We start from the raw sequence: 72,089 nt of genomic DNA, 5'->3' as shown, positions 1-72,089 counted from the left end.
ATACTGTTTTGTGAGAAACAAGGATTGAATGGAAATTTTGAGTTATGACATATGTAACCACTAATAATTGTTTGTCAATGGATTGTTTTTAAAAATTAAAGTTTAAAGAGGAGTGTGTGCGTATCTGTATTCTAAAGCAAAAGTTAAGAAAGGCATTCAATTATGGGTGGGTGAGTACTTGTCTGGTTCTACTAATTCCAGTGGTTTGGTGTGGTGGCTAACCCAATAGGCTGGAATCAATAGAGTTTTAATAATAAAATTGATTAATAGGAATACGCTTAAAACTCAAGTAGTTAAATAAAAGCCTGAAGACTTCTCTAATGAATAGATCAACGGTTGTGCCTAATTCAATTAGGAAAAAAGCGTTGATTCCTTCAAGATAAGTCTGTAATAGTTTTCCTTCTATCTGGTTTAATTAGATGAAGGTTAGTTCAATATCTTGACCTTGTTAGAAAAATTCGTTAAGAAATTCAAAATGGTGGAATCGTCCTCATTTTTCGAGCATGAAAAATTTCCCTGGTTTCGGTTTTTGGAATGACCACCAGCTTAGTCTCGTGCCCAGACATTCGAGGGCGAGGCCCCGAGTGGGAAACCCTGCCCCACACATGAGGGAGCTGCTTCCGTTGTGCCAGCTATCGGGAATCCAGTGTGCCGAGGGGATAGTGGGATCTCACACACGCATCATCAAGGGCTTGGTAACAAGAGTTGGAAAGAGATCGTCGCTCCTGGTGGTAGTCACATAATTGTCGGCGAAGGGACCTCTGACCATGGGATGAGAGTGCCAGGTATATAAATTTACTTTGAGCATTTGAGTCCCTTTACGGAGGTAGACATGATTTTTTTCCTAGCCATGGATCAGTCATGTTTGTCGCATGAAGGGTTTGCCTAGGATGCTATCATAGGTAGTGTTACAAAAGTCCATGACTACAAATGTGAGGTTGAAGGTCATGTCACATACTCTTACCTTGAGGTCATGCACTAGGCCCAAGGGACGTGTAGATTTCCCATCCGCAAGCTTTATTAGTAATGTGGTAGGATGGCCCCAGTTTTCCTATAAGATTCCTCCCCAGCCTCTCAGGATGTCCAGTATCTTCCCTTGTGATCAATCCCCTCTTCAGAAATATAAAAGATCTTGTTTCTGCCTGTTTTGGCCTAGAGAGAGAAAATGTTCTAGAGAGATATTATTCAGATTTTGAATTTTTTTGGATAGAAAAATTTCTCATCTTATTAATATAAGTTTCCCTGAAACACAAGTTCAAAAAAATTTCCAGAAGATGCATTAGAAATCAAGTATAATCTGCTCAAGAGGCCTTATCCTAGGGGTCCAGATTTTTGAAAATTTTTAAATTAAGGTTCTTATAGGCCAATAGGTTCAATCCATGTGTGGGGAGGAGATAAATCCAATTTGTTAAAAAAAATAACCAAAAATGAGTAAATGCCCACATAAGATGAAGAGTTGACTATGTATAAGGTTTATTAGTAAAAAACTATTCACATGCTTGAATGAGTTTTAAACTCAAAAATAATGTGATATTTTTATCTCTCCTATCTCTTGGATCAAACCAAATCAAAAAGGAACCAAACTAGGTCCAAATCTGGTCCAAATTCAACCAAACTGAATCTAGAAAATTCTAGAAATCAATTGGTCTTGGTTAGAGCCTCCCTCTCCTATAAATAGAACCTGAGCCCTTTGTAAAACAATAGGAGAATTATACTATGCCAGAATTATGCTGAAATAATGATAATTTTTACTATTCTCTAAAATTCTCTCCAAATTGAAGAAATTGGAGCTTCCCTCCTTCAATCTCCATTGGTGGCTCCATCAAAACACCAAACCAATTGATTGGTTGGGGGCCTCTACCGTGATCAAAGAATCAAGCAATTTGTAAGGTAAAGTGTGAATTTTGATCTTTTTCCATAATTTCTCAATGTTTCTCTCTTCTCAACCCCTCTCAAGCTTGAGAAGCTTAATTGGAATGGCTTTTTAATGCTATTGAAGTTAATTGATGAATGGTAGTAAGGAAATACATAAATTATATGCTTAATTTTAATGGTTTTTATAATTTTTGTCTTCTCTAAAATGAAAATGATGTCTCATTGAAAAAAGCATTCCCCTCTCTTCTTTAGTAAATCCAACCATTCTTTATCCTAAATGAATGATTAATGGATAAAATCAAGTTTTTCATAATGTTTCTCTTAAATTAGTAGAAATTGTTTACATTAGTATGAATTAAATACTCTTGGTGAAATTCTAATGATTTTAGTAAGTTAAAAATTAAAAAATGGTCAGTCATACAAAGGAGGTCATGGTGAAATTTTCTAAAATTGTGTAAAAATAAGTTTTACTTTTTTATTCTAAAAGTGTAATTCCTACTAAATTGGATTTATGCATGGATAGATGCATAAAGAATTTAAATTAATCCAAAACAAGTTATTTTCATCAATTTTTATTTTATGCATAGAAAGATGCATAAAGAATTTTATTTTTAATTCAAAAGAGTGATTTTCATCATAAATGATTTTGTGCATAAATTAGATGCATAAAAGAAATTCTTTTATATTAAAAGAGTGATTTTCATCATAAATGATTTGTATGCATAAACATATGCATAAAAGATATTTTCTTATATTAAAAGTGTGATTTTCATCATAAATTATTTTATGCATAAATTAGATGCATAAAAGAAATTCTTTTATATTAAAAGAGTGATTTTCATCATAAATGATTTGTATGCATAAACATATGCATAAAAGATATTTTTTTATATTAAAAGTGTGATTTTCATCATAAATGATTTTATGCATAAGTTAGATGCATAAAAGAAATTCTTTTATATTAAAAGAGTGATTTTCATCATAAATGATTTGTATGCATAAAAGATATTTTTTTTATATTAAAAGTGTGATTTTCATCATAAATGATTTTATGCATAAATTAGATGCATAAACTCCTACACGGAAGCTTGTAGTTTTTATTCCATCCAATCAAGGTCAGTCCACAAATGTGGATTTCCTTTAACAAGGTTCCAATGGGCATTTGGATTTGGGAAGAAAGGAAGGCTGAGAGGCCAGCAAGGTCGCATTGATGATGAGCAGCTCCCTCAGGTGCGGGGCCTTGATCATAAGGTGGACCAGCAAATGGTAAATGGAAGTTCAATTTGGTCCTTATTTGATGGTGGTCGAGGTCGAGATTTGGGTGCCATAGGAGGGTAAAATACCTCAACAAATTTTGTGTGGGCACCTCATGAGTCTTTGTCAGACTCTGTGTCACTATTCGCATCTAGTTGTTCTAGTTGAACGTGGGATTTGGGCTTGGCTGCCTGTGGAATAGGCAACGAAGGATTAGGAGGCACATGTGGGGCAAGATCTTCATTTGTCAATGTCATGTTGGTGAATGGATCTTCCTTGGCCTTGAGTATAAGCGAGGACTCCTACCTTACTTGGTGCAGAAGTTTGGGTTCTTATCCTGACATTGAGTAGGCATGGGGCACGACGTGCACTTAGGTATTGGGTCAAAGGTCACAAAAACGGGTGGTGGTTCAAGTTTGGGTTCTTATCTTGACATTGAGTAGGCATGGGCACGACGTGCACTTAGGTATTGGGTCAAAGGTCAAAAAAACGGGCGGTGGTTCAAGTTGAGCATGGTAGTGCTCTACCAGTTCTTGGGCCTCCTGAAGATGTTGCTTTTTGAGGATGGCATTGGGATATGCGGCCAACCATTTTTGTCATTTGGTGAGTTTTTGGGGGGCTGCATGGGGGAGTGGCATTTCAACACGATCATCACTCCTGGAGGAGGATGACATGGTCTTTGTTAAGCCAATGCAGATGCTAATTCGATCGTCACCTTGGTCAATGTGCTTCGAGCGTTGTTTCTTTTTGGATGGGGCACATTTAGTAGCTAAGGTGTTGGACTGCCTGGGTTTACTGGCCTTCTTGAGTTTAGCCTATAACCGTGCAACAACATTTAATGGGACAGTGGATATCCTCCCATGTTGAGAATGCTAATTCGATTCCACAACCATGACATTGTGGTGTCACTAGCAGGCTTTTCTTTTGAGGGCATTCAACCACTCTATGGGCTCCCTGGTAGAGGAAACACTGAAGAGGTGGTTTCCCTGTGCGGGTGCACCTATAGTGTGCTCAGTTAGGGTCTATGGGAGGCATCGGAAAAGGGAGATGATGTGTTATGGGGCCACAGGGATGGCGGAGCGCATGGGATCTAGGTGTTTAGCAATGGACCTGGTTTGAATCTTTCCTTGATCAACGGGATTTGCCTGGAGATGCAACAGTTGGAATGGAAAGATGGGCACTAGGGAGAAGGTCATGGTGGTGCTATGGGTGAGTGGTTAGTTGGGGGTGGTGCATGGTGTGCCCGGGAGGAGGAGAGGAGGGTAATGTTACAAATGAGCTTTAGGTTGGCATTGGTGCGGTGGCCAATTGTGTGGGATAGCTTTCTTGCATGTTGTTGTTGAGAAAGAAGAAAAGAACTAGATCAACCAAAAAATAAAATAAAAAATAAAAGGAAAAGAATTAAAAAATATAAGAAGAGACAAAAAAGAAAAAGAAAAAAGAAAGAAGGAAAAAACAAATAATAGAATGAAGAAAAATCAAGAACACAAATAGAAAAATGAAAGTAGTATAGGGAGAAAATAAAAATACCATAAAGAATTGAAGGAGGAGGAGGAAGGGCATAAGGAAAAAGAAAGAAGAGAAAAGAGGAAAGGGAAAAACAAGAAAAAAGGAGATAGGTAAAAGCAAAATGGAGAATAAGTAAAAATAAGATAAAAGAGAAGTAAAAATAAAAAGAAAACAAAGAAAAAGTAAAATAAAAATAAAGAAGAGGTATAATTAAAAATAATATAGAGAGTAAAAATAAAGTAAAGAAAAGAAAAGTTGATAGACCATGGAGTGGCAGGCTGCGTCATAATACCAGTCCTGCAAATGTGATTAGTACATCACATAAAGGCAAAGAGAAAGTGATTGAGTCCCTTAGTATGCCTGACATTTTTGCAGGGCATTCTCATGTTGATGGAGAGTCTAGTGGCTCAGAGATGAGCCTTGATGAGGATCTTGGGATACCAACTATGAGAACACCTGGTGTAAACAAGGCTATGGAAGCCATGAATGCAAAGCTGCGAAGATCTGGAAGAGTGAAGAATCCTGTGCAAAGGTTTATCTATGATGGTTATGTGGCACATCACTATGCATACATGGCAAAAGTTGTGCAGGTTGTAGAGCCCACCTGCATCGATGAGGCTGTTGGAAATGTGTGCTGGGAGAAAGCTATGGATGAGGAGATGGATGCACTATATGGAAATGAGACTTGGGATTTAGTGTAATTGCCTAAAGGCAAGAAAGCCATTGGATGCAAGTGGGTGTACAAAGTAAAACATAACAATGATGGAAGCATAAGCAGGTACAAGGCTAGATTGGCAGCCAAAGGATATGCGCAGACATACGGCATTGATTATGAGGAAACTTTCAGCCCAGTTGCCAAGATGGTAACAATGAGAGTTGTGATAGCAGTGGCTGCGTGTCAAAGCAATGGTCTTTACATCAAATGGATGTAAAGAATGCATTCTTGTATGGGGATTTGCACGAAGAGGTGTATATGTTGCAACCACCTGGTTATATGAGGATGTGAGTCACCCCGAGCATGTTTGCAGAGGTCGAAGAAAGCCTTGTATGGCTTAAAACAAGCACCAAGAGCATGGTCTGACAAGATTTCTGAATATCTTGTCACTATTGGCTTTCATGTAGCCAATGCAAATTTCTCGCTGTATGTGAGACACAGTGATAGAGGGGTTGTGCTTTGTCACATAGATGACAACAAGCACAACCCCTCTATCACTGTGTCTCACATATAGCGAGAAATCTGTATTGGCTACACGAAAGCCAATAGTGACAAGATATTCAGAAATCTTGTCAAACCATGCTCTTGGTGCTTGTTTTAAGCCATATAAGGCTTTCTTCAACCTGCAAACATGCTCGGGGTGACTCACATCCTCATAACCAGGTGGCTACAACATATACACCTCTTCCTGCAAATCCCCATGCAAGAATGCATTCTTTACATCCATCTAATGTAAAGCCAGTTTCCTCATAATCAATGCCATATGTCTGCGCATATCCTTTGGCTACCAATCTAGCCTTGTACCTGCTTATGCTTCCATCACTGTTATGTTTTACTTTGTACACCCACTTACATCCAATGGCTTTCTTGCCTTCAGGCAATTGCACTAAATCCCATGTCTCATTTCCATATAGTGCATCCATCTCCTCATCCATAGCTTTCTCCCAACACACATTTCCAACAACATCATCAATTCAAGTGGGCTCTACAACCTGTACAACTTTTGCCATGTATGCATAGTGATGTGCCACATAACCATTGTAGGTAAACCTCTGCACAGGATTCTTCACTCTCCTAGATCTTTGCAGCTTTGCATTCATGGCTTCCATAGCCTTCTTTACACCAGGTGTTCTCATAGTTGGTATCCCAAGATCCTCATCAAGGCTCATCTCTGAGCCATTAGACTCTCCATCAACATGAGAATGCCTTGCAGAAATGTCAGGCATACTAAGGGACTCAACCACTTTCTCTTTGCCTTTATGTGATGTACTAATCACATTTGCAGGACTGGTATTATGATGCAACCTGCCACTCCATGGTCTATCAACTGAACCACTAGATGAGGACTCTCCTGGCCCACTCAAAGATTGTGATTGTTGCTCACTTGCATTCTGTGCAACCACATTTCCACTCACATCAGTCCCAACAGCTTATTTTTCAGCAGCATACCAGCTGCTCATCTCATCAAAAACAACATCCCTGCTTACCCTCAACTCACATGTAGCAGGGTTATAACACCTGCATCCCTTTTGCTCAAGGGAATATCCAATAGACACACATTTTTCAGCTTTTGGATCCAGCTTAGTTCTCTGCTCATCTGGCACATGCATATATGCAATGCATCCAAAAACTTTCAGATGAGACAAATCAAGTTTTTTGCCAGCAAACCTCTGCTCTAGAGTTACATCATATATGGCTACAATTGGAGTCCTGTTCATGATGTAAACTGTTGTAGAAACTGCCTCAGCCCAATAGCTATGCGGCATATTCTTCTCTTCTATCAATGCTCGTGCAATCTCAGCAATGTGCCTGTTTTTCTACTCAGCAACTCCATTTTACTGTGGAGTGTATCTACATGTAAACTGTCTCTAAATACCATTCTTCTTCAAAAATTCAGAGAACTCATTGGAGAAGTACTCTCCCCCTCCATCTGACCTTAGGCACTTTACATATTTCCCTATTTGCTTTTCAACCATAACTCTGAAATTCTGAAAGTGAGTGAACACCTCACTCTTCTCCTTCATGAAGTATACCCACACTTTCCTTGTGTGGTCATCAATAAATGTCACATAATACCTGCAGCCTCCCATAGACATGGTCTTCGTAGGACCCCATACATCTAAATGCACAACATCTAGTGCATTTCTGCTCATATATCTATTACGTGGAAATACATGCTTTGTTTGCTTTCCAAATTGGCATGCTTCACATATTCTCTGCATACCTTCAACTTTAAACTTTGGCAGTCCTATCACAATTCCTTTAGTCTGCATAGACTTCATTCTCTACACATTCACATGTCCAATTGTTTTATGCCAAATGTCTGTGTCTGTAACAATTCCTAAACCATTTGCAAACATCGCAGCACTCACTTCAGGCATGTTTACATTCAACGTAAACATTCTACCCACTCTGTTGCCTTTTGCAACCAACCTGTACTTGTCTTTGAAGTCTTCAACATAACAACCATCAGGATTAAACCAAACCTGCAAACCCTGCTCAATCATCTGGCCAACTGAAACCAGATTCTTTGTTATATTCGGAACATGAAGTATATCTGCAAGGTACTTCACTTTGCCATCCTGCATAGACAATGGCACATCTCCAACATGGGCAATTGGATGAGCAGTGTCATCCCCTGTTTCCACAAAACCTGGTCTTTCAAGGTTCTTCATCTCTTTGAACCACTCCCCATGACTTGTCATGTGGTTCGAAGTATTAAAAGACTAAGGTCACGTAAAAGGGTAGGAGAAGGGTGTGTGTGTGAATGGACTTATGGTCCACTAGCTCACCTATTTATAGGTAAAGCTAGGAGGCATTTTGTAATAAACAAGATATTTTCTTGTATTCTTTGTGTGAACCTCCTCCACATATCTCATCCACCACGTTTTTCTCAACATGGTATCAGAGCTAGGTTGTGTGGTGGAAAATCTCCATTTTTTGAACCTTTTCTTCTCAATCTCCATAGCCTCTCTGCACCAGCCATCAGTGGAGGATGTGGGGAGGGCTGTAGAAGACATTTCAGTGTTTGATTTCTTCTAGAGAGATCATCCTCAGCTTAGGGCGCATCAGCTCATCTACTCAAAGGTGTGATATCCGCGCTGCTACCCCGGCATTGCACTATTAGCAAACTAGCGCATTTTTCAACAGTGCTGAATGTCGTACGTAGATTCACCGTCTGTAGGCATCTATAAGCCATAGAAGTTGAGGGCTTTTGAAGCCCATAGTCTCCCCTATTCACAGCTCAAATCTCAGCTGAAATGGAGGCGTAGAACTCTCGTTGGAAGAAGGAAAAAACCAGGCGCCTACTGGTTTTTCCATGGAAGCTTGCTCAAGCTTTTGTTAGTGTTCATAAACATTAATAAAGTGTTGATTAACACTAATCATACTTTTAATCTAGCAAAGGAGAACCTCTTAAGAGTGTTTATAAACACTAAGTGTGTTCGTGAATGCTATTGGTGAATCTAATCACCAACACAAGTATCATTAGATACTAATAATGTGCTTTTAAGCACCAATAGTGTTGCTAAACACTAATGGTGATTTTAATCACCAAAGAAAGTGTTCCTTTACACTAATTAATCTCTCTCAATCATTATTCATGGTTGGGCACAAACCCTAAGTGCTAAACCATAAGCTTAACCATCTTAATCTCCTATTTATGCAACATCCTTGACTTGATTAGGGTTGTTGCACTCTCATAAGCCTCTCTCTTTCTAATTAAGCCTAAATATTATAAATTTTTGGTTTTTTCTTCTTCATAAATCAGTCCATTACTCTCTAATAACCTCCTTCAATACCCAATGTCAAAGGAAAACACCCAAATCAAGAAGTTATCGGGAGAGGGTTTCCACACTTGGCAAGTCCTTGTCAATTACAAGATGATGTCCAAAGGTTTTTGGCCATTCATCTCCGGCACTAAGGTTATTGATCGAACTAAGGCTGAAGATATTGAAGATGATGAGAGGGCACAAGCCATCATCATGCTTCATCTTGATGAGGCTCTCATTCACCATGTGGACGAGCTTCCGACTGCTGCAAAGGAGAAATGGGATGAGCTTGATAAGCTCTATGGAGCTCGTGGTAAGAATTCCAAGATCTCACTTAAAATTGAATTTTTTAGCTTGGAACTCAAAGAGGGAGATGGAATTGGAGCCTTCATCTCTCACTTGAAGGGCCTTATGGCTCAACTTGCATCAGTGAATTCGAGAATGGATGAAGATGATGCAGTGGTTATTTTGCTAAAAGCAGTCAAGAAGGTGTACCCCACCTTAGTCACCACCCTGAAGAACATCCCTAATCCCACCCTCAAAGGAGTCATTCAATCTTGTCTTGATGAAGAAAAGAGGCCAAAGGGAGGAGCTGAATCTTCAAATGCAACCACTTCATCGAATATCGAACAAGCTTTGTCACATCAAGTGGTCAAAGTAAGATGTGCCCATTGCAAAAAGGTCGGTCATTTGGCAAATAATTGTTGGATCAAATATCCCAACAAAATGAAATGTAACAAGTGTAAACAAACGGGACATATCACTACTAAATGTCCTAACAAAGAGTCAGAAGCTAACTTTGTATCAATCTCTGACTCCTCTCAGCACATGTTTTAAATCTCAATGTAACAACACCTATATTTCTAAACCTTGTACGCCTAATGTTATAAAGGCAACCTATGTCCAATACCACCTATTCCAATTCTTTCATAGTTGAGAGTTGGTATTGAGGGAGGGTATTAAAAGACTAAGGTCATGTAAAAGGGTAGGAGAAGGGTGTGTGTGTGATGAACTTATGGTCCACTAGCTCACCTATTTAAAGGTGAAGCTAGGAGGCATTTTGTATTGAGCAAGGCCAAGTTGTACTCATAAACAACTTAATAAACAAGATATTTTCTTGTATTCTTTGTGTGAACCTCCTCCACGTATCTCATCCACCACGTTTTTCTCAACACGAAGCACCTGAATCAACATACCATACATCATCTTTATGTGCTGCTTCAACATTTTCAAACATGGCATTCACGACATGCCGCATAACAAACAACCTTTCATTATCCTCATTGCTTCTGCTCGAGGATGCATAGTTGTTTTGCTACAATTTCCCATTTTGCATGTCACCCCTGCTTCTTATAACAATCTGCTTACACATGTCCAAGCTTACCTCAGTAAAAGCATCCACGTGTATCATTATACTGCCTTTGCCAATTTCCACGACCTCTTTGACTCCCCCTGCCTCTGAATTGGCCTCTTCCACCTGCGTGTTGTTGTGAATTCTGGGACTGTTGTTGTTGCTACTGCTAGCCATAATTCTGATTACCTGTTCGGCCACCTCCTTGACTGTATCCATGGCCTCCTCTACCTCGTCCTCTTTATAAACTTGTGTAGAAGGCATGTTGCTCTGAACTGTTTTTGTTTTGTGAAGACTGTTGGTCTTCACCCAAGCTCTTCTCTTCTATAATCAACATAGACACCAAATCTGTAAAATTGGGAATGTTTTCCCGAGTCTGAATAGACGTCTTGAACGCCTTGTATTGTGGCCCAAGACCACGTAGACAAACTTCCACCTTGTCACTCATCATCATCTACTGGCCTTGGTGGGGGGTTACCGACAGAGAAGAAAGTGTCGCCACACGGTCAATGAGCTGCTCCATTCTCTCAATGGGAATGCCATCATAGTCTGTCTCGTGATCAGTATAGCTAATTATTGTTGTAAGTGAGCAATTTCTTCTTTCTGATCTCTCGGCTTCTCTGAGTAACTGTAGATTCCCTTACAATCCTAGCTGTCTCATAGTCTACCAATTTCTTTTCTGCCTCCATTTTTTGAGCCATGGCTTCATCATTAAGCTTTTGCCGAGCTTCCAATTCTTGCTTTTGACATGAGCAGTTTCAATCTGGGCCACTATTAACTGCGTGTTAATGTGACTTACTTGCACTACATGTTGCGTTGCAATAACCTCTTTCTCTTCAACAACCTCCTTGAGTTTCTCGGTAAACTATTAGATCACCAATGCATGGCTCTTATTTGTTGTTTCTTGCTCTATCTACACAGCTTTAACCCTTGTCTCCAAAGCTTTTGTGCTAGCCATGAGCTGTGCCATTGTTTTCTTGTGCTTTCTTAGCTACACATTGTATGCATTTCTGATAGTAGAGAGGTGTGTTTGAAGTGCGTCATACCTTTCTTATTGTATTTTGACCCTGGCGACCTAAGCATTATGTACCTCCATGGCCTGGAACTTAGTAGCCAACTTATTGAGTTCTTCTCTGGCCCTCTTCAATTCTCTTTCTTGGTTGGCATAATTACTGGTGAGAGCTTGTAGGTCTTCATCTTCTTCTTTGATGGCTACAACATGCTTCTTGGCCATAATGTCCATTTCCTTTTCTCGGGACAAGAGGAGTTGTTCTTGTCTTTCTTTGTGCTCTTCCACCCTCTTGGCCCTTTCTTATAGGAAACTAATGGTCCTATGATGAAGTTCCAGGTTGCGGTCCATGAGCTGAGTAGTCTCATCAGATGGCAATGAGCTAGCCTTGACTCATAGTGGGCATTTTCTTTATCCAGATTAATGATATAATCCTAGATATCATCGTACTTTTCTAAATTGTTATACTACAAACCTTCCATCATATGCAACAATATTTCCTTGGAAGTTTTTATTCAGCTGTTTGCTCATGTTGGCATGTAACGTATGTCAAGGAATTGGAGGCCAGCTATACTATAAGGCGCAGTTGCTTGTCCTTAGGTACATCTTCTTCTTTGTCTTGCTTCCTGGATGAAGTTACATCTATTTGAGAAGATAAATATAAAAAAATTGTTTTGATTTTCTAGATTTTTGGGTTTCGGTTTCGGACTGGTACTTTGGCCATATAGTTACGTAATGAAACGTCACCTTTATGCATGAGTCATGATGTTGGCACTAGCCAGTTGGAACATGTTGAGATGGTAGAGGTCGAGAGATCCAAAAGGATGATCTTGATCTTAGAAAGGATGATCCTAATCTTGGAATGGATGTGAATCGTTTGGAGACTATTAGAAAGGCGGCTGCTGTGCAAGAGGTGGAATTTCTTTATTAAAATGTGCTACCACACTTTGCACAGCACCCCAGTTTGGTGGAATGGGCAAAATCATCGGCATGTAGAGTCTCCATAGTATTCTAAATAAAGTTTGCACACCTCTCAAGCTCTCTTTCCAACACTCAAATAGAACTTTTAAGCTCCTTGGCCTATGTCTCCAAGGCCTTATCTCTGCTTTCCATTAAACTAGCATATTCTTCATGATTTGCCTTTAAAATTTTGTTCTCCTCTACATTTTTTTCCAGCTTATCTACTCTTGCTTTCAATTCTCTGGATCCAATAACTGTGGTCAATCCTCTAAACATCGTGAGCTTGCTGGTCTTCCAGTTATGCGTTTCTTTTCTTCAACTCTTGATTGGCCAGCTCCAAAGCTGTCACTTTATTTTTGACCTGCTTTGCATTGTGATGGTAAGCCTTAGCCTGTTTTTTTTATAAATGATGCATTCTCCAACTAAGCTGTTCATAGTGTTAAAAAAGTAGTTGTTTGCCATTGTCATGCTGATTTCCAGCATAGCATGCCTATTTGGACATGAATGTGCCAAACTTGATTTTAATTAATGAGCCTCTCTCCTTTTTTTAGAGAGAGATTCACACACCAACGTGGACGGTCCATCCCCCACCCTTATGTGATGATGTTCTAGACTTGTAGCAAACCAAGATTGAACTTGGGGCCTCTTCCTTGGGACTTCAATCTCTCAATCAATTCAACTATGTGGCACAAGTCTAGAACTCAATCTTAACATGACCGCATTGAAAAACTCAATCTTAACATGACCGCATTGAAAAACTCATGGAAATGATGCTGAGAGTGTTCCATTAAAGATTAATGATTTCTATTGCATATTCACACAAAATGATTTGTATTGCATATTCACACAAAATGATTTGTATTGCATTAATTAATGCCACTAATGTAAAACTAAGGTTAAAATAAGCACTCGTCCTCCCCCAACGCTTTCCCCAGCTCTCCTGCCATCCCTCCCTGCGCTCTCCCTCTAGCGCTCCTTTGTCTCTCCCTGCATACTCCCCCCTCAGCTCTCTCGCCTTCTCTGTCTCTTCCTCTCCCTCCCCCCACCCTCGTTCTATCTCATAACCTTCACGCTCCATTTGTACATTTCTCTCACGCGTTACCCTACCATGTCTCCACGCCTACCCTTACGAGGAGATTCTAGAGACTCATAGGCTAATAAGATTTTGTGAAACCTTATAAATGCTAAGGAGCTTCTTGTGTTGTTATTGATTAATGTGAAAAGAACGTTTTGGTGCCTTATTAAATGGTTTGAGAAATTTCAAAAAAATAAGCGGGCCAAATGTGTGTATTTATGCGTCCCACTATTTAAACCTAAAAACCCTGATTCATTCAGTACAGATCGCAGTTTTTCTCTCTGGCCCCAGGGAAGAGGACTGAAGCTCGCCATCGCCTTCGCCAGGTAAAGAAGCTCTTTCCACGTCTGTAGACTGTGTTCCGCTCGCTTCATTCGATCATTGAATGGATATCGCGCTCTCTTATCGGTTTTGAACCTGTGTCGTACATCCAGAGTTTTGAATATTTGTTGTACAATCCGGGGTTTCTTGCAGTCTCTGCTGCCAGGGTCTTGAAACTATGCCTCACCTTTTCTACCATCTCTACCCGAGCTAGGGTTTTGAATCTGCCGCTTTCCTGGTCATCATTGCGGTCTATTCCGAGCTAGAGTTTTGAACCCTATGTGTGCCCTACCTTCTTTACCATCTCTTTGCTAAGTTTTGAATGCATCGCTGATCATATCCTACCTCTTTTCTGCTTTGCTGCCTAGAAATATAAGCTAGGGTACATCATCTGTGCACGCTGTTTTGTTCTAAATCGTGCCGTACAGCACTTTCTCGGGATATCTGCTTCCATCCTAATTTTGATTCATCCAATAGCAGATCCTTCCACTACTCCAAGGTTTACCAGGGCTCAGCTAGGGTCCTAATTCAAGTTAAAGTTGCATGCAGAAATTTATGACTGCCAAGGAAAAAAGTAATTCTGTAGGATTGCCCTCAACTTATTTGTTATGCATCTGCAGCGCCTCTTTGATATTTTTGTGCCATTATTTTTTGACTGTAAACCTAAAAAACTGATATTGTGCCTTGCAAACCCCGAGCTTTATGCTCCTCCAAGGAACCTCTCATGCTGGTTGTAACTTGCTTTTGATAGCCTCTGAATTGTTGGGTTTTTTATCTGATCTTCATCATGTGATATGTATTTAGGATCATGCCAACTGGTTTTTGAATCTGCATCATCTTGCTATAGTTTCTGGACCATCCTATGTGGTTTTTGAGTCCTTGCTATAGTTTTAGGACCGTGCCTCCTGGCTTTTGAATTATTAGTTTGTTTGACACGGTGCTGTGCAAATCCCTCGTTCTAGCTAATCTTTTGTACTTTTTCAAGAAACCTCTTATGTCAGTTCCTTCCAAGATTGTTTATGTCAGGGGTTTTGAATCTGCATCACTTGCTATAGTATTCCACTTAGTTTTTGAATCTTACACATGTTTTCTTTATGTTTTTTTTTTTTTGGGGGGGGGCGGGGGGGCAGTGGTTGAGGCACCATCCACCATGCAGCCATCTGATGAGATGCTTCACACCCTCTCCAACTGCTTCTTGCAAACACTTGCTCCCAATCCAGAGCCAAGAAAATTAGCAGAAACTTACCTGAAGCAAGCGGCAGAGCAGGCTGGTTATGGACTGGCTGTTCTCAGGCTTCTCTCAGAACCATCTGTGGATGACCAAGTCCGACATTCAGCTGCTGTAAACTTCAAGAATCATGTGAAGTACCGATGGGAGCCTGTAGATTCTGCTCTTTTAGCCATTGGGGATGCAGAGAAGGAGCAGATCAAGGCACTCGTTGTTAGAATGATGCTCATTACACCTCCAAAGATACAAAGCCAGCTTAGCGAAGCCTTAGCCATAATCAGTAAGCATGACTTTCCTAAAAAATGGGGAAGTCTTTTACCAGAGCTTGTGACAAGTTTGAAAAATGCTGCAGATTACTCTGTCATCAATGGGGTTCTTCAGACAGTGAACTCTATCTTCAAGCAGTTCAGATACCTGTATAAAAGTGCTGGGCTTTATGTAGATCTGAAGTACTGTCTTGATGAGTTTGCTGCTCCGCTGCTGGACATTTTTGTCAGGACAAGTCAGCTTATAAGCACGCATGCTCAGTCTGCCAACATGCTGAAGCCACTCTTTGAGTGCCAGAGGTTGTGCTGTCGAATCTTTTACTCCCTCAACTACCAGGAGTTGCCGGAGTTTTTTGAGGATAACATGAAACAATGGATGAGTCTGTTCCACGACTATTTGGTTTATGATAACCCTTTGCTAAGGGAAAGTAATGAAGATAAAGAGGGTGTATTAGATCAAGTGAAAGCTGCAATTTGTGAGAACATAAACCTCTACATGGAAAAGAACGAAGAGGAGTTCAAGGATTATCTACCAGGATTTGCTTCTGATATTTGGGGGCTACTTATGAAAGTTTCTCTCTCTCCAAGTCATGATAGGTTGGCCACAACAGCAATCAAGTTCTTGACGACTGTTAGCAAGAGTGTTCATCATACTTTGTTCAATCAACCGGGTGCTCTGAAGCAAATTTGTGAAAGTGTTGTTATTCCAAATGTGCAGCTCAGAGAAGATGATGTAGAGCTTTTTGAGATGAACCAACTAGAGTACATCAGGAGAGACATGGAGGGCAGTGATTTTGATACAAGGAGGCGAGTTGCATGTGAGCTCGTCAAAGGTCTTTTTACTCATTACAGTCAAGAGGTTAATACCATGTTTTCCACATATGTGCGAGGGATGATGGAGAGATATGCAGTGAATCCCTTGGAGAACTGGAAGGAAAAAGACTGTGCATTGTATCTGGTAATTGCTTTGGCACCCAAACAACCCCCAGGTGTTGCAACAGGTTCAAGTTTAGTTGATATTGAGCAGTTCTTTGCTTCTGCTATTCTTCCTGAACTTCAGAGTGAGGATGTGAACTCTCAACCTGTCCTAAAAGCTGACGCCATAAAATTTGTGACAACTTTTCGAATTCAGCTCCCGAAGCAGGTGGCTTTGACATTGATACCTCATTTAGTTAGGTTTCTGGTGTCTGAATCCAATGTTGTGCATTCATATGCAGCTCTTTGTCTCGAGAAGATGTTGATCATAAGGGATGCAAAACAGCTAAGGTTTGGTGCTCAAGATTTCAATCCCTTTATCTCAAATCTTCTCAATAACCTTTTTGGCGCACTTAAGCTGCCAGAATCTCAAGAGAACATCTACGTGATGAAATGCATCATGAGGGTCTTGTGTGTTGCAGACATTACCCAGTATGCATCTGGCTGCCTTGACCAGTTGGTGGCCATTCTTTTGGTTCTGTACAGAAATCCCACCAATCCTACCTTTAATCATTATTTATTTGAGGCAATAGCCGCTCTTGTAAGGAGAAGTTGTGAAAAAAGCTCCGAGCTGCTTGGGAACTTTGAAATCAAGCTTTTTCCAGTTTTCCAAGACATCCTAGCATTAGATGTGGCTGAGTTTGCACCATATGTCTTCCAGATTCTGGCTCAGCTCATTGACACCCATAGTCCACCTCTTCCTGCAACGTACATCAGTATTTTTCCTCACTTGCTGACTCCTATCCTCTGGCAGAGGTCAGCTAATGTGCCTGCACTTGTCCGACTCCTGCAGTCATATCTACAAAGAGCTTCGTATGAAATCATTCAGGCAAGGCAGTTAGAACCAGTGTTGGGTGTTTTTGAAAAGCTCATCAGCTCCAAGAACACTGACCACCATGGGTTCTTTATCTTGAATACGGTTGTTGAGTACCTGGATTATCAAATGATCTCTGGCTATATTGATAGCATATGGAAGCTTTTGTTTGTACGTTTGCAGACTCAGCGGACGGTAAAGTTCATAAAGTCATTGATTGTTTTTATGTCCCTTTTCTGCATAAAATATGGGCACCATGCCCTTGTGGATTCAGTTCAAAAGGTTCAGCCGGACTTGTTTATGAATATTCTTGAGACCTTTTGGATTCCTCACCTTCTTTCTATCATGGGAGACCTTGAAGTCAAACTCTGTGCTGTTGCTTCCACAAAGCTTCTTTGTGAGTCTCCTATTTTACAGACTGATGCTGCTGCTTTAACCTGGGGAAGACTCCTGAATAGTGTGATGACATTACTAGTTCGGCCAGAGGAAGAGAGAGTTGAAGAAGAAGCAGATATCCCAGATCTTGATGAGATGGTTGGTTATGCTGCTGTTTATGCTCAGTTGCATAATGCTGGAAAGAAAGAGGATGATCCAGTCAAGGAAATACGGGATGCAAAGGAATTTCTAGTGAGCTCCTTGGCAAGAGCAGCGGCAAATATCCCTGGAAAATTTCCCATTCTTATTCAGCAGAATGTGGAGCCAGCCAATCAAGCAGGATTAGCACAATTTTGCATCACATACAGAATTGCTATAGCTTAGCTGTAAGAGATTCTACTCTTTATCTCTATGTGTTCGTTTCCAATTTTCCGATGTGTTCATGTGCTGTATGTTAGCTGTAAGAAATTCTATCCTTTTTCTATATGTAATGGTTTCTAATTTGCAACACAAAAAGACACGCATGCACGTGTGTGTGTGTGTGAGAGAGAGAGAGAGAGAGAGAGAGAGAGAGAGAGAGAGTTTATTAACATATACAAAAGACCCAATGGGTCTATGAGACCAACATGTTTTACAAAAGTTCCATGAGTAGGTTGTGATCTTGGAAACAAAAAAGTATTGAGAATTAAATGAAATGAAAAGAAGACTGGTGGGAGTGGCAAGGCCTTGAAGTTGTAAAAGCACAAATCAAGAACTTTGACTATTATTATTAATATTTAATAAAAAGACAAAAGCATTACTTTTTGGCAAAAAGCAAGGCTTTTCCAAGTATAAAAGAAGCATGAGCCTCTCTTGAGCATCAAGTTGAAGAAGAACCTCTTTATCGCGTTGCCATCTTCATCCACGCGTGGAGATTATCTTCTTCATCATCATCTATGAACCAAATCATGGAGTTTTTTTATCACTACCCGTTGATTTCAGAGTGTCTCTAGCAACTGCAATACCATGTCACCATCTTTCCATGCGATTGTATGGATTGTACGGACAGAAAATTCCTAAAATCCTAAAACTGTTCAAAAAACCTTAAAAATTGCTTTTTGGAGGTTTTTATCGCTCGAAAACCATTAAAACAGACTTTATATCAGTTTTCTTGCCAGAAAGAGCTTCTCTAGGGTTTTCCTCATCGACAAGGCTATAGGAATTGTGGAGATTATTCATGGGATGAGCGAGTGGATTTAGAGCTTGGACATGGAACTTGGACATGGAAGCTTGAACTTGAGCATAGACATGAAGAAGTTGGATATAGAGCTTGGGCATGAAGCTTCGACATGAACATGGAACACAAAGCTTAGATTTTGGGCTGGGATTTGGACTTGGACTTGGACTTGGATTTGGATTCATTGGACTTGGGATCCATTGGATTTGGATATTGGATCTGGTACTAGCCTCGTGAGAGATACTTGTGGGTCATCCCCATGGTGTGCTCGGCATTAGAGATCTTGTGCGTCGACATCGACATCGACTTGGATATCCTACATCGGCATATTTGTTTGTTTTGTATTCATTGATTATATTGTTCCTGGCTAGCGTGCCCGTGGATTGTTCTTGAATAAATTCTTGAAAGGGGGCGGGACTTGTTTCCCACTCAATGTGGTGTAGTGTGCAAGATCCCCATTCTCTTTTCTCTCTCCTCTCTCTCTTTATATTTTTATCTCTTGGATACGTGGTTGAGTCTATCATGGCACGCCTCGTTGGGCTTACAAAACCCTAATCCTAACCCTAAAATCAAGCAGCCCAAACCCTAAAATTGGGTGTAGCAAGTATTGAATGGAAGAGCAAGAGAGAATGCCTTATCAAATTCAGTCCCAAACTCCCCATTTTTGCTGATTAATGTCGGGCTAGCCATATAGCCATATGTAGAAAACTCTTGAACAAAGGCAAGACAGCATGCAATCCCTCAATACAGAGGCTTACCTCTTCAGTCGGCACCCTTTCATGGATAGGCATCCCTCCAATGAGTAGTCGCATTCCTTTGTGGATTTTTCTCCAGCCGGTTGCCTTTGGAGAAAGCGCATGTTAATTTGCTTTTTAAATTAAAAAAAAAAAAAAGCAAACAACTATATAAGAAACACCTAAAGGGTGTGCCTCTAAGGTTCTACGTGCCATGTATTCAAACAACAACAAAAAAAACATAAACAAAAATCCCCTTTACGGGCTCTCTCACGATTCAACGCCAACTGTCCATATACGTGCAGTTTTTAGCCTTCGCCTACACACGAATTCAGTGTACCAGCTTGCAGCCGCCTCTCTTCTCCACGAATTTAGCACGCCTCAGCTCCCTTCATCGTTTGCTTCCTGCTGTTGTCCACTACCTTTGCTTGGACCAACCGCTTGTTGCAGTTGCAGATTTTTGTTGGATTGCCGGCCACCATCTCCTTGGTGCTTCTTCTACAGCAACAACATTATTTATGCTAATCTTCTTCAGGTGTGATTTTTCCATTTTCTTGGGTATTAAAATCTCACCTAATGTGGCGCATTAGAATATTGGAAACCTGTCACTTCATTCTTTTGTGTGCTCTCCACTCATCAGGGATCAATATCACTTTTGACGGGTTTAAGAGCACCTCCCAAATCACGTGAACACACATTACCCTCTTCTCCGACGGCCCATGGAAAAGGAAACCCATGAATTCAGTTATTTACAAGATACACCCTCACAGTCCATAGTGTCCTCTTCTCCATCGGTCTCTGTCCTTGTTCCAGTGAGTGTGTCCCCCTCTTTACAGCTCACTCATTACCGTGTTCAGATAGCCAGGGTGATCCGTGTTTTTACTTCTGCACAGGATCTGGATCATTACTGTTTTACACTCAAGCGTCATCCTTATATAGGCACTATCCTTTCTGAGTGCAGCATCATTTTTCATGAATATTGCACCTATTCTAAGAACGTTTATCCATCTTCGTTCATGGTGCGCCCTTATACACGAGATTATACACCTTTGATACCAGTAGTTGCCCCTATCCCTGTATCTTCTTCTCCAGTAGAGCAGACTCGTACGAGTCCAGTCCTAGAGGATCGCTCTCATTATACTGGGTGGTCCATAGCTTCTTCACCCGCACGTAGCCTCTCCTCACAGGATTTACAGATGTCGCACCCTCTAGCCAATGGTTCTTACTAGAGCCTGGCGGCGTCATCAGTAGCAAAAACCCCTAGAGTCTCGTCACCCTGCAGTCTCCACATCAGCATCTTCTCTCATGGCTGAACTTGTTGACACATCGGCTCCTCCAAAATGGTAGCAAGCTTTGCAGCAACTTCAACAGCAGTTCCAACAACAACTCCAGGAGTCCATGGCATCCTTGGCTTCACAGATCCAATAGCTCCACACGGATCGCCACTCCCACACGAGTTCAGTACCAACAGCAGATGTTTCAGCAACAGTATCAACAGATGAAGATGTCATTCCTTTCGAGGTAGAAGGTGATGACCTTAAAACTCTGTATCATCTTTTACAAGCGAGTAAAACAAAGAAATTGAAAATTAAATCCCCTGAATCTTATGGTGGTCAACGCAATAAGTGCATCTTAGACTAATGGCTCTACAAACTATGGCTATACTTTGAAACCATGACACTTTCTGATTTCAAAAAGGTGATTTTTGCTGTATCTCTCCTCAAAGACACTGTTTTATTGTGGTGGCAACGACAACAACACGCCGGAAAATCGGTTACAACGTGGAAAAAATTCAAGCGGGTTCTCCGTAAGCAGTTCATACTTGCCAATGCAAATTTTCAAGCCCGTATTCGTTTACGCCATTTGGACCAAAATGGTTCCTTGGCCTCTTAATGTTGGGTGTTGGACTCACACACACTCACACACACAAATCTGCACATTAGGGTTAGGTGCAGGGTAGAGAAGCTCACACACAGAAATGAGAGAGAGAGAGAGAGAGAGCCAAAAGTGTGGTATCCACAAAATGCAAGTCAACCCTTGCATGTGTGCCACATCCATATAATATAGAAGTACAAAATATTATATGTTAGTGTCCTTTCACACTTGATGTCCAAAGGGAAAAACCACATGGGAAAAAAGTGCCCTTGGTTAAGCCCTGTTCACACATAGCACTACCATAAGTGAGCATATGCCTACAAATCTCCCCTGTAGTGGAAGTGTGAACCTATACAAGGTAGCAGATCACTCTCTGTATGAGAGTATGCCCAAAGCTTTGCGGAAAGCTTCAAACTTTTCTCGAGGTAAAGCCTTTGTGAATAGATCTGCAACATTATCCTGTGTAGGGCAATAAGATAAACTGATCTCCCCTGCATGTAGCCTCTCTCTGACATAGTGATAATGAATCTCTATGTATTTGGTACGTGCATGAAATACTGGATTTCGTGCCACGGCCATAGCACTCTGGCTATCAGTGAGAATGGTGGTGGGTGTTTGCTGACACTCACGAAGATCAGCCAATAGTCTCCTCAACCATACACAATCTACTGTAGCTGTAAAGATTGCCCTGTACTCAGCCTCACAAGTAGATGTAGCAACAGTGGGTTGCTTTTTACTCAACCAAGATATGCATGAACTGCCAAGAAAAAAACAATTCCCACTGGTGGATTGTCTGGTATCATAATCACCAGCCCAATCTGAATCATTGTATGCATAAAGCTGCAAGCTGCCCCCCGGGATAGAACAAACCAAGATCCGGGTACCCTTAAGATAACGAAAAATGCGTTTGACTGCTTGCCAATGCTTTGTGCCTGGGCTGTGCATGTCTTTGCTCAACAAAGACACCCCAAAAGATATGTCTGGCCTCGTGTTACACAAGTAAATGAGGCATCCTACTGCCTGGCCGTAAATGCCGGCCTCAAAAGGCTCTCCAATATCATGCATAGTAAGCCATACACCTGGTTCTACTGGAGTAGAAATGGGCTTACATTCATCCATGTGAAACCTTTTTAGCAAACTTTTTATGTACTTAGTTTGCTGCATAACAATGCCATCATTTGTATGCATAAACTGTATGCCGAGATAGTAGTGTAAAGGCCCCAAATCTGACATATCAAATTCAGCTTTCAAATCAGCTTTGAAATCTGAAATTTGTGCTTTGCTTGTATCTGTAATGAGCATCTCATCTACATACAAGATGACTGAGAGAATATCGACATCGGTTTTCTTCACATACAATGTGCTTTCAGCTGGACTATTCTCATAACCTTGGTTGGTTAGATGAGCATGTATCTTATCATACCAAGCTCTTGGAGCTTGCTTTAACCCATACAATGCTTTGTGCAACTTGCATACTTTATGTTCCTCACCAGGAACTACATGTTAGAAGTCATCTCCTGTCTATTTGTATACACCAGGGCCTCTGTTGTGGGTGTGCCCGCCCGTATATCATTTTTCCACACTCCCCGTATTTTTTTCCTATTTTTTTTTCATTTTTCCTAGTGGTGGAAGGACTTCCAGATGATGCCAGGAGCACCCTATTGCTGGCCAATTGGATCTACATCAGTCGTGGGCTTTAGGGCTGCTGGCCGACTTGTTTTGATCAGGCGTGGGCATCAGATTGCTGGCCGACTGCATTTATGCAGTCGTGGGTCTTTTCTCCAGTCGTGGGCACTCTCTGCTGCTGGCCGACTGCCCTCTAGGAGTTGTATATATTGCCCCTCAGCCCCCACCACTTTCTCATTGAGTATTTTCGGGATCTTGTGTATAGAGAAGAGTTTACACACCTATCTCTCTGTGTTTCTTGTGCTGATTATTTTTTGCAGTCTACTTGCTCTTGTCTACCCAAGTTTGGTTATCATTTCCGCTGCATATTCTGACATGGTATCAGAGCCCTAGGCTATAGGAGATCTTGGGCGTTTTTCTGAGCAAGAGGGGGAGCAACAGGTTGCTGATTGGTGGACTGTTTCGGGCTGAACGGGAAGAGAAGGTGCAAGAGGAAGGCGGGCAAAGATGTTGGACAGCCACTTGCAGATTTTCAGATTTTTTTCCCACCGACCCACCCTTTCAGGTTACTCTCCGCGATGGCAGATTTACTAGAGATGGCTGAGAAGCACGTGAAGATTCCGACTCTCCCCACGTTCCCAGTGGATCGTCAGTTGGACGGGTCCAATTACAGCATCTGGAAGGTCATGATGGAGTCAGTTTTGGAGTCATATGACCTTGCTGATTTTATTATCATAGGGGTGCCACGACCGGAGGCTGAGGAAGGGGAGTTATTATCGACGAGGAAGGACCGAGAGGCACAGGCACACATGTGGGATCGTGTCAACGCCAGGGTCCGGTCGTTTATTATCCTCAATTGCACACCACAGGTGGTCAACCATGTGAAGCACATGACGCTAGCGAGGGACATATGGGAGCATTTGGCTTCTTTGTATAACAGGGTGTCACCCATGAAGCGGATATCCTTGGAAGTGCAGATGCGGGTTATGAACCCTGCAAAGATGCGGGAACACATTAACAAGCTGCAGGCCCTTCAGCAGGAAGTCCTTCAAGCTGGGAAAGAGATATCATCCGAAGATATGGCCATCACGTTACTTTCCCACTTGCCTGGTCAGTATTCTGCTTTCTATTCCTCGTTGATCACGAGTGGCAGGCTCAGTACCATTACTTGGGAGGAGCTTGTGCCAATGGTCTTGGACCAGGAGGAACGTTTCACGAACCCTCCTCACGACGGAGGTTCGGAGGCCTTAACTGGCCAACGGTCGAAAGGCCGTAATACCAACAAGGGCAAAGGGAAGGCTTCACCGGAGAAGTCTTCTGAGAAGAAGCCTGATCCAGAACGAGAGAAGCTGAAGGCCGAAAGATCGTGTAATGATTGTGGCGAGAAAGGCCACTACTGGAGGAAGTGCCCTAAGCTGTCATGTGCATCAGCAATGCCATGGACCTTCTCAGGGCTAGATCCAAAAGAGGCAAACAGATAAAGATTATGAACCAGTAGAACCAGAAGGTAGGAGCTTCAGGTGACTCATCTGAGGTGGACATGGAGCAAAGCATGATCAGATGGCTGTCGGCTGCAGTGCAGTGGATGCTGGCTGCCAGAGGAGCTGTCGGCTTATGTCAGCAGAGGGGTGGGCAGCATGCGCATCAAAGACAAGGACCAGCAGCAGTCGGGCAGGGCAAAAAGGGGATTGTTTGGACATGGAACTGGCCGACCAGCAGTCGGCCAGCATAAAGTGTCAAAAGTCCCATATAAATAGGGCTCCTTGCTCCCTTGTTTTATTCATTCAACCCACTAGGGGTTTGAGTCAGTAGGATCCTAGTCTAGGGCAGATTTTAGGTGTGTTATCACCTTTTCAAGAGGGCAGCCAAGGGCTGCAAAGATATGTACCTTTTTGTACCATAGTATATACTGAAATTCCAGCAGTTCTCACTCTCTCTCTCTACTCTCTCTCTACTTGCGTTTTTGCATCAGATGGTGCATTTTTGCATCAGAAGGTTTCCAAAAGTGTTTAGGGCTGAAAGAAGACTCCCTAGAGCTTCCGCGCGTTACATTGGTATCAGAGCATCAGGCTCAGCAAAGCTAAACGCTGATTCAGTCCCAGATGATGGTGTACAGGTCCAAGGTACAGGAAAGTACACGAATTCGAAGCCCAAGGCGAGGAGCACAAAGCGGGAAGAACTCCCAGGAGGTTTGTTGGTGGTGTTCCACAGTGCCAAAGGTTTGCCAGGGATGGATGATGACAGAGGGACTTCGGAACAGGATTGGGATGATGACAGTCATCCAAGAGCAGGTTGGATTCCCGTCATCAAGTTTAGCAGGGGGGGATGTCATGTGCATCAGCAATGCCATGGACCTTCTCAGGGCTAGATCCAGAAGAGGCAAACAGATAAAGATTATGAACCAGTAGAACCAGAAGGTAGGAGCTTCAGGTGACTCATCTGAGGTGGACATGGAGCAAAGCATGATCAGATGGCTGTTGGCTGCAGTGCAGTGGATGCTGGCTGCCAGAGGAGCTGTCGGCTTATGTCAGCAGAGGGGTGGGCAGCATGCGCATCAAAGACAAGGACCAGCTGGCAGCAGCAGTCGGGCAGGGCAAAAAGGGGATTGTTTGGACATGGAACTGGCCGACCAGCAGTCGGCCAGCATAAAGTGTCAAAAGTCCCATATAAATAGGGCTCCTGGCTCCTTGTTTTATTCATTCAACCCACTAGGGGTTTGAGTCAGTAGGATCCTAGTCTAGGGCAGATTTTAGGTGTGTTATCACCTTTTCAAGAGGGCAGCCAAGGGCTGCAAAGATATGTACCTTTTTGTACCATAGTATATACTGAAATTCCAGCACTTCTCACTCTCTCTCTCTACTCTCTCTCCACCTGCGTTTTTGCATTAGATGGTGCGTTTTTGCATCAGAAGGTTTCCAAAAGTATTTAGGGCTGAAAGAAGACTCCCCAGAGCTTCCGCGCGTTACATAAGCGGACAGGGAAGAGTGCTGATTCCCCAGCCTCAGCTGCGAAGACTCCGGCATTTGTGCACTTAGAGATGGTGGACTCCGATGCTTCATCATCTTCTAGCGAGGAGGCAGTTGGCTTCACCGCGAAGGATACTCGGGAATGGATTCTCAACAGTGGTGCTTCCAGGCACATGACTCCATCCTGTGACTTCTTTCTGGATCTGAAACGACAGTCAGGTCGTATCTTTATTGGCGATAACTTCACTATTCCGATACATAGTGAGGGCCGGATGGAGATTATCCCCGACGGCAAGGGGAGCAAGCATGCTTTCCGTGTTCTTTATGTCCTTGCTTTGGGTTTTCATCTTCTGTCAGTGCATGAGGTATGCAAGATTGGCTTTCGGGTGGAATTTGAGGAGCATTCAGTTGCTCTAAGGGACCGTGAGACAGGCAAAGTTGTTTGGAAAGGCGGTGTGGAGAATGGCATCTACAAGCTCTCTGCACTCTCCTCATTGACAGACTCTCAGGTCGGAGATTTGTGGCACTTTCGTTTTGGCCACTTAAATGTGGATGATTTGCGGCGTGCCTTCCGGGACCAGATGGTTGTTGGCTTGCCAGATGTTGGAAATAGGCAAGGACGCTGCAGTTCTTGCATACGTGGTAAGCAGCACAGGGAATCCTTTCCGAAGCAGGCTTCCAGGCGGGCTTCGAAACCATTGGAGTTGATTCACATTGACTTGTGTGGACCACAGCAGATATCATCCTTGGGAGAATCTCTCTACTTCATGCTGCTTGTTGATGATTGTACCAGATTCACGTGGGTCTACTTTCTTTCCTAGAAGGACCAAGCTTTTGCTCGGTTCAAGGATTGGCACGTGATGGTGGAGAAAGAGTCTAGATTTCAGGTCAAGACTCTCAAGGCTGACAAAGGAGGTGAATTCTCCTCGACTGTATTTTTTCGGTTTTGTGCAGATCATGGCATCAAGAGGGAATTGGCCAATACCGGATCGCCTTCGGAGAATGGAGTTGTTGAACGCAAGAACAGGACTGTGGTGGAGATGGCGAGGACCATGCTGGAGCATCGTGATCTTTCTCGTCCACTTTGGGTGAGGCTGTGGCAACAGCTGTCCATACCATTAACCGCTCTCCGACGACTTTGGGGCATATTTTGGCAGGAAACCCGATGTCTCGCACTTCCGTGTCTTTGGGAGTGACGCGTATGTACATATTCCGAAGAAGCAGAGGGGGAAGCTTGACTCCAAGCCCTGCAAGTTGGTATTTGTGGGGTATAACTCTCTTTCCAAGGGATACAGGTTGTATGATCCAGAGAGGAACGAGATTGTTGTCAGTCGGGATGTGGTCTTTGACGAGCATGTTCCAGCATCCACTGTCGAGGAGCCGCCACTTCTTGGAGATCCAAAGGAGTCTGATGATGATTCCCAGTCTACTACTCCAGTTGATCCACCTCAGTCATCACAGGAGGTTGAGCCCGCAGCTGGAGTTGAGCCCCCGCGACCACAGGAGGCTCCACGATCTGTTCGAGTACCTAGGTGGTTGTTAGACACCCTTCGGGAGTCAGGTGTCACGGAGCTACCCTCCGAGTGGACCACAGAGGCCGGCCCTCGAAGATCACATCGAGTCCGAGATAAAAACAACACGGCGGAGCTTCTTCAGGTGAACTATGCTCTGATGTCTCGTATCATGCGGAATAAAGAGCCCACTTCCGTAAAGGAAGCCCTTTCACAGGATACTTGGAGGGAAGCCATGCAGGTGGAACTTGATGCCATCGAGAAGAACAACACTTGGGAGTTGGTACCAAGGCCGTCGAAGCGGTCCGTTATTGGTGTCAAATGGGTCTTTAAGACCAAGTACGCGGCTGATGGGTCGGTGGACAAACACAAAGCCAGGCTCGTGGCTAAAGGTTATGCTCAGCGGCCAGGCATCGACTACGAGGATACCTTTGCACCGACAGTGCGGATGACCACGATTCGGACCGTTCTTGCCCTTGCTTCTTCTCAGAGGTGGCCCGTGTACCAGATGGATGTAAAATCTACGTTCCTCAATGGTGACCTGCAGGAGGAGGTGTACGTTGAGCAGCCTCCAGGCTTTATTGTTCCAGGATCGGAAGGGTTGGTTTACAGGTTACGTAAGGCCTTGTATGGTCTTAAGCAGGCTCCCAGGGCTTGGAATCAGAAGATTGGTTCCTTCTTTATTCGGACTGGATTTCAGAGATCGGTTGCAGATCCGAACCTGTATCTCTTTCGGGAACGCGGCATGGTCACACTTATCATCCTTTATGTGGACGATCTCATTCTCACCAGCGGTCATGTGGAGCACATTGGAGTGACGAAGGCTGCCTTGTCAAAGGAGTTTGAGATGACCGATTTAGGCTTACTCCACTTCTTCTTGGGATTGAAGATCTGGCAGACCTAGAGGGGGTTTTTCGTCTCTCAGTAGCAGTATGTTCATGAGTTGCTTGAGGCCTTTGGGATGGAGAACTGCAAGCCTATTACTTCGCCGATGGACCCGAACACAAATTTAACCCTTACAGATCCTTGTGAGCTAGTTGATGCCTCGCAGTATCGGAAGTTGGTTGGTTCATTGATCTGGTTGCTGAACACCAGATTGGACTTGAGCTTCTCCGTGGGGCTGTTGAGCTCTTTTATGCAGACGCCATTGAAGACTCATTGGGACGCAGGAATGTGGATCTTGCGGTATCTGCAGAGTACGAAGGATTTGGGACTCTTTTACACAGGAGGGAATGGAGTCAAGCTCCAAGGTTGGAGTGACTCAGATTGGGGAGGAGATCCAGACACGAGGAGATCTACTTCAGGATACACTTTTACCCTCGGCTCAGGAGCAGTTTCTTGGAGGAGCAAGGAGCAGCCAACTATTGCCCTTTCTTCGACAGAGGCAGAGTATCGGGCTGCTTGTGGTGCTGCTTGTGAGGTTGTATGGCTGCAGAGGCTGCTAGGCGAGATTGGGTTTCCACAGAGGGAGCCCACAGTCATCCAGTGCGATAACCAGAGTTGTATAGCTATTGCTCGGAACCCGGTTTTCCATGCCCGGACCAAGCATATAGAGATACAATATCACTTTGTACGTGAGAAGATCTTGGCGGGTGACATCTTGCTACTTTATTGTTCGACGGAGGACAATGCGGCGGACCTCTTCACGAAGTCTCTACCTCAGGCTACGCTCAGGCGGCACTCCAGCTCCCTTGGGTTGGTTTCACAGCCAGGAGCTAAGAGGGGGTGTTAGAAGTCATCTCCTGTCTATTTGTATACACCAGGGCCTCTGTTGTGGGTGTGCCCGCCCGTATATCATTTTTCCACACTCCCCGTATTTTTTTCCTATTTTTTTCCATTTTTCCTAGTGGTGGGAGCATAGTTTTTTCCATACGGGACCATACGGCAAACGCATACGTGTACGGAAGTATGATTGGAGTACGGTTCAGCCCCTGGGGCTGAACCATACGTGACCCTAATTTCCATGAAAAAAGACAAGAAAATATACAATTTAATTTGCACACATTTAAACTTCAGAGACACTTTAGTACTTCCAAATTCCAATTTCCAAGTTCAAACTTCCAAGTTCCAACTGGTTACTGATGTTCAAAGTTCAAAGTTCAACTTCAAAGTTCAAACAGTTCAACATGAATTTTGAAATAGTAGCTACAGCCTACTAGCTACAACAAAAAGATGATAGGCCGACGTCGAGTGTCAGACCAACCATCACACACAATGCTGCAACCATATTTTTTCCACTTCTCTTGAAGGTCTAGCAACTCCTGCTCTATGCAAACCACTTCATTATTTAACTCCGTAGTACGCAAAGCTCTGTATGTTGGAGGCTTAAAGGTAGGTCCAACTTTCCCAATCGCCTGAACCATGTCCAAAAAATAAGGACTCCTCACCTTCCAATGAGGAATGTCCTTTGCAAAGAAAAAACGACGGAGAGCAATGTATGCATCTTTTCTTGCCTGTGACTCCCATGCTGCAGCCAAAGCTCCCTTGGACACCTTTTGTTTCTTTTGCAAAGGCTGACCTGATGATGCACTTGCACTTGCAGCCCCCAAATCAACAAATTCTGCCCCCTCTGCATCAATATTTACATAACTAGCAGCCCCCAAATCAGCCACCTTTGCATCAACCATTGCTTTCAAATCAATCACCTCCGCCTTTGCATGCAACCTTCGGCAAGCATCTCTGACATTTTGGGGTGGATTGGTACACTTGTCAACCCCCAAGCTTGACAACCCAAGCATGTGCGCCCTTATACGGACCGTAGGAGGTGGAGGCTGTGGCTGCAGCTTGCAAGGCTGCAACTTCAATTGTCGAGAGCGGCACCTTTGTCGAGAAGCGCACCCACAGATGACAGCGACACGACGTACGACTCCAGCCAGAATTGTTTAACACAACTTTATCGGGCACGCCGTTTTTTTCCCCAAAAAAGGCCACGTCTGAAACTGTTTTCCATACGCGTATGATATCCAACGTATCATACGTCTGGAATCTTCAATCGGACGCGTCCGGTTCCAACTATGGGTGGGAGGGCTGCCAGATGATGCCAGGAGCATCCTATTGCTGGCCGACTGGATCTACATCAGTCGTGGGCTTCAGGGCTGCTGGCCGACTTGTTTTGATCAGGCGTGGGCATCAGATTGCTGGCCGACTGCATTTATGCAGTCGTGGGTCTTTTCTCCAGTCGTGGGCACTCTTTGCTGCTGGCCGACTGCCCTCTAGGAGTTGTATATATTGCCCCTCAGCCCCCACCACTTTCTCATTCAGTATTTCCGGGATCTTGTGTATAGAGAAGAGTTTACACACCTATCTCTCTGTGTTTCTTGTGCTGATTATTTTCTGCAGTCTACTTGCTCTTGTCTACCCAAGTTTGGTTATCTCTTGTCTACCCAAGTTTGGTTATCATTTCCGCTGCATATTCTGACACTACAAAACCAATGGGCTGATTTACATATACTTCCTCCTGTAAATCCCCATTTAAGAATGCAGTTTTGATATCCAATTGATGCACTTTCCATCCTTTATGGGCAGCCAATGCAATCACAGATCTTATTGTGGTCATTCTCGAAGTAGGAGCAAAAGTCTCTTCATAATCTATTCCCTTTTTCTGGGAGTAGCCTTTAGCCACAAGTCTTGCTTTGTACCTGTCAATAGTACCATCAGACTTTCTTTTGACTTTGTACACCCACTTTGTTCCAATTACATGCTTGCCTTTAGGCAATTCCACAAGATCCCATGTATTATTCTTCATGATAGAAGAAATTTCAGCTTGCATAGCTTGCAACCAATGCTCATTCTCATGTGCTTCTTCATAAGAAGAAGGCTCTTCTGAATCAAAGAGACCACCCATTGCGAATGCAGACTCCCCACGATGTACATTCAAAACATGGCTGGAACTAGCCCTTGTTCTACCTGTGAGTGGAGCTGCAAGTTTGCTTTCTTGCAAAGTTTTTAGCAACCATCTTGGCACCGACTTGGCTGTGTCTATGGCTGTTTGCTCTTCCCTGACAAGATCTTCCACTTCCTCCATAGAAGGGGGCTGAATGGCTAGCTGGTCCACATGTTCTACATGTGGATTTTCTTGTGTAGGGGTTGGCTGATCTGAATCCCCCCTAATTGCAATGGGTAAAAGGCCATCAAACATGTCCTGTAAGCCTGTATTATTGCTTTTATACAAGCTGTACATGGGTTGTTCTGAATTTTCAGCAAATACCACATCTCTACTGACAAAAATCCTTCGTGTAGTTGGATTATAAAGACGGTATCCTTTGCTCTCATTGCTGTAGCCCACAAGAATGCATTTAATTGCTTTGTTATCAAGCTTTGTTCGGAGTTGTTCTGGCACATGTGCATATGCCAAACACCCAAATGTACGCATATAATCCACTGTTGGCTTTTGGCTATACCAAGCCTCAAATGGTGTTATGGTTTTCAAAGCTTTTGTTGGACACCTGTTCAACACATGAGTTGCACACATTATAGCTTCCATCCAAAATTTGTGAGGCAACTTTTGTGCTTTCACCATGCATCTTGCCATCTCCATGAGAGATCTATTTTTCCTTTCAGCTACACCATTCTGCTGCGGTGTATAAGGCACAGTACATTGGTGTTTGATGCCCTTCTGAAGCATATAATCCTTGAATGCATTTGACATGTATTCTCCACCTCTATCTGAGCGGAGTGTTTGGACTTTACATGCACACATATTTTCAGCCATTGCTACAAAGTGCCGAAAGCATGTAAACACATCTGCTTTTGCTTTCACCAAGCAAACCTGGAGTAGTCATCAATGAATGTGACAAAGTAAAGATGCCCCCCTATGGATGGTGTCCGCATTGGACCACATACATCACTATGTATGAGTTGTAATTTACTTTCAGCTCTAACAGCTCCATCTCTGGGGAATGGTTTGCTTTGCATCTTTCCCAAAATACACCCCTCACATACATGTCTTGGTGGAGACTCAAGAGGCGGCATATTATCAACCATACGATGCTTCTGCAAAAGCATCAAACTCTGAAAATTCACATGCCCAAAACGAGCATGCCATAGCTCTGTATCATGCATAGCAGGAGTGTGGGTAGCCACTGTATTTGCATCATAAGTGCGCTTGTCATAGTTGTCCAGCTTATACAAGCCTTTGTGTCGTGTTCCAGGAGTGACTATTTTATAACCCTTTGATGGGTCTTTTACTAAACACTTCCCGTCTTCAAATTCAGCCTTTAAACCTTGGTCGTTTATGGCTGAGATGGAGAGCAGATTTTTCTTTATCCCTGGAACATACAATACATTTTTCATACATATATTGGCACCATTGGCTGTAATAGGTATGACATTACCAATTCCTTTTACTGGATATGTGGTATGACTTGCACATGATACAGTGCGGCCTTTTGAAGCATAAACCAAGTGCTGAAATACATCTTTGCATGAAGTGATGTGGCTCGAAGCACCACTATCAAAATACCATGATGCATTCTGTCTATCAGATGCAATGCAAGACATATCAGTGTCTGAAGCACCTGGTGTGTCACTAGTGCATGTGACCAAAAAAGTGTACTCTTCCTGGATTACATTAGCTGATTGTTGTGCTTTGTCGTCAGAAGAGTTTGCTACTGCATTGCCTGCTTCTTTCCTTTTCTCTTTTGCAATCCGCTTCCTACATTCACTGATGTAGTGTCCAGGCTTATGGCAGTAGTGACATTTGTCCTTCTTTTTGGGCTTGTTTGCATCCCCTTTGTCAGACTTTTCACCACTAGAAGAGGGCTGTCCATGACCAGCCTTGCTAGAGTGTTGTCCTCCATGCTTAAAGCTCTTTGCTTTACCCTTATCCTTGGCTGTAAATGCCTTTTCTCCACCACGGTTGCTCGATAAGTTTGCTCTTGTTTGCTCTTCCTGCAAGAGTAAACCCACGAGCTCTTCAAAAGTGACGTGATCACCACCTCCTCTCATTGAGAGGTCGAGAGAGGTGTGAAAGCCCAAGTAGGAAGGCGGTAAAGAATGAAGAGTGTTGGTGACCATCTGTCTGTCTGGGATAACCTCATCAATGTTGAGCAATTGTTCCTGCAAATCTTTCACTTTGGTGAGATGATCTGCCATAGAGTCACCCTCATCCATAGAAAGAAGATCCAATTGCCTCTTCAAGTAGGCAACTCTTGCCTCGTTGCGTACCTGATACATTGCTTCCAATGTGTCCCATGCAAGCTTCGATGTCTTGCATGAACGAATGTGCGGAATAATAGTCCTTTTCATTGAAAGGGCTATCAATGACAGGCCTGTGCATCTCTAGAGTCCCATCTCTTCTGCTCTTGTGTGGGAGCAGGATCTACATCAGGAGCTCTTTGAGCACCTTCCCTTTGAGGCGTGGCTGGTTGTATGGTAAGTGGGCGTGTGTCATCACCACACACGATGTCCCAAAGCCCTTTGGCTACCAGCAAATTACGAATCATAAAACTCCAGAGGGAGTAGTTAGATCCATCCAGCTTGTCCTCTTGGGTGAGCACACCAAATACATCTGTAGCATTCTGTGCCATGTCAACAAAGTATAACTGCAAGCAAACCAAGCACCAATGTGCACTGCTAGGCAACCAAATGTCCTGTGCAAATGTATGCCTGCAAACCAAAGCAAGTGTAAATCTGCACCAAATTGTCCAATTACACACAATGTGTATACATACGCGACAAATCGCAGCTCTAATGCCCAATTACATACTCCAATCAGAAAATCCCTAATTTTTATGCACTCCAATCGCTTCGATGTGCATCTAATTGGCCAATTTTCACAAAAGCTCCAAATTTCTGCAAGTGAGAGGTTCAATTTGCTGATTTTGACCTCAATTTCAAAAACCCCCAAATTGCAGGCAAAGCAAAATGTCCAATTTTTTTCAATGTCCTGAAATTGGTAAATTCCCCAAATTGGACCTGCAATTTTTCTATGAATTTGATTTGCAGAGAAGTGTCTGCTAAATCTGCATATGACCTGCACTGGAATGGTTGCAAAATCTTGTATTTGTATTTGACCCGAAATGTGTATAGAGAAATACCTTCCTGCAAGAGCAGCAGGCTTGGAGCAGTCAGTGGAATTGAGGGAGCCAGCAGGCTGGCCAAGTCGTTGCAGTTGGAGAATGAACGTTGTTGGCCAAGTCGTTGCAGGTGGAGAAGGCGGGTGCGTGTACCGGGCAGCAAGATGGAGGCGTGAGAGTGTCGAGGAGCTGCAGGTGGAACCAGGTGCGTGTAGCTGGCAGCCAAGTGAGCGTAGGCGAGCTGGAGTCGGCTAGGCGAGCAGGCGTGCTGGAGTCGCTAGGCGAGCAGGCGTGCTGGAGTCGCTAGTGATGAGTCAGGCGGAGGCGGCAGCCGTGGGCCAGCACGAAGGGCGCAGGGAGCGTTGGGCGCGAACGGAGGCACGTGGTGCGTGGAGTTGTCGGCGGAGGGTGGATGGATGGCCAGAACGGAACTTCGAAGGTGCGACAGAGCGGAATGACGAGCGAGCGAGTCGCTGATCGGTCGGACCGGCGGGTCGAGACGGCCTGAACGGAGACGCCGGAACGGCAGGAGCGACGGGATGCGTCGGCCGGCGGCTGCTGGGACGGAGCGTAGGCGGGCCTGGGCGGCGGCAGAACCGGGCGCTGGCTGGAGATGGAAGAGTCGCCCGCGAGCTGGGCGGTGGTGGTGGGCTCCCCACTAGTGCCGCCCGTTTCTGGCGGCCGGATGGTGGAGCAGCGATGGAAGCCACGGACGGACGGCGACGGAAAAGCTCAGCGTCGACGGATAAATGCAGGCGACGGACGGAACGTCTGTTTTCGACGAAATTTCGCAGGATTTCTTCCAGCTGCAGATTTCCAGAGCCAGCTCCCAGCTCCTAGCTCTGATACCAAATGTTGGGTGTTGGACTCACACACTCACACACACAAACCTGCACATTAGGGTTAGGTGCAGGGTAGAGAAGCTCACACATAGAAATGAGAGAGAGAGAGAGAGAGAGCCAAAAGTGTGGTATCCACAAAATGCAAGTCAACCCTTGCATGTGTGTCACATCCATATAATATAGAAGTACAAAATATTATATGTTAGAGTGTCCTTTCACACTTGATGTCCAAGGGAAAAAACCACATGGGAAAAAAGTGCCCTTGGTTAAGCCCTGTTCACACATAGCACTACCATAAGTGAGCATATGCCTACACTTAAATCTCCCAGTTTATCAACTTGATACTGGACATTGACTCCTTGTCCCCAACGGATGAACTCCATGTCTTCGTTGAAGGTCTTGATTCCACACTGCGTGCCGATGTTTAGAAATAGTCTTGTTGATTTTGCTGATGCCATACGTTACGTTGAGCGCGTTGCAGACATTAATTCTTGAAATTCGATCTCTTTTGGTCGAGCTAATGGCTTTCAAAAAGCTACTGGGTCTCGTATGAACCGAGATAGTCGAAGAGAATCTTTTGGCACTTCTACCTCTCGGCCTAATCCCCAATGGAATAATTCTCAACACTCGTCGATCAGAAGGATCGTCCTCTTTTGAGTCCCGACGTCCTCAGTCCTTCCAACCACGTAGTGCGGATCGTAGACGGGACCAAGGACATGACTAATCTGGCAATCCTTGTCCTTCCACTGTCCCTTCTAGACAGGATCAACAAAAGACAGGATTGTGCACAATTTGCAATGGACCTCATCGTTGGTTTGAGTGTCCCAAAAGATCAATCCATCGACAGAATTCTAATGTTGAACCCTCCACTTCCGAGGAGAAACCCCCAGTTGTTGACAAAGGAGAGCGTGTGGTTAATCACCATGCTATATTGCACATGCTTCGGTGATCACCGCCATTGCCACAACTCGATCTGCCTCTTCATCTCGTTGCCCCAGCGGTCTACTCAGGTTTTGGTTCTTTAAGGTTCTATTTCCAATCACCCTATTCATGTGCTCATCGACAGTGGGTGTTCTCATAACTTTGTGGGAACCACCTTGATCCAGAGATTGAAGATTCGGACTTCTCAAAGTGCTGTTATTTATGAAGTAGAGCTTGTTGATGGTTCCACATCCTTGTGTAACATCGTTGCCAAACACCTCTCCTTTCGAATTCAGCATTATCGTGACAAATTGGATTTCCAAGTCATGACTTTGGCACATTATGATATGATTCTTGGTCAAGAATGGTTGTATCAATATGATACCCTGATCAGTTTTTGGAACCATTCCATACAATTTGCTCAAAATGATACGCTTGTGGTACTTGAAGGCATCCGAGACCAATCCTTTAAAACTTGCGGCGGTGCCCGAGGGACTAGGGTCTTTGACACACTTGTTGATACCATCAATGCATCTTAAAACATTTAAACATGGCCACAGCCTTAACATATCTATCATCACTTTGCATAAAACATAAAAGCTGGACAAAACATCCACAAATGCTGAAAATGGAGCTTGCACATGTGACACCGCATAGAGGCCGGAATGGGCCGACCCCCTCCCCTCCTTGGAGTATTTTATTATCCAAGGAGTAAAATATCATGTACAAGCTTTGAGGGTCTTGCTCTCCCCACGGGAGATACCGGATTATCCATATACAAATGCCATAACACGGCCCAACACGAGGCAACCAAGCCGGAACAAAGGCTGTAGAAATGCCGAGCCAATAATATAATCCATATACCTCCGTGTGGGTACTGATTCTTCCCCAAAAACCACGGGTCTTCATGCAATAGAGTTGGTACAGAGTACAACGCTCCATTCAGTCGATACAACAGGTACAATGGTTGGTACAGTCGGTATAGTGGTTGGTACAGTAGGTACAACGAGTATAAATGCTGGTATAGTAGGTACAATTGCTGGTATAGCAGGTACAGTGGTTGGTACAACAAGTACAAAAGCTGGTACAACCGGTATAATGGTTGGTACAGTCGGTACAATGGTTGGTACAATAGGTACAACAAGTACAAGGATTGATACAGCCAAGACACAGTGGTTGGTACAGTAGGTACAAGGGCTGATACAACAAGTACAATGGCTAGAAATCATAATAAATGATTAATTACCCTTGCCTTCAGTATTTCTTCGCGATGGAAGCCTCCAAAACAATTCCCAACAACCGGTATACTTCATGGGCAGCCTTCAAGAGAGAGTAGCTATCATTAGGGTAGCCTGTAAGGCTAGTGTGCAGCAAGAGAGTCTCTATTAATAAAGAGAGTACTCCAATTTATAGATTTGGGGCTCCCATGAGTGAAAATGGAAGAGAATGCTATGATGACAAGTGGAGAGCCACACAATAGCTGGAGTGATAAGTGTGAGGCCACTTGTCTCACTTTGATCCACTTTTTGACAACTGTGAGGCCACTTGTCTCACTTTGATTCACTTTCTTGCACATGTCCCAATCTAAGAGATGGGTCCTTATAAACTTTATCTCTAAAAATATCCCAACTGGTAGACATTGTGTCATAGACACTTTGCCAACTCTTGGTATCTGCTCAATTCCAGATGTAATGACGCGAACAAAATTTCCATCGGAGTCGGGCCAAAAATAGCAACGCTTCTAAATTTTAGGGAGTGTGGTCCTTTGTATTCTAGGATAATCTCCTATTTCCAAGGTTGTATTTTCCAAACATTTAGACATCCTGGAGTCCACTAGACCCCTTTCATATTGGGAAATGTGTAAGTTGGTGACACCCTCTATATACCAACCCTTTCAGCTCTTTAAGCAAAACGGTGGGTCCGCAAGAGTGGTTGTTTCTCAGTACTTTTAATGGTTTATTCAGCCAATGATTCTCTCGAGGATATGGATACGAAGATGATGTACCTCAAGCAACCTTTCTCTGCTCCATACTTGGATCTTTTTCCTCGGGAGCTTCTTGCGGTTCTCCCACCTCGGCGACCAGTCGACCATGCTATTGATCTCCTTCTTGGCAGTGCTCCACCTACTCGTGCTCCATATTGAGTTTCTTTTACGGAATCTCAGGAGATACAGTGACAACTAACTGAACTTTTGGAGAAAGGACATATTCGACCAAGCAAAAGCTCTAAGCTCTTTTGGAGCTCCAGTACTTTTGGTGAAAAAGAAGGATAAGTCTATGCATCTTTGCATCGAATATCGTGCTCTTAATAAGTTGACTATCAAGAATAAGTATCCTCTTTCGCACATTGATGCAAAGGTTTTCTCCAAAATTGATCTTAAGTCTGGATATCATCAGATTCGCATTCGCGAAGGTGATGAATATAAGACAGTTTTTCACACAAAATATGGTCATTACGAGTACGTGGTCATGCCATTCGGTTTAATCAATGCCCTTGCAACATTTATGAGCTTTATGGATGATCTTTTTCGTCCTTTTTTGGACAACTTTGTTATTATCTATCTTGACGACATCCTGGTGTTCAGTCGTAATATGGAAGAACACAAGACACATCTTAAGATCGTCTTCCAAGTGCTTCCAAGTGCTTCGTGACAATGCTCTTTACATTAATCCAAGCAAAAGTGAATTCTTCAAAACATCCTTGGAGTACTTCGGACATGTTGTTTCAGTAGACGGTATTTTTGTGGATCCGAAGAAAATACAGGTTATTGTCAATTGGCCAACTCCCACAAACATCCATGATGTTCGTTCTTTCTTGGGACTTGCCAACTTCTATCACACAAAGGTTCATTGATTTTCAGAAATAGCTGCTCCTCTCATAGAACTTTTAAAGTCCGCTCCTGCATTCCAGTGGACTAAAGCAGCAACACAAGCTTTTGAAAGATTAAAGACAGCTTTGACCACAACTCCTGTAATGGCTATTCCTAACCCTACTCTCACTTCTGTTTATACGGATGCTTTCGATATTGCCACTGGTGCTGTCTTGATGCAACAAGGACGTGCTATTGCATTTGACAGTCATAAGCACTCTGCAATTCAAGTAAGATACCTAGTATATGACAAGGAATTTTTGGCTATTGTTCATACCTATCTTGCATGGAAACATTCTTTCCTTGGTGCGGATTCAGTGGTGAAAACAAATCATCATTCTTTGAAATACATCTTCACGTAGCCAGTTATGAATGCGAGGCAAGCGCGTTGGGTCGAATTCTTAGTCAATTTTCATATGACAATTGAGTATGTTCTTGGTCTTACTAATGTGGTTGCGGATGCCCTCAGTCATATGCCGCCAACTTCGGTCTTGGCTATTTCTACAGTTGAAATGGATATACCTCAAAGTTTCTCAAGGATCGTTATTCAAAGAATCGCGATTTTAAAAATGCATTTCGAATTCTCAATTCTCAGAATGCAACTCCTTCCGAATTAAAGATTTATGGAGCATATACATTAGTGGATGGTTTATTATATTATCAGGATTGTATTTGTGTACCTCATGATACTCATGTTCGAAGAGTCTTGGTGGTGAAAGAACTTCACGAGGTTACTTATGTTGCACACCCAGGCATCAACAAGACATATCGTCTTTTGACGGCTACATACTATTGGCCTCAAATGAAGCAAGATGTTATTAACTTTGTCATAGCATGTCTTTCGTGCCAACGTATGAAAGCTAGCAGACAAGTTCCAGTTGGTCTTCTTCAACCACTTTCAGTTCCCAATGAACGTTGGGAAAGTATTAGTCTGGATTTTATCACTTCATTGCTACGTTCTTCTAAAGGCAATACACAGATTCTTGTGGTGGTTGACAAATTTTCTAAGATGGCACATTTTATTCCGTGCAAGAAAGCAGCCCAGGCTTCGGATATTGCAATACTGTTCATACAGTATATCTTTAAACTTCATGGGTTACCAAAATCTATAGTTTCTGATCGAGATCCAAAATTTACAGGACATTTTTGGATTTCGATATTGAAGTCTCTTGGTACAAATTTACTCTTTAGCTCTGCTTATCATCCATAGACATTTTTGGATTTTGATATTGAAGTCTTTTGGTACAAATTCACTCTTTAGCTCTGCTTATCATCCATAGACAGATGGACAAACGGAACGAGTTAATCAGATTCTGGAAGAAATACTGCGTCATTATGTTGAGTCTCGATTAGCTTCATGGGAAGAATATTTACCTTTGGTGGAATTTGCTTATAATAATTCTTATCATTCAGCTATTGGAATGACACCTTTTCAAGTAGCTTATGGCCATACTTCTCTTGTTCTACATAACATTGTCCTTATATTTGATTCGTTGGAGGGGTTGCAGAGGCACCGAGATGCATTACAAGCCTTTTGTGAGGACTGGGACCTCATTATGAACCTTGGTAAGACCAAGGTTATGATCTTTAACACTACCCCATAGTGGATAGGTAAATATGCACAGCAGTTTACTTACAAGTGGGAGCCCGTGGCTATGCAACCTTGGGCTAACTAGAGAGGCAGTGCTCACAGATACAGTTCCAGGAGCTGAGGACGAAACTATGGTTATTTGACACGCTAGTCATACCTACACTATTGTATGGAGCTCCCATCTGGGAGCCTAGCCTATACCACAAGAGGAGATGTAGGGGGAACCAAGATCTTGGAGTTTGTGAAAGATAGGTTGGCTAAAGCGTAGGAGGCCATATGTACCTAACACTAATCCTCGAGATTAGGTCCTTATTTGGTTAGGGTTGGGGAGCCTTGGGATTAGGGGAAGGCCGCATACAAGTTGCAGGTGGCTAGGCCCGCTAGGGTTCATTATTATTCATAATCCATGGTTGCCAGCTATTTATAGTTGGATTGTTATTTATAGCGGCAGTAGTCACTATATAAGTGACTCAACGTTATTGTGATTCATTCTGTCATAGCATGTGGTTGGTCTGTGCTTGGACGAGACTCCCACCATGGACATGGTGGTTCACAAGCGGTCTTGCCAAAGGTCTCTTAGGACAAGCTCTAGTGGTATGTTGACTGGCTTGGCCTATGGGGAGTGGAACCCTAACCCTTGGCTCGGGGGAGATTCTTGATGGAATCTATGGTTGGGAGGTGAGTTTGCTTGCACCTTTCGACATGTGCTAACCTTGTGTGTTTAGCTTGTGTATCATGTGATCCTATGGGGGCTTTACACCTAGGCAGCCACTTTTAGGGCACATGGGCTGGCTTGGACAGCCACCCATAGGGTGCCGCATGGCTGGACATACAGCCACCTCAGGGCTGGCTGGGCTGCCCCCTTTGCCTCATGCACAACCAGGGGCTTTGCACCCACTCTTGATTGCTCAAGTTTTGCTGTGCACACACCAGCCCATTCTCATGCCATGCATACAAGCTTTTTGGCTCCCTTGTCTAGGAACATAAGCACAGATTCAAGGCTTATCAAAAGCTAGCCGAGGCGAGATCGTGGTTACCATGCAATAGAGATACTAAAGCTTGCATACAAGTGCTTTTCCCCTTCTGTCAATTCCTTGCGCATCCATGCCAAGGATTCATGGCTTTTCTTGCCAAAAGCAACTTGGTGAAGGGATTGACTTGTGCACTTCCCGCATTAGTCTTGGCCTCTGGCATGTGCCTGTTAGACTCTCGTCCATGCCAGTGTGTAGGCAATAGCAATGAGCACACAACTTGGGCCATGCTATTGCTGAACTTGGTGTCTAATCATGTTTGTAAGTATATATTGATGCATATTTTGAACATTTCATGATTGTATATATGCTTATTCTACTTTTTTTTTTTGAAGCTTGAACCCTCCTTTTATATGTACGTTTCAAAAAGGTATGAAATGGTTTAGAAACGCGTTTTTTGAAATGCTTGGTTATTATGGCCACATGCATCATGACTCAGAAGCAGATCATTCTCGGTGGTGATCATGTCACATGCATTAGGTCTTCAGGCTTCGACATAGGTGTCTTGAATAATGAGGTGCTATGCAAGGTAGATTAGGTGAGCTACAGGCCTTTGGTATTGGTGCTCCATTGTGATGGGAGATAAGCCAAACATGCAATTCCTTTATTTCAGGTGGGAATTAGTTCAAACGGGCCGGCACAATAGTAAGTCTGATATGGATGCAGTTGGATTATATATCATCTCCAGAGGGTCTACATCACCTTTTCATGCTTGCACTGGTCATTTTATGACACCTTGCATTGGCATATATTTAGTAGATATTATTTAGGCACTTTATAGCATTTTATGCTACTGGACAGTTGTCGGCTTGCTTCAGTTGGCCGACCAGCTCTTTGGAGGGATATATAAGGGTGCTCACCCTTTTCCTCAGTTTTCATCTCATTCTTGCATATCTGAGGAAGGGAGGGTGGGAAAAGAGAAATAGAGAAAGCAAATCTCTCAAGAACCCTGTCCTCGGTACCTAGAAGAGAGCTTTAGCCTCCAACAGCAAAAACACAGCAATTCAGTCTCACCTGTAGTTCCGCATTTGGCTCTGATACCATGAAAGAAAGAGCATCACAGGTTGTAGGCCCAAAGCACAAACTGTAGAAGGCTGGCAACAGTTGATTATTGCTGAAAATGAGCACGAGGGAAGCCTGTAGGTGCTTACAAGCATAAGAGACTGTTGCTACAACCAATGACCTTTCTTCTTCCTCTCTTCTTGTTGTGCACAGCTTGAGAGGAGGCTATTTGTTTTTTTTTACAGTCCTCTTTCCTTAGAGAAGGTTTCTTGTTAGAGGACACGTGCTGCTCCTTCTCCCGTTGATACTCCAGCTCCTTCATTGCTTGGATCCCCTTCTCCCGCTCCCTAGGTGGTTCCTTTTCCCAATCTTTCTTCTTTGAGTTTCTCTCATCCAAGTCTTACTCCCACCCCTATCCATATACCATCCTACAATCCTCCCCAAGTCAGTGACTCCATGAAGCTTACAGCAACCAACTATCATACGTGGTCTTTCTACACTCAGTTATTGCTGGAAGGAGCCGGTGTGTGGATGGCTATTTCCACACGTCACTTGGTGGACCCTGCTTTGAGAAGGATATTGGATGCTCGGGCTCGTCTTATCATCATCCATTGCATGACTCCATCTATACAGGTAGAGTTTGTCTCTACTCGGAGTAATGCTCATCAGATGTGGACAAAGATCTAGAGGAGGTATGGGAGAGTTTCGACAGTGAAGATTGCCAAATTGGAGTCAGATCTGGAGAAGCTTACAATCAATGAGTCAAATAACTTGATTGAGAAGATTGAAGAGTTCATCTTAATCAAGCTGCAGCTTGAGGAGTACAGGAGCACCATCAACAATCCCATCCATAAACTTCTTGGTAAATTGCATGCTTCCTTTGATTCTTTTAAGGATAATATTTATTTTTGTGATCCTCTCCTCCCTTTTGAGGAAGTCGTGAGTTATCTCCACGACAAGTGCTTGCTTCGCGGAAAAGACAAGTTGGAGTTTGCTTTTGTTGCCTCTGACAAGAGCAAAGGCAAAGGCGGAAAAGGGACCTCCAACAACAACAAAAACAAAGGCAAAGGCAAGGGTGAACAGGATTCAAAGGAGTCCAAGGACAAAAGCAATGAATGTGATTACTGTGGTAGAACATGTCATATTGAGGCTCGCTACTTTGCTTGTCGTGATGACTCTTGAGCAACCAAAGCCAAGTATAAAGTCCAGGATACTTTCAAAGCATCTGACAAGGACAACACCAAAGACGAGAGCAAGGACAGCTCCATTCTCAGCAGGTTGTCAGGAGACTACCTCAGCTCAGGTCTCTTTCACACATTTGCTCATCTTGTGTGATGGGCAAGCATCATTGAGATGCGTTTTCAAAAGAGGCCACTCATCGAGCAACTCGAAGATTGGAGCTTATACATGTAGATCTTGCGGACCCACGGAGGTTGAGTCTCTTGGAGGGGCTCGATATTTTCTTCTTCTTGTGGATGATTTCACTCGCAAAGACTGGGTATGTTTTTTTGCTCGCAAGTTAGATGCTTTTGCCAGTTTCAGGACTTGGATCACAATGGTGGAAAATCTGTCTTGGGGTACAATTTCTTTTCTCCGGATTGATAATGGTGGCGAGTTTATACTGTTTGATAACTTCCTTGCATCGAAGGGCATTCACCGATAGACCACAGTTCCTTACACCCAGCAGAATGGAGTTGTGGAACGGAAGAACCGGATTGTAAAAGAGATGGCTCGTTCTTTGTTGGATCATGCAGGTCTCCCTCTTGCTTTTTGGGGTGAAGCTGTGGCTACCTTAGTTTATCACATTACCCGCTCTCTCACAAAAGCGGTTGAGGGGATGACTCCGGAGGAGGCTTTTGCAAGACACAAGCCTTCTGTTTCTCATCTATGTGTTTTTGGTTGTGTTGCTTATGTGCATTGTGCATGTCCCATATTAGAAGAGGACCACACTCGCATCGAAGTTAAAGAAGATGATCTTCACAAGCTATAGTCTGAGATCCAAAAGGCATCGCTTTTGGGATCCGGAGGTCGATGACATCATTGTTTTCTGTGATGCTCGGTTTGATGAGAGCTTGTTTGGTATTGACTCCTCTCCACTTGATGCATCTACAAATTTTTTGGATGATCCATTCTCGGCGGATGTTAGTGATCTTATACCTCTTCCACATCTAGCTCCTCCTCCTCCACCTCCTCCCGCTCTGCAATTCCTGTGCTAGCTGCTCCTTTACAGCCACTAGTTCCTATTGCACCAGCTTCTACAGCTCCCGGTCCCTCTATGAGTCCTGCTTTGACTCCAGGATTACCCCCCACCAGTGCTTATTTCATCACCTCTCCGAGCAACATTGGATGAGTCCTTTTTACAACTGGATCTTCTTCTTCTTCACACTTTGAGAGGAAGGTTGGCCTACCTCGGTGGGTTCAGCAACACTTTAGAGATTCTAGTCTCACTAATGCACAGCTCCATAACCAGATCTCTACCACCACCCTTGGACCTCGCTGTTCATCTCAAGCATCCACATCTCATCACACAGTGAATTGTACTCTCATGAGTTCTCTACAAGAGATCGATGAGCCTGAGAGTCCAGAGGAGGCTCTTTCACAGCCGTAGTGGCGGCAAGCCATGGAAGCAAAGATGTCCTCTATTGAGAGGAATCACACTTGGGTCTTTGGTGCCACGGCCTTTACATCGTCGCGTGATTGGTGTGAAATGGATTTTCAAAGTCAAGTTTCATGCAGATGGTACTTTGGGTAACTACAGAGCTTGCCTTGATGCTCGAGGATATGCTCAGAAGACAGGTGAAGACTTTGATGAGACATTTGCAAACTCCTACAGCCAGGTATACTACCATCAGGGTTGTTTTGGCTCTGGCTGCACACTTCGGACTTCTTCGGACTTCTTCGGCTGGCCTACTGTTCTACCAAGGACAATGTGGTTGATCTTTTCACCAAACCACTTCCGAGAGCTACTTTGGAGGTGTTACTCCAGCGTGCTGGTATTGGACCGCCCCTCTGGCGTTGAAGAGGAGGTGTTGGATTATATATCATCTCCAGAGGGTCTACATCACCTTTTCATGCTTGTACTGGTCATTTTATAAGACCCCACATTGGCATATTTAGCAAATATTATTTAGGCATTTTCTACCATTTTTAGGCATTTTATGCTACAGGACAGCTGTTGGCCTGCTACAGCTGGCCGACCAGCTCTCTAGAGGGATATATAAGGGTGCTCACCCTTCCCCTCAGTTTTCATCTCATTCTTGCATATCTTCTGGAGGTCATTGGCTGTAGCAACAGTCTCTTATGCTTGTAAAAGCACCTATGGGCTTCCCTCGTGCTCATTTTCAGCAATAATCAACTGTTTCCAGCCTTCTACAGTTTGTGCTTTGGGCCTACAACCTATGATCCTCTTTCTTTCAGATGCAACCTTTATGACCCCACCTCATGCAGTTGACTGGCCAGATTTTGCAGCCTATGAAGAGGGGGACCTTCACCCTTCATTTGTACGTCCTTCCCTACACTAGTTCCTCAGCATCTGACCAGCAGAGAAGACAATCCCTTCCCTGCCACCCACCAATCAAACCCAACTGAGAGTCTCAGGCTGGAGCTTTATACTATGTTAAAAATATATATAGCACATTTGTTACTGTGTTTTGAAGCGCTGAACTGAAAGGGATCACACTAACTGCCTGGTGGATGTATGCAGATGGCTAACTGGTTTTTCTGAAGGGTATTGGTTCTGCAGTTCAGTACTATGAGTCGAGTATGGGGTTGTGCCTGACAGTTGAGCAAGCTGTTGTGCCTGATACACTAGATTTTACATTTTGATTCCAGGAGCCATGTACCTTGACAGGCTATGTTTTGATTCCAGGAGCCATGTAAGAAAGGCTTCCTGTTCAAACAGGACCGAAGCCAAGCATTCCTTTTTGGAGATGTGTCATCTAAATTTACGAGGCCCCTCTTCTTTTATGCATATATGATGAAAGAAAAGCCATCTCTTGCAAGCAGATGCAGTCATGCTTCATGCGTGCAAGAGTGATCACCCAAATTCATGTAGTGGAGACTCCTGCCTTGATGCCCCGCTTGCGTCAGTTGTTTGTCTGCAAATTATAATGAATTGCATTCTTAGCCTGAAATGTTGTTGTGCATGCTTTTAAAGATCTCATCCTTTTTGGGAATTGCTTGCTTTGGATGTGAAGAATGCCCACCAGAACAAAATTGCACTGAAAGTGTTCTAATCCTGGTTTTGCTCTGAATACATTCTTGAACTCTTGGCTTTGAACTTAATCTTGTTCATTGTACAATGTATGGTGCTACCCTGTATCTTTGGTCACTACTACTAAATGCACCTTTTGATAGCTTTGAATGTGTTTTGACAATGAACATTAATGTCCAGCACATACTCTTTTTGGAAAAAATGTTCGCTTTAATTGCTTACTGTGTGGATGTGCTTAATGATTTTTGTTGTGGGGTTGGACCTTCATTTATTAAGAGCTTTTTGTAAGACAGCTATATCGATGCCTATTAAAGGCCTTTGAGTTAAAGAGGTTGTACAAGTGATTTATGAGTAGTTTGACTGTCAAAACATGAAAATAAAAAACCGAAATATCCCAAAAACGAGGTCCACATATACAAGCAATTGGGTATTACATGGACACCCATTCATCCGATTGGAGAAAATCAAAGACAATGATCATTTGTGTTTGGAACTCATGCTTTTTTTGTGGTCTTGCCTTTGAGCCATAAATGCAACTCTAGCCACTATTACTAGTCTAAGCAAGTATGTACAAGTGGTTCTTACTGTTGACATTGAACTCATATGGTAAGGCAGCTTTATATGTTCCAACACCTCTTACAAAACATAGGTCCCGATTCGAGTGGGTAAGATGTCAAAGTGTCTTATGTTAAGACAAGTGGGCAAAATCATGTTAACTAGCAAAGTGGTCAATATACTCCCCTTCCTAATTGTGACTACATTCTTGCATCACCTAGGTTAGTAATGAAGCTTCTATCAGGTTGGAAAGGTGTGGATGGTCCAGATACGCTGTGAAGTTAGGATGTGAGGTTAAGTGGTAGATTCGGGACCTATCTGCAATTGAATATAGGGCATGTTTATCATAATCTTTGGGTAGCTGTACTAGTAGGTAGCTTGTCGAGGGTAACAAGAAAAGTATATATAATGTAGAAGTTCTTGATGCGAGGCCTACTTCTCTTATGGAAGTGGCTTGAGTCCTTCAAAATCAAGTGGTTGGTAGAAGCGGCCCATGCCCTTTGATTGGCAAAATTAGCGTTAGGACCACCATTGAATGATTCACATTGGTGGTGGATGGCAGTTAGGACCTTTGTGGCGGATGGCAGATAGGACCTTTGTGGTGCGATATGATATTATTCTTCTCACATATTGATGCTTAGAGATTGGGCTTCTTTGTGGCTAATACATCGGTCAGGGCAAGGTTGTGTTTGTGTTGAGTCAGAACCAAAGCAAAGGTTCTATGCTTTGAAGCTCTTTGGAGGCACCTCCAAGGTTGATGGTTATCAAGGCGATGGGTCATACCATGGGCCAGGATTTTGCATCCGCCATGGTCTCCCTATCCAGAGATATACTTATTAGAGATTGGGCTTCTTCATGACTAATATGTTAGGGCCAAGGTGAGGTTGTGTTTGTGTTGAATTGGGTTAAAGCAAAGGTTGTATGCTTTGAAGCTCTTTTTGGAAGTATCTAGAAGGTTGATAGTTATTAAGGTGATGGGTCATACTATGTGCCATGCTTGCACGCCCCTTATCTAGAGATGTACCTACAGGGTTGTCATTCACAAGGACATAGGTGCGTGTGTTCGTGCGTGCTATGAGGTATAAGGTGTAGAAAAAAAAATTAATGCCCTTAGTGTAATATATAGGTGACATACATGAGCAACGGGTGGAAGGTGTGTCCCATGTGTGTACTCTTGCATCTTGAAGATTTCTCCAACTCTACTTTATTTGACTCTCTTTAACTTTGCTTTCTTCGACTCTCTTTACTACATTCACCCTTTTCTTGGAGTCAAGGTATGGAGATGTTGATATGTGGTAGTGGGATCAAGGTTTGGCGGGTTACAGTCTAGAGAGACAAGGTTTGGGGAGTCAAGGTCTAGAGATGCTGATGTATGGCAGTGGAATTTGTCCATAGCTTCAATGGAGCTTGGTGGCCTCACTTGCTCGGTTGATGTGGCGTTATGGAGCACTTGGGGATTGAGGTTGTGTGGATCAGTAATTGTTATGGCCGAAGAGGAGACCACGGGAGGTTCTTGCGAATTTAGATTTAGGTGATGGGTTGTACTATGGGCCATGCTTGCACCCACCATGGTCCCCCTATGTACCTAGACGACTGTTGTGAGGCTTAGTGTAGGTGCTTGAGATATACAGCGATAAAAAATAATTGGAAGGCAAAACTCAAGACTGCAGTGTGCACATAAGAAAAAGGGTGAAAAGAGTGCACAGGAAAAAGGGTGAAAAGAGTGCACAGGCAAAAGGTTAGGAGGGCTGATACTTGATACAAAGCCAGAGACAAAAATCTAACACGTAAATCTGCATAGTAGAAGGGCATAACCCAGAGAAGAAGGGCAAGAAAAAGAGAAAACGACCCAAAAAAGAAGACAACCACAACAAGGACACAGGGTAGACCTAATAAGAGCCTTGTCCCACCTTCGTGCATGATTTTAACAGTGCAATGGAAGCAATCGTGTCCCACGCTCAAATATTTTCTTTGTTTTTTTATAGAATATCTTTTTAGTTAAAAAAGCAATGGAAAATTTAGGAAATTTTGAAAAAATAGGTGCCTACATCCAAGGAGCGTTCTTCCTCTCCGCAATACTAGGTTTTTTTAAAATGAATTTTACTAGCACTTCAAAAAGTTTCCATTATTACGGAGGCAACTTGAAAATTTCTTTACTTATTGAATACCTTTGCGCTACAAATGTTGCTAATGCTTGGTGGCACGGGGCTCTAAACACAAGAGAAGCATGTCAACCACACCAAGTAGAACTTGAAGAAGTGAGATCAACAAGAAAAGGCAGCAAGAGAAAAGCCAATATGAAGTAGTCGCCATGGGCGTAAGGCAAGGTCAAAGCGAAGGGGAGAGCCGGGAAGAGAAGATAAGACTTGCACATGCAAGTTTCTAGAGGCTGTGCATGTGCGAACGTATATATCTAGAGGGTGTACATGTGTGTTGGGTGTGTTTTAAGTGTGCGCACATGATTTTGTGCATGCGTATAGAGGGGGGTGTGAGCATATGGGTGTGGGTGTGTTTTGTGTGCGTGCAAGTGTATGCGTGGATTTTGTTGTTTCTTTGTTTTGTTTAAGTTTTCAAGTTTTCTATTATTCTCAAATTTTTTTTTTGTACAATTAGTAGAAGGTGCTACCTTTCATATGTACAAATGGTTTAAGGCTTCTAGCTTACCTTGTAAGCTCAATGTGAGCAAAGGCGAAAAACTGCTTGCCCATCCACATCAAAAGCTTTTTCCATCACCATTGTTGGCTTTGCTAGTGCATTTGATTGAGCTTTGTCCTTCCAAATCTATATGGTGAGTTGGTGTACACTGGATGTTATGGTGTGGACCATGGTCATCACTTAGAGCCTTGAGATTTCTTGGTTCTCCCAAATGAAGTGTGTGCACGGCTCCCTTGGGTTTTGGCACCATGAGTTGCTCTTCTCTTGAAAGGAAACATGGTTAGGTATAAGGCCCCCTGCACACGGGCGAGGTGTTACCTTTTGCTACTTGGTGTCAACCCATAGACTCTTCCAACTTCTCCGAAGAGATGGTGTTTGCTTATGAATCGAGCTGGGGATGCCATGAGTCTTCATTCCTACTTAAACCTTGGGGATGGCATCAAAGGCATAGCTTTAGGTATCCACTTCATCTTTAATTTAGTGTTAGATGCCTTGGCTGTAGAGGCTTGTGGTGCAATTTTTATTGACTTCAGATCCCAATTCATAGAAGCCTTGCTTCTAGTAGCTTGGAAGTGTTCCAATAGAATGTTAGCATCTGTTAAGCTGTGACTGAGGTTCGAGGTTGCCGTCGCTGAATCTCTTTGGTTTAGGAGAATGCAGTGTGGTTCGTGAGGTTTTTGGGACCTAGATGGAAGGGTTTCCCTCATAGGAGCCTTGAGCTTCTAACATTTCCACGGAGATCCTGTGAGGCTTGGTTTGTCGGCTAAACTCCTTTTCTTGGGGCATATGCTTGCTCGATTTCGTTCATGGGTTAGTTTCTTACTAAACGGTGGCTGTTAAGGTATTCTTGAGTACCCACTCCTTTTTAGTGACCTTGAATGTTCGTTTAAGAATTTGTAAAAGAAAATTATTAAAAACTTAAGACATCCGAGGACAAGAAAGCTTTGATGCATGCTATGTCCGTTTCTTACTAAACGGTGGCTGTTAAGGTATTCTTGAGTACCCACTCCTTTTTAGTGACCTTGAATGTTCGTTTAAGAATTTGTAAAAGAAAATTATTAAAAACTTAAGACATCCGAGGACAAGAAAGCTTTGAGGCATGCTATGTCTCACCGGAAATAGTCATGCTCACTTGGTTCATACTCACTCGGAGGTGGGCTTAGACAACGTGTTAGGGATGCACACTGCGCCCTAGGAGGTGATGGCTTTGAAAATGAAGTTATTGGCCATTCATGTCGGAGAAAATGTTATGGTGACTATGATGACCCATGGAAGGCCAAATTTCCCCTTCCATTGAGTCCTCCATGTGGGCTTGTTTTATTCATTCCTTTTTTCCAACCTGAGGTTGGGTTACTTTGAGTTTCCTGGGGAGGTCTGCTTAATCAATGGGATTCTTTCCTTTGGGAAAAGTTTGTTTCAGTGGGAGATTGCTTGTTGTCTCTACTAGGGTGGTAGCTTCGAAGCTCTCTTCCAAACCATTATTGATAGTTATGACATCATTGTCCTTGACAATTTCTCGTGTGCTATGTTTTTACATATGCTTGTTAAAGTCTTCTTCTTTTGGACCTTTGGTTCTACTTCATTATCCTTTTTGTTAAATTTGCAGCAATGTGATGAGCTATGGTGGATCAAATGCAAGACGAGATTAGACAATGATCAAGATGAGATTAGTGAGAAATTAATTGATAGGTTAATGTAGGCATGGATAATCAAAAACCTGCAAATTCTCATTAGGCCAATGTCTCAATTTATAGAGTTTACATCCGAGCATCTAATCCCACTGATCTCTCCTTGATTCACTCCACCTCTTTTGCTTGATTCTCTCCACCTCTTCACTTTTCCCAGAATATCTCCACACATCCTAAATCTTCTCATGCTACCCTTTATTCTCTCCTAGTAGATACCTCTCACCTTTTCACTGCTTCTCACTTATTTACAGATTCTCTTTTACAGCCTCTTGCTAAGGGCTTGTTCCCGCACACACCCATTCACTCCACCTCTTTTGCTTGATTCTCTCCACCTCTTCACTTTTCCCAGAATATCTCCACATCCTAAATCTTCTCATGCTACCCTTTATTCTCTTCACTTTTCCCAGAATATCTCCACACATCCTAAATCTTCTCATGCTACCCTTTATTCTCTCCTAGTAGATACCTCTCACCTTTTCACTGCTTCTCACCTCTTTTGCTTGATTCTCTCCACCTCTTCACTTTTCCCAGAATATCTCCACACATCGGGCTTGTTCCCGCACACACCCATTCACTTATATATTTCAACACCTTCTCTCAAGTGAATAATCCTAGCACACATGGACCCTATACTAAGTTTCCCTCTTACTTGGTAACCCGCGACCAGTGCCTCAAGTCCCTAAACTCATAGTCCTTGACACACTCTCTCTCTATGTGTCCAAGGCTACTAGAAGTGCTCGTGACCTTGATTAAAGTGCTCACACATACATCTACCACATGGCCTACATCATCAGTGGCTCAGAGGTGGTTTTACTCTATTGGGGCAGGTTACATTGGGTTGTGGGGTTTCTCTCTCTCTCTCTCTCTCTCTCTAAGAAAAGATGATCTGACTCCACTTCTTTTTAGGAGTCTCCAACCATGAAGTTTGCTGGTGTCATTCCTTCTCCACTTCTTTTTAGGAGTCTCCAACCATGAAGTTTGCTGGTGTCATTCCTTCTCCACTGGGTTTGCTGTAGCAGTGAAAATCCTCCTCGGGTGAAGAATGCTTTTTCCTCTCCAGCTGTTGAGTCCAGCCATTTCTTCTCTTTGACCTTGGTCTCTTACTCTAGTAGAGCTCCTTCTAACTCATGTAGCTTCAATCATTCTTTAAGGTTGCTACAATGTTTTCATATTCACCTTTGTCCACACTCTTCAGAAGCACTGCTAATGCCTCATTATCCTCTACCTTCTTGCCAATGGGGGCTGCCAGTTGTTGCTTAATGTTTTTGTATTTGTTCAAGTGTGTGATTAAAGGTTCACTTTCTTTCATATCCAGTTTGTAGAATTGCATTAATAGATTTATCTTTGATTTTTTTGCTTGAGTGCCAAATAATTTATTGAGTTCATTCCATGCATCTTTTGCCCATTATATCCCTGTGATGTGGTGAATGATTTCATCATTTAAACTAAGTGCGATGAGTCCTAATGCTTTCTCATTCTTCCTGCTCTTCCACTCATTTTTTCCACTCACCTCTGGGCATTCATCTCTTCCCTCAACTAGCCCCCACAGATTTTTCCTCATGAGCAAATACATGGTTTTTGTTTGCCATGTATAAAACTGCTCCCCATTAAATTTGGCTATCTCTTGTGCCGTGCTCATGATGATGTGAAGGGGGTCTTACCTCTTGATCCAATTTCAAGATTCAAGGGTAGTGTCTACCCTTTTACAACTCAATCTGGTGTTTAGGTGATGATTACCAGATTTATCAGCATAAATTCACTAAAAATTACATAAATCCAAGGGTAACAAATCTGTACTGAATGGTTGGAGTATCAAACCATCTCCAAATTGTAATATGAAGTTATAGGGATCTGTATCAAATACCCAATGGTAAATTTGAACCTTCAATTGCATCAAAATACAGTGATTAGTGTTGATTAATCATTGATTAGCAAAATAATTACCTATTTTGTGTGCAGAAAACAGAGTGTGCGGGGAGGCCAGATCTAGGGCCTTAGAGTTCAAATGAGCTCAACTCCTTTCAAAGCTATCAATAGCAATTAGTCTAGTAGAGGATTAAGCTAAGAAATAAAATATTTGACCAAACATTGAATGCTTAATCTCTATTTTACCAAAGTCACTTGCAGATTTGATGCAAAGCTTGATGCCACTTCTCCTTGAGGAATTTTAGAAATCTGACATCACCAACATGTAGAGCACTCTTGAAAACCTGTGGGGCCAAGAGGAATTAGACCAATTTCTTTTGTGGAGGAGTAGATCTGCAGATTTCTTTAAAAAAATGACACTTGAAAAATCGCAATTTGCAACTGCTTCTCTCAGCGGTTTGGCGATTTGACTTGATGGGCTAAAGCGTGGGTAGCTTGGCTAGATGTGGCTAAGTGGGTTTGGGCTAATGTTATGGCAAGAGGGAGATAAAGCCCCTCCACCAGCTGGGGGTACATAGGTTAATTGAAAAAGAGCTAAAAATTTGATTATTTCTTAATCCTAAAATTAACTAGGTAATTAGCAAGATAATGAGCTCATAAATTTGATGGATTCTAAGCTAGGCTCTGATACTATTAAATTTGCCGCAATGTGATGAGCTATGGTGTATCAAATGCAAGAATCAACATCATTAACAAAGAGATTAGATGATGATTAAGATGAGATTAGTGAGCAATTAACTGATAGCTTAATGTAGGCATGGATAATCAAAAACCAGCAAATTCTCATTAGGCCAATGCCTCAATTTATAGAGTTTACATCCAAGCATCTAATCCCACTTATCTCTCCTTGATTCACTCCACCTCTTTTGCTTGATTCTCTCCACCTCTTCACTTTTCCCAGAATATCTCCACACATCCTAAATCTTCCCATTCTACCCTTTATTCTCTCCCAGTAGATACCTCTCACCTTTTCACTGCTTCTCACTCATTTACAGATTCTCTTTTATAGCGTCTTACTAAGGACTTGTTCCCGCACACACCTATTTACTTGTATATTTCAACACTTTTTAGGGGCTACTGTTGCTTTTAGGGCTTGCATGTCAGGCTCTTTTGCTATTGTCTTTGAGGTTGAAGCCGAGCTTTCTACTTATGCTACCTTGGATGTTTCCTTTGCTCGTCTTAGTTTGGAGCCTTGTGATGGCATTAAGGGAGACTATAAGCCTTTTTTATCACTATTGGGACAATCCTTGAAAGCATGTTCGCATCCAAACTTGTGACATGTGCCTTTGTATGACATTAAAGTTTGGCATTGGATTCAGGGAGAAAGTTGGGGTGGTGCAACGGCTTTATGAGGGCACTCAATAACACAATGCTATTTTAACGATGCTGTTATGAGAAGATGGTGATAGTAAAGCTAAGGAGGACCTTGCAGGTGAGATGTTAGCCTACAAAAAAGAATCGACATAAGATTTTGAAACCTCAAGTGGATAGTGGAGTTTGCCACAAAAAAATGAGACCTTAGTGTCTAAAAGTTATATGTAGAGAGGAAATTCTAATGACAACATGTGAGAAATAAGGAGAAAAAAAGCCACACCGAAAATAAAAGAGAAAAGCCAAGCACACTAGGAAAAAGGTGGAGATAAAGATGGATGAAGAAACGATGATAAAAAATGACCGAAAGGCAAAACCCAAGACTGTGCAGTGTGCACATAATAAAAACGGTGAAAAGAGTGCACAGAAAAAAAGTGTGCAAAGGCCGAGACTCGAGAGGAAGCTAGAGACAAAAGGCCAACAAGTAAATCTGCACAATAGAAGGGCAAAACCCAGAGAAGAAGCACAAGAAAAATAGAAAATGACACACAAAAGAAGACAGCCACAACCAAGACACAATTTAGACCTAATAAAAGCCCTGTCCCACCTCCCTCCATGATTCTAGCCGTGCAATGCAAGTAATCGTCCCCACGCTCAAATATTTTCTTTGCTTTTTTATAGAATATAAATTTAGTTGAAAAATAAATGCCAAATTTAGAAAATTTTGGAAAAACAAGCACCTACATTAAGGAGAGTTCTTCCTCTCCACAATACTGGGTTTTTCCAGAATTTTAGTCGTGCTTCCAAAAGTTTCGATCATTACGGAGGCAACTTGTAAATTTCTTTAGTTAGTTAATACACATTTGTGCTGCAAATGGTGCTAATGTTTGGTGGGACGAGGCTCTAAACACAAGAGAAGGATGCCAACCACACCAAGTATGACTTGTAGAAGTGAGATCAACAAAAAAGACAACAACATAAAGGCCAATAAGAAGTAGCCGCCATGGGTAGAAGGCAAGGTCAAAAGCGAAGAGGAGAACCGGGAGGTGAAGTGAGATCAACAAAAAAGACAACAACAAAAAGGCCAATAAGAAGTAGCCGCCATGGGTAGAAGGCAAGGTCAAAAGCGAAGAGGAGAACTGGGATGTGAAGATAAGACCCACACATGCAAATTTCTAGAGGCTGTGCATGTGCGGATGTATATATCTAGAGAGTGTACAGGTGTATTGGGTGCGTTTTATGTGTGTGCACATGCTTTTGTGCGGATAGAGGGGGTGTGGGCACATGCGGGTATGTGTGTTTTGTGTGCGTTCAAGTGCATGCATGGATTCTTGTTGTTTCTTTGTTTTGTTTCATTTTTCAGGTTTTTTATTATTCTAAAAATTTGTGTTTGTACAATTGGTAGAAGGTGCTAGGTTACATATGTGCAAATGTTTTAAGGCTTTTGGCTTACCATGTAAGCTCACTGTGTGAAAAGGCGAAAAATTTCTTGCCCATCAACATTGAAAGCTTTTTCCATCACCATCATTGGCTTTGATAGTGCACTTGATTGAGTTTTGTCCTTCCAGTTCCATAGGGTGAACTGGTTGCTTGGTTCTCCCACTGAAGTGTGTGCATGGCTCCCTTGGGGTTTCGGCACCATGGGTTTCTCTTCTCTTAAAAGGAAATATGGTTAGGTATAAGGCCCCTTGAACATGGGTGAGGTATTTTCTGTTTGGTGTCCACAGACTCTTCCAACTTCTCCGAAGAGATGGTGTATGCTTATGAATTGAGCTGGGGATAGCACACCTCTTCATTCCTACTTAAACCTTGGGGATGGCATCAGAGGCATAGCTTTATGTCTCCACTTCATGTATAATTTAGTGTTCGATGATGGCGTGGTTGTAAACGCTCGTGGTGTATGCTTATGAATCGAGCTGGGGATAGCACACCTCTTCATTCCTACTTAAACCTTGGGATGGTGTCAGAGGCATAGCTTTATGTCTCCACTTCATGTATAATTTAGTGTTCGATGATGGCGTGGCTGTAAACGCTCGTGGTGCAAATGGGGGTAAAACTCCTTTGCTTGGGGCACATGCTTTCCCGATTTCGTTCTTCATGGGTTAGTTTCTTACTAAGCGGTGGCTGCCAGGGTAGTCTTGGGTACCCACTCCTTTTTAGTGACCTTATTGAAGGTTCATTTAAGAATTTTGTAAAAGAGAATTTATCAAAACTGAGACCTCCGAGGACAAGAAAGCTTTGATGCATGCTATGTCTCACCGAAAATAGTTATGCTCACTTGATTCATACTCACTCAGAGGTGGGCTTAGACAACGTGTTACTCTAGGAGGCGATGGCTTTGAAAATGAAGTCGTTTCGCCAATCATGTTAAAGAAAATGTTACAGTGACTATGATGACCCACGGAAGGCCAAATTTCACCTTCCTTTGAGTCCTCCTTCCTCACTACATCTAGCCATGTGTCCTCGTTTTATTCATTCCTTTTCCAGCAGCAGCAGCAGGTTGGGTTACTCTTTGAGTTTCTAGGGGAGGTTGGCATAATCAATGGGCTTCTTTTCTTTGGGAGAAGTTGGTTTGAGTGGGAGATCACTCGTTGTCTCTTACTAGGGTGGTAGCTTCAGAGCTCTCATCCAAACCATTATTGATAGTCATGACATGATTGTCCTTGACAATTTCTCGTGTGTTATTTCTCTACATATGCTTTTTAAAGTATTCTTCTTTTGGACCTTTGGTTCTAGTTCATTATGCCTTTTACCGGCTAGAGGTTGTACATGTGCGGGTGTATATATCTAGAGAGTGTACAACCTTCAATGAGGTCACTAAAAAAAAGGAGTGGGTACCCAAGACTACCCTGGCAGGTTTCTAGAGGTCGTACATGTGCGGGTGTATATATCTAGAAAGTGTACACGTGTGTTGGGTGTGTTTTATGTGTGCACACATGCTTTTGTGTGTGCAGATAGAGGGGTGTGTGCACATGTGGGTGGGCCTGTTTTGTGTGCATGCAAGTGTATGCACGGATTCTTGTTGTTTCATTGCTTTGCTTCAATTCTCAGGTTTTTTATTATTCTCAAAATTTGTGTTTATACGATTGGTAGAAAGTGCTACATTACATATGTGCAAATGGTTTAAGGCTTCTAGCTTACCTTGTAAGCTCACTGTGAGAAAAGGCAAAAAATTGCTTGCCCATCCACATCGAAAGCTTTTTCCATCCCCATCGTCGGCTTTGATAGTGCGCTTGATTGAGGTTTATCCTTCCAGTTCCATACGTTGAGTTGGTGTGTAGCTGGATGTTATGGTGGGGACCATGGTGATCACTTAGAGCCTTGAGATTGCTTGGTTCTCCTAACAAAGTGTGTGCATCACTCCCTTGGGGTTTCAGCACCATGGGTTGCTCTTCTCTTGAAAGGAAACATGGTTAGGTATAAGGCCCCTTGCACACGGGCAAGGTATTACCTTTTGTTGCTTGCTATCCACAAACTTTTCCAACTTTTTTGAAGAGATGGTGTTCCCTCATGAATCGAGCCGGGGATGCCATGACTCTTCATTCCTACTTAAACCTTGGGGATGGTGTCGGAGGCATAGCTTTAGGTCTCCACTTCATCTTTAATTTACTGTTCGATGGCGTGGCTATAGAGGCCCGTGGTGCAATTTTTATTGACTTCAGAAGGCAACTGTAGGGGTTTCCTTCATAGAAGCCTTGCTTCTAGTAGCTTGACTGTGATCCATTAAAATGTTAGCATCTATTAAGCGTTGTTTGAGGCTTGCGCGCTTGAATATCTTTGGTTTAGGCGAATGCAGTGTGGTCCGTAACTTTTTGGGACCTAGATGGATGGGTTTTCCTCATAGAAGCCTTGAGCTTCTAACATCTTTACAGAGATCTAGTGAGGCTTGGTTTGTGGGGTAAAACTCCTTTGCTTAGGGCATATGCTTGCCCGATTTCATTCATGGGTTAGTTTCTTACTAAATGGTGGCTGTCAGGGTAGTCTTGGGTACCCACTCCTTTTTAGTGACCTCCTTGAAGGTTCATTTAATAATTTTGTAAAAGAGAATTTATCAAAACTTAGATCTTCGAGGAGAAGAAAGCTTTGAGGCATGCTATGTCTCGCCCCGATAATAATTGTAAGATTCCTCCCTCCAGCTTTTGAGGGGTACAGGTGTAAGAACCTCCCCTTATGATCTTGTAGTTATTCCCCTCTCTGAAATAGAAGAAAGATCTTGTTTTATCCTGTTTTGTCCTGGAGAGAGAAAATGTCTAGAGGGAGGTAATCCAGAATTGAGATATTTTTGGATATAAAATCCTCCTAGTGTCTAAAATGGTTTCCCCTAAAACAAAAATTCAAAAAGAACTTTCCAATGTGCAATTGGAATTAATTGAAAATGTGTATAAAGGACCTTAGCCTAAGGGTCTAGATTTTCAGAAAATTTTGGAATATGGTCCAATTAAGGTTCCTATGGGCCAATAGGATCAATCCAAGTGTGGGGAGGAGATAAATCCAATGAATAAAAGAAAACACCCAACAATGAGTAAATGCCCACATAAGATGAAGAGTTGATTGAGTACAAGGTTTATTAGTTTAAAACTATGAGATATTACTAAAAAAGTGAGATATTTTGGTATAATGATACATTTTTGACACCTTGGTAAGGAAAAGGGGGGACTTCAAGGAGGCGCCTAATTCACATATGTGGTGGAGTTTTTAACGCAAAAAATTATGATATTTTTATCTCTCCTCTCTCCTAGATCAAACCAAATCAAAAGGGAGCCAAATTAGGTGCAAATCTTGTTCAAATTGAACCTGTAAAATTCTAGAACCTAGTTGGACTTGGTTAGAGGCCTCCCTCACTTATAAATAGATCCTTAGTCTTTTGTAAAAAAATTTGTGAACTATACCATGCCAGTATTATACTAAAATAATGCTATTTTTTATTATCCCTTAAAAATCCTCTACTTTTGGAGAGAGTGGAGCCTCTCTCTCTCTCTTCAACCATCCTTGGAGCTTTCCTTTCAATACACTAACCAATTGATTGGTTGGGGGCTTCTTCTATGATAGAGAAGTAATTAAAAAAAAGAGGTAAAGTGTAATTTGATGGTTTTTCTCTACTATTCTCAATGTTTCTCACTTCTCAACCCCTCTTAAGCTTGAGAAGTTTTTAATTAAGTGGTTATAATACAAATCACGCTTTTCTTAAGAGTTGTAATGAATAAAACCACAAAACCACAAAGTTGAAAGAAGATAAGTTGAACAAAACCACAATGAGGATGAATGGGACGGATCCTAGTAATGATGTTAATAGCTGGAAGGGCAATAATGACTTCAGCAAATCACTATGAGAATAGTGGATTGTGCTGACAGATTGTTGCTGTTACACTTGACCCAGTGGATCAAGTTAAGGGATGACAAATTAAAAACCTGCATAACTAAAATTTCCATGGAGGAATGTTCAGATGGAATTTTCGGTCTAATGGACCATTATTGTGTTAAGGATATGAATGATTTATTCTGAATGAATTGTTATCTGATAATGAGTTCTATATGAAGGGATCTTTATCCCAGGATTCTGTTGGGTTGACTAGACTATAAGGAACCCCAGAATCAGTTGGATCTTAAGAGAAAGAGTTGTCCTCCACTACGAGATGAGGACATCCCACGTTTTTTAAGTGGGGTAGGATGTAAGATTCCTCTCTCCAGGTTTTGAGGTGTACAGGTGTAAGAACCTTCCCTTCTGATCTTGTAATTATTCCCCTCTCTGAAATAGAAGAAAGATCATGTTTTATCCTGTTTTGGCCTGGAGAGAGAAAATGTCTAGAGAGAGAGTCCAGAATTGAGATATTTTTTGATATAAAAATCCTCCTAGTGTCTAAAATGGTTTCCCCTGAAACAGAAATTTAAAAAGAACTTTCCAATGTGCAATTGGAATTAATTGAAAATGTGTATAAAGGACCTTAGCCTAAGAGTCTAGATTTTTAGAAATTTTTGGATTATGGTCCAATTAAGGTTCCTATGGGCCAATAGGATCAATCCAAGTGTGGGGAGGAGATAAATCCAATGAATAAAAGAAAATACCCAAAAATGAGTAAATAACCACATAAGATGAAGAGTTGACTGAGTACAAGGTTTATTAGTTAAAAACTATGAGATATTACTAAAAAAAAATGAGATATTTTGGTATAATGATACATTTTTGACACCTTGGTAAGGAAAAGGGGAGACTTCAAGGAGGTGTCTAATTCACACATGTGGTGGAGTTTTTAACTCAAAAAAATTGTGATATTTTTATCTCTCCTCTCTCCTGGATCAAACCAAATCAAAAGGGAGCCAAACTAGGTCCAAATCTTGTCCAAATTTAGCCAAACTCAACCTGGAAAATTCTAGAACCTAGTTGGACTTGGTTAGAGGCCTCCCTCACCTATAAATAGATCCTTAGTCTTTTGTAAAAAAATCTATGAACTATACCATGCCAGTATTATACTAAAATAATGATATTTTTTATTATCCCTTAAAAATCCTCTACTTTTGGAGAGAGTGGAGCCTCTCTCTCTCTTCAACCATCCTTGGAGCTTTCCTTTTAACACACTAACCAATTGATTGGTTGGGGGCTTCTTCTATGATAGAGAAGCAAGCAAAAACAAGAGGTGTAATTTTATGGTTTTTCTCTACTATTCTCAGTGTTTCTCACTTCTCAACCCCTCTCAAGCTTGAGAAGTTTTTAATTAAGTGGTTATAATGCAAATCAAGCTTTTCTTAAGAGTTGTAATGAATAATTAAGAAAATATTATATTTATGCTTAATTTAGGATGCTTTTTATGTTTATCTCTCTCTCTCCCCCAAAGAATGGTCATTCCTATAACCAATTCTCTATTCAAATAATGTTTCTCATGGAGAAATTCCTAATTCACAAATCAAACTCTAGGCTTGTGAAGCTAGAGGTTAAGAAAATGGTTTTTTATACTTATATGCTTGTAAATTATGGTAATATTATGAGATAAATCCATAAATTGAATTTAAGGTTAAAAGATAGTTATACTATCATAATTACATTACTAAGTCTTATTCTTTTCAAAAGTATTAAAATTTGTCAGTAATAGCAGCGAAGGTATGGTAAGAAATTGATACATAATTCATTCTTATGCATAACGTGAAAAGAGGACTTCCTACCATATTCTAGGATTGAATATCCTAGGCTAAAATAATGATTTTCGTCACATTCAATGGAAAACTAATTTTTAAGGTTTATGTGTAATTAAATAATTAAGAAAAGAGAAAATTATGGTAATTTTATTTAAATGATAAAAGAGAAATTCCCATGACATTTGGAATTCAATCATTTAAATAGGAAGAGCGAAATTCTTAGTATATTGGAATTAATGGATATTTTATATAAATTCAAAGATGAGTTTTAGATAAATTTATTTTATGCATGAGAAATAAATGATAAAAGAGAAATTCCTATATTCAATCATTTAAATGAAAAAAGTGAAATTTCTAGCATATTGGAATTAATGGATATTTTATTTAAATTCAAAGATAAATTTTAGATAAATTTATTTTATGCATGAGAAATATTTAAATGATAAAAGAGAAATTTCTATGACATTTGAAATTCAATCATTTAATAGTAAAAGTGAAATTCTTGGCACATTGAATTAATGGATATTTTTATTAAAGAAAAGAGAAATTTTAGATAAATTTATTTGATGATAAAAGAGGAATTCCCATGACATTTAGAATTCAAATAATTAAATGTATAAAGAGGAATTTCCATGATATTTGAGATCCAAGAAATCAAATGGAAACAAGAGGAATTTTTAGTATAATTCAATTTATGAATATTTATCAAAAGTAAAAATATGGGTAGAATTGATTTTTGTAAATCCCATGAATTCTTTTATTCAAAAGAGGAATATTGAATATAATTCATTTGAGAAATTGAGAAAGAATATGAAAATGGTTGTCGAGAAAAAGAACCTTTATCTAGGCCAAGTAACTGGCAGAAATTTAGAAAAAGTCCCATTATCGGTATCAAAGGAAGAAAAGCTACTAAATGGGAATAGGATGTGAATGGATGTGATAAGATGTGAATGGGATGTGATAGGATGTGGTGTGATGTAAATGAATGTGGATGAGATGTGAAGTAAATGGATGTGGATGTGAATGATGAGATGAGAATGAGATGTGAGGTTATGTGAAAGGATGAGATGTAAAGTAAATGGATGTGGATGTGTATGTGAAATGATGAGATGAGAATGAGATGTGAGGTTATGTGAAAGGATGAGATGTAAAGTAAATGGATGTGGATGTGTATGTGAAAGAATGTGATGTAAATGAATGTGGATGTGAATGATGAGATGAGAATGAGATGTGAGGTTATGTGAAAGGATGAGATGTAAAGTAAATGGATGTGGATGTGTATGTGAAAGAATGTGATGTAAATGAATGTGGATGTGAATGATGAGATGTTGTGAGGTTATGTGAAAGGATGAGATGTAAAGTAAATGGATATGGATGTGTATGTGAAAGAATGTGATGTAAATGAATGTGGATGTGAATGATGAGATGAGAATGAGATTTGAGGTTATGTGAAAGGATGTGATCTGATGTAAATGGATGTGGATGTGGATGTGAAAGGATGTGATGTGATGTAAATGGATGTGGATATGGATGTGATAAGATGTGATGTGATGTAAAGGGATGTGGGTGTGATGTGATGTAAAGGGATGTGGATGTGAATGTGATGAGATGTGAAGTGATAGGTGTGAATGTGAATTAATGGATGGATGTGAATAGTCGTACATGTGAATGACTGGATGGATGTAGGGATGTGTATGAATGAGATATGATGTGGATGTGATGTAATGTGGATAGAATGTATGTGATGGGATGGTGATGAGAATGAATATGATGGATATGAATGGATGTGATATGATGGATGTGAATGAATGTGATATAAATGAATGTGATGAATGCGAATGGATGTGATGTGATGTGAATCATGATAGATGTGAATGGATGAGATGTGATGTGAAATAGATGTGATGTGATGTGAATCGGGATAGATGTGAATAGATGAGATGTGATATGAAATGGATGTGATGTGAATCGGGATAGATGTGAATGGATGAGATGTGATGTGAAATGGATGTGATGTGATGTGATGTGATGTGGGATAGATGTGATGTGAAATGGACCTTTGGTTCTACATATGCTTTTTAAAGTTTTCTTCTTTTGGACCTTTGGTTCTAGTTCATTACCCTTTTTAGGGGCTACTGTAGCCTTTAGGGCTTTCTGCTTATGCTACCTTGGATGTTTCCTTTTCTCGTCTTAGTTTTTAGCCTTGTGATGGCATTTAGGGAGACTATATAAATAAGTCCATCTTGTCACTATTGGGATAATCCTTGTTCAAATCCAAACTTGTGACATGTGCCTTTGTGTGACATTAAGGTTTGGCATTGGATTCAGGGACAAACTTGGGGTGCTTGGTGTGCAACAACTTTGTGCGGGCACTCGACAATATGGTGCCATTTTAATGATGCTGTCAGAAGATGATAATAAAGCTAAGGATGACATTGGAGGTGACATGTTGGACTTAAAAAAACAATCCACATAAGATTTTAAAACCACAAGTGGATAGTGGAGTTTGCCACTAAACAACGACACCTTAGTGATTAAAAGTTATAGAGCAAGGAGGAAACACTAATGACAACTTTTGAGAAATAAGGAGAAAACAAACCACACAAAAAAAAAGAGAAAAGTCGAGCACACAAAGAAAAAAGCGGAGATAAAGACGGATGAACAAACAACAATAAAAAATGACCGGAAGGCACAACCCAAGACTGCACAGTGTGCACATAAGAAAAAGGGTGAAAAGAGTGCACATGAAAAAAAGGGTGGGAAGGCCAAGACTTGAGAGGAAGCCAGATACAAAAATCCAACACGTAAATTTGCATAGTAGAAGGGAAAAACACATAGAAGAACGGCAAGAAAAAGATTAAAAAACCCAAAAAGAAGACAAACACAACCAATACACAACATAGACCTTATAAGAGCCCCGTCCCACCTCCCTCCATGGTTTTAGTAGTGCAACGCAAGCAATCGTGTCTCACGCTCAAATATTTTTTTTGCTTTTTTATACAATATCTTTTTCGTTGAAAAAAAAGCCAAATTTAGGAAATTTTAAAAAAGCAGGTGCCTACATTCAAATACCGTTCTTTCTCTTTGCAATACTGGGTTTTTTCTGAATTCTAGCAGTGCTTCAAAAAGTTTCCATTATTACAGAGAACTTGCAAATTTCTTTACTTTGTTACCTTTGCATTGTAAATGCTACTAATGCATGGTGGGATGGGGCTCTAAACACAAGAGAAGGATGCCAACCACACCAAGTAGAACTTGTAGAAGTGAGATCAATAAGCAAGGGTAGTAAGAGAAAAGTAAATAAGAAGTAGCCGCTAGGCAGAAGGCAAGGTCAAAGCGAAGGGGAGAATCGGGAAGAGAAGATAAGACCCGCACATGCAAGTTTATAGAGTTTGTGCATGTGTGGGTGTATATATCTAGAGAGTGTACACAGGTGTTGGGTGTGTTCTATGTGTGCACACATGCTTTTGTGGGTGTGGATAGAGGGGGGGTGTGCACATGCGGGTGGGTGTGCTTTATGTGCATGCAAGTGTATGCATGGATTCTTGTTGTTTCTTTGTTTTGTTTTAGCTTTTAGGTTTTCTATAATTCTTAAAATCTATGTTTGTACAATTGGTGTAGAAGGTGCTACGTTACATATGTACAAATGGTTTAAGTCTTCTGGCTTACCTTTTAAGCTCACTGTGAGCAAAGGTGGAAAAACTACTTGCCCATCCACATCGGAAGCTTTCTCCATAATCATTGTGGGCCTTGCTAGTGCGCTTGATTGAGCTTTGTCCCTTCGAGTTCCATATGGTGAGTTGGTGTGCACCTGGATTTATGGTGGGGACCGTGGTGATCACTTAGAGCCTTGATATTTCTTGGTTCTCCCAATGAAGTGTGTCCTTGGCTCCCTTGGAGTTTCGATTATTAAGGAGGCAACTTGTAAATTTATTTATGTAGTTAATACCTTTGCGGTACAAATGCAGCTAATGTGGGACGGGGCTCTAAACGCAAGAGAAGGATGCCAACCACACCAAGTAGAGCTTGTAGAAGTGAAATCAACAAGCAAAGGCAACAAGAGAAAAGCCAATCCACCACAGGCGGAAGGCAAGGTCAAAGCGAAGGGGAGAACCAGGAAGAGAAGATAAGACCTGCACATGCAAGTTTCAAGAGGTTGTGCATGTGTGGGTGTATATATCTAGAGAGTGTACACTTGTGTTGGGTGTGTTTTATGTGTGCGCACATGATTTTGTGTGTGCAGATATAGAGGGGGGTGTGTGCACATGTGGGTGGGTGTGTTTTGTGTGCGTGCAAGTATATGCATGGATCCTTGTTGTTTCTTTGATATGTTTAAGTTTTCAAGTTTTCTATTATTCTCAAAATCTATGTTTGTACAATTGGTAGAAGGTGCTATGTTACATATGTGCAAATGGTTTAAGTCTTCTGGCTTACCTTATAAGCTCACTGTGAGCAAAGGTGAAAAACTGCTTGCCCATCCACATCAAAATCGTTTTCCATCATCATTGTCGGCTTTGATAGTGTGCTTGATGGAGCTTTGTCCTTTGAGTTCCATAAGGTGAGTTGGTGTGCAGCTGGATGTTGTGGTGGGGACTGTAGTGATCACTTAGAGCCCTGAGATTGCTTGGTTCTCCCAACAAAGTGTGTACATTACTCCCTTGGGGTTTCAATGCTGTGGGTTGCTCTTTTGTTGAAAGGAAACATGGTTAGGTATAAGGCCTCTTGCACACGGGCCAGGTATAAGGCCTCTTGCACACGGGCCAGGTATTACCTTTTTCTGCTTGATGTATTACAGACTCTTCCAAATTCTTCAAAGAGATGGTGTTTGCTTATGAATCGAGCTGGGGATGCCACAACTCGTTACCTACTTAAACCTTGGGGATGGTATCGAAGTCATAGTGTTAGGTCTCCACTGCATCTTTAATTTAGTGTTCGATGGCATGGTTGTAGAGGCTCATGGTGCAATTTTATTTGACTTCCGAACCCAGTTGTAGGGGTTCCCTTTATAGAAGCCTTACTTCTACCTTGGATGTGATCCAATAGAATGTTAGCATCTGGTTAAGCTTAGACTGAGGTTCGAGGTTGCCGCTTGAATATTTTTGGTTTAGGAGAATGCGATATGGTTCAAGAGGAATTTGGGACCTAGATGGAAGGGTTTAACATCTTTATGGAGATCTAGTGAGGCTTGGTTTGTGGGGTAAAACTTCTTTGCTTGGGGCATATGCTTGCCCGATTAAACGGTGGCTATCAGGGTAGTCTTGGGTACCTACTCCTTTTTAGTGACCTCCTTGAAGGTTCGTTTAAGAATTTTATAAAAGAGAATTTATCAAAACTTAGACCTCCAAGGACAAGAAAGCTTTGAGGGATGCTATGTCTCGCCGAAAATAGTCATGCTCAATTTATTCATACTCACTCAGAGGTGGGCTTAGACAACATGTTAGGGATGCACACTGTCCTAGGAGGTGATGGCTTTGAAAATGAAGTCATTGCCAATCATGTCAGAGAAAATGTTATGGTCACTATGATGACCCATGGAAGACCAAATTTCACCTTCCATTGAGTCCGCCTTCCTCACTAAATCTAGCCATGTGGGCTCGTTTTATTCATTCCTTTTCCAACAGCAGGTTGGATTACTCTTTGAGTTTCTTGGGGAGGTCAGCATAATTGATGGGCTTCTTTTCTTTGGGAGAAGTTGGTTTGAGTGGGAGATCACCCATTGTCTCTACTAGGGTGGTAGCTTTAGAGCTCTCATCCAAACCGTTATTGATAGTCATGACATGATTGTCCTTGACAATTTCTCGTGTGTTATTTCTCTACATATGCTTTTTAAAGTCTTATTCTTTTGGAACTTTGATTCTCGCTCATTATCCTTTTTAGGGGCTACTACAGCCTTTAGGGCTTGCATGTCAGGCTCTTTGGCTATTGGCTTTGAGGTTGAAGCTAAGCTTTTTGCTTATGCTACCTTGGATGTTTCCTTTGCTTGTCTTAGTTTGGAGCCTTGTGATGGCATTAAGGGAGACTATATAAATAAGTCCTTCTTGTCACTATTGGGTTAATCCTTGAAAGAATATTCAAATCCGAACTTGAAACATGTGCCTCTATAGTACATTAATGTTTGGCATTGGATTCAAGGACAAAGTTGGGGTGCTTGGTGCAACATCTTTATGAGGGAACTAAACAATACGGTGCTATATTAACGATGCTGTCATGAGAAGATGGTGATAATAAAGCTAAGGAGGACCTTGCAGGTGAGATGTTGGACTAAACAATACGGTGCTATATTAACGATGCTGTCATGAGAAGATGGTGATAATAAAGCTAAGGAGGACCTTGCAGGTGAGATGTTGGACTATAAAAAAGAATCGATATAAGATTTTGAAACCTCAAGTGGATAGTGGAGTTTGCCACAAAACAACAAGACATTAGTGATTAAAAGTTATAGAGCAGAGAGGAAACCATAATGACAGCTTGTGAGAAATAAGGAGAAAACAAGCCGCACCAAAAACAAGGTAGAGATAAAGACAGATGAAGAGAAAATCTTGGCACACAAGGTAGAGATAAAGACAGATGAAGAAACGGCAATAAAAAATGGCCGGAAGGCAAAATCTAGGACTGTGCAGTGTGCACATAAGAAAAAGGGTGAAAAGAGTGAAGAGGAAAAAAAGGCTGGGAAGGCTGAGGCTCAAGAGGAAGGAGGAGACAAGAAGCCAACATGTAAATATACACAGTAAAAGGGAAAAACCTAGAGAAGAAGGGCAAGGAAAAGAGAAAATGACACAAAAAAGATGATAGTCACAACCAAGACACAAAGTAGACCTAATAAGATCCCTATCCCACCTCGCTCCATGATTTTAGCAGTGTAACACAAGCAATTATGTCCTGTGGTCAAATATTTTCTTTGCTTTTTTATAGAATATATTTTTAGTTAAAAAATAAATGCCAAATTTAGGAATTTTTGAAAAAACAAGTGCCTAGATTCAAAGAGCATTCTTCCTCTTTGCTGCAATACTGGGTTTTTTTTTTTTGGAATTTTAGCACTTCAAAAAGTTTTGATTATTAAGGAGGCCACTTGCAAATTTATTTACTTAGTTAATACCTTTGCGGTGCAAATGTTGCTAATGCTTGGTGGACGGGGCTCTAAACACGAGAAGGATGCCAACCACACCAACAAGTAGAGCTTATAGAAGTACTCAGAGGTGGACTTAGACAATGTGTTAGGGATGCACATTGCCCTAGGAGGTGATGGCTTTGAAAATAAAGTCATCGCTAATCACGTTAGAGAAAATGTTATGGTGACTATGATGCCCCATGGAAGGCCAAATTTCACCTTGCATTGAGTCCTCCCTCACTACATCTAGCCATGTGGACTCGTTTTATTTATTCCTTTTCCAACATGAGGTTGGGTTCCTCTGAGTTTCTTGGGGGAGGTCGGCATAATAGTTGGGCTTCTTTTCTTTGGAAAAAGCTGGTTTTATTAGGAGATCACTTTTTGTTTCTACTAGGGTGGTAGCTTCAGAGCTCTCATCCAAACCATTATTGATAGTCATGACATCATTGTCCTTGACAATTTCTCGTGTGTTATGTTTCTACATGCTTTTTAAAGTCTTCTTTTTTTGGACCTTTGGTTCTAGTTTATATGCTTTTTATTAGGGGCTACTGCAGCCTTTAGGTCTTGGACCTTAGGCTCTTTGGCTATTTTCTTTGAGGTCGAGGCTGAGCTTTTTGCTTATGCTACCTTGGATGTTTCCTTTGCTCGTTTTAGTTTGGAGCCTTGTGATGGCATTAAGGGAGACTATATAAATAAGTCCTATTGGGATAATCCTTGAAAGCATGTTCAAATCCGAACTTGTGACATGTACCTCTATATGACATTAAGGTTTGGCATTGGATTCAGGGACAAAGTTGGGGTGCTTGGTGCAACGCCTTTATGAGGGCACTCGATGACACGATGCTGTCATAAGAAGATGGTGATAATAAAGCTAAGGAGGACCTTGCACGTGAGATGTCGGCCTTTAAAAAAAATCGACATAAGATTTTGACACCTCAAGTGGATAGTGGAGTTTGCACAAAACAATGAGACCTTAGCAATTACAGCTTGTGAGAAATAAGGAGATGATGATTAAGAATAAGAAAACCTAGAAAGTCACAAGGAAGAGGAAGCCTTAGAAACAAAAGAAGGAGGCAACGTAGTGGCTAAGAATCAAGAAAATTTGTTAAGATTTGAGGTGACATGTGAGGTAGAGAGAAGAGTTGAGAATTATTCCACATTGATGTACAAGCACAAGAGTGTATCTCCTCATATAAAAAGGGACCATTTCAAGCAATAAAACATGAAGCAAGCTCTCAATCCTCTTTATGAGTACAAGTCTCAATCTTGTAACCTATATGTGCCTAAGTCTAACGATAAATTAGTTTATGGTATTTACATGATTGTGTTTAGGTATCATTCTTCCTAGTTTAGATTAGTATTAATCATGTTGATAATACATGATTAGTACACTTTCATCTCCATGGGAGCTTGATTGTGAGTTCCCTCTGCCCCCTCCGTGCACCGGACTCCCGGTATAGCTGACAACGGAAGCAGCCCCCTCATGCGCGGGGTAGGGTTTCTCACTCGGGGCCTTGCCCACGAATGTCCGGGCACGAGACTAGGCTAGTGGTCACTCCGAAAACCGAAACCGGAAAAAATTCCCATGCCCGGAAAGCGAGGACGATTCCACCTTTTTGAATTTTTCTTAACGAGTTTTCCAACGAGATCAAAATCTAAACTATCCTCCACCTGAATTAAACCAGATAGAAGGAAACTATCATTGATATAATTTGATCATCTGAGCAATTCAACGCTTTTTTCCTAATGAAGATTAGGCACAGCCGTTGATCCACTCAATCGAGAATTTTATCAAGAATTTTATCAGGGAATTAACTATCTACTCGAATCCTAGCGTAATCCTAAGATTTTTCAGTTTGATTATTAAAACTCCGCTGATTCCAGCCTAACCCCATCCGGCCCATGGGTTAGCCACCACCCTACCACTAGAATCGGTGGAACCAAACAAGTACTCACCCACCCATAACTGAAATGCCTTTCTTAACTTTAGCTTTAGAAAACAGATACGCACACACTCCTCTTTCCATTGACAAACAATTTACTGGGTACACATGTCATACTTCAAAATTTCCATTGAGTCTTTGTTTCTCACAAAACAGTATCACTCTGGACTCTCCGTTGAGACCAGCGAGTCAACAATGAGATCCAGTGATAGATTATAATAACATTGGTCTGTCATACAATATCTTCCTCGATATACGAATGGGTGTCCTCGGCACCACGAGCCCGTGCATTGCCTGGTCAGAACCCTCCAAGATCCTCCTTAGGTGTCTTGGCACTTCACTCAGGGACCGCTTCGTCGGCCCTCGTCCACCGTACTGGAAGCGCACCATTTTAACCATACCGAGGCTGGTCAAGACCTCGATAGGCTTTGCCGCATGAGCTATCCCCCTTGAACACTCCCCGCGAGATAGAGGGAGAGGGATAGATAGAGAGAGAGGGCATACGGTGGCAATGCGAGATAGAGGGAGAGGGATAGATAGAGGTGGAGAGAGCATGAGGGTGCGTGTTGAAGGAGGAAGAGAAAGAGGGAGAGAGATAGAGTGTGTAGAGGTAGAGATGGATAGACAAAGGTGGAGAGAGCATGAGCATGCATGTTGAAGGAGGATGAGAAGGAGAGGGAGAGAGATAGAGTGTGTAGAGGGAGAGCATGTTGGTTACAGTGGGTTGGAGGAGGAGAGAGAGCATGAGGGGGGGGGGAGGGGCTGGGCTAGGGAGGTGGGGGGAAGAGGTGGGTTGGGCTGGGCTGGAAGTAGGGAGGAGGGGAGAAGAAAGAGAAGACATGGGTATAGGAGAGAGAGTGATTGT

The 72,089-nt window shown here is 42.1% G+C and overlaps 1 protein-coding gene and 1 long non-coding RNA gene across 2 annotated transcripts; one reads left to right on the top strand and one right to left on the bottom strand.

The window, feature by feature from the left end:
* The first annotated feature begins 13,713 nt into the window (after nt 1-13,713).
* LOC147613044 (exportin-2-like) lies at nt 13,714-47,054 on the top strand. The gene is made up of 3 exons (XM_086782340.1): nt 13,714-13,844; nt 14,970-17,883; nt 46,401-47,054. The coding sequence occupies exon 2, from the start codon at nt 14,990-14,992 to the stop codon at nt 17,879-17,881; it is 2,892 nt and encodes a 963-aa protein (XP_086638466.1). The 5' UTR covers nt 13,714-13,844; nt 14,970-14,989; the 3' UTR covers nt 17,882-17,883; nt 46,401-47,054.
* On the bottom strand, nt 44,254-44,766 carry LOC147613045 (uncharacterized). The gene is made up of 2 exons (XR_015263342.1): nt 44,366-44,766; nt 44,254-44,333 (listed from the first exon to the last, which is right to left on the bottom strand). It is a non-coding gene; the product is annotated as an uncharacterized LOC147613045 (long non-coding RNA).
* Nucleotides 47,055-72,089: the final 25,035 nt, after the last annotated feature.

Source organism: Cibotium barometz, chromosome 44, assembly GCF_041138505.1.
Source record: "Cibotium barometz isolate CiBa-2024 chromosome 44, ASM4113850v1, whole genome shotgun sequence".
Lineage (NCBI taxonomy): Eukaryota > Viridiplantae > Streptophyta > Polypodiopsida > Cyatheales > Cibotiaceae > Cibotium > Cibotium barometz.
Note: the sequence above shows the minus strand (reverse complement) of the source record. Positions and strands in the feature narration are given on the sequence as shown.

Excerpts from the sequence above, each read along its gene's own strand:
- LOC147613044 (XM_086782340.1), top strand. The coding sequence starts at position 14,990 with ATGCAGCCATCTGATGAGATGCTTCACACCCTCTCCAACTGCTTCTTG.